General features: G+C 42.6%; 3 protein-coding genes and 1 long non-coding RNA gene across 6 annotated transcripts in view; all 4 read left to right on the forward strand.

Annotated features, from left to right (window-relative positions):
- Positions 1–16,787: 16,787 nt before the first annotated feature.
- LOC112568748 lies at positions 16,788–17,457 on the forward strand. Its single transcript, XR_003100167.1, has 3 exons — positions 16,788–16,941; positions 17,065–17,199; positions 17,411–17,457. It is a non-coding gene; the product is annotated as an uncharacterized LOC112568748 (long non-coding RNA).
- Positions 17,458–26,543: 9,086 nt separating this feature from the next.
- LOC112568747 lies at positions 26,544–31,240 on the forward strand. 3 transcript variants are annotated; one of them, XM_025246217.1, is made up of 6 exons: positions 26,544–26,711; positions 27,347–27,476; positions 27,714–27,848; positions 28,424–28,624; positions 29,134–29,272; positions 29,738–31,240. In XM_025246217.1, the coding sequence occupies exons 2-6, from the start codon at positions 27,356–27,358 to the stop codon at positions 30,060–30,062; spliced, it is 921 nt and encodes a 306-aa protein (XP_025102002.1). In that variant the 5' UTR covers positions 26,544–26,711; positions 27,347–27,355; the 3' UTR covers positions 30,063–31,240. The 3 variants fall into 3 exon arrangements, with proteins under 3 accessions (XP_025102002.1, XP_025102001.1, XP_025102003.1); XM_025246216.1 differs by having other exon boundaries at positions 26,553–26,711; positions 28,421–28,624; XM_025246218.1 differs by having other exon boundaries at positions 26,555–26,711; positions 27,347–27,469; positions 28,421–28,624.
- An 856-nt stretch (positions 31,241–32,096) lies between these two features.
- Positions 32,097–36,966, forward strand: LOC112569058 (persulfide dioxygenase ETHE1, mitochondrial-like). Its single transcript, XM_025246706.1, is given in 8 exon segments — positions 32,097–32,473; positions 32,798–32,942; positions 33,971–34,135; positions 34,138–34,155; positions 34,318–34,410; positions 34,612–34,701; positions 35,211–35,327; positions 35,774–36,966. Coding segments are annotated over 8 exon segments (729 nt in total). The 5' UTR covers positions 32,097–32,437; the 3' UTR covers positions 35,839–36,966.
- Positions 36,967–44,382: 7,416 nt separating this feature from the next.
- LOC112569434 overlaps positions 44,383–57,777 on the forward strand; it is a 14,339-nt gene continuing 944 nt past the window's right edge. Inside the window, exons 1-3 of the mRNA XM_025247199.1 lie at positions 44,383–44,918; positions 54,071–55,910; positions 56,566–57,777. The exon at positions 56,566–57,777 is cut by the window's right edge and continues 944 nt beyond it. Coding sequence (XP_025102984.1) covers positions 54,998–55,910; positions 56,566–56,846 — 1,194 coding nt within the window. The 5' untranslated portion in view covers positions 44,383–44,918; positions 54,071–54,997 and the 3' untranslated portion in view covers positions 56,847–57,777. The remainder of the gene's footprint in view (positions 44,919–54,070; positions 55,911–56,565) is intronic.

Below are 57,777 nucleotides of genomic sequence, written 5' to 3' on the forward strand. Positions count from 1 at the left end.
TCTGTCGCTGTCGCTCGCTTGCCTTCTCTCTTTCTTACATTGTCTACCCTTTTAAACATTTGTTATTCTTATATTACACAAAGTGGATCAAAATCTAGTTGCGAGTTGACGCACCCAAGCTAACCTTCAGGTAGGTGAAAGTGCATGATAATTTCCTACAAAAGACAGAAGAATAAATTATACTTGTATATAATAGTTTTGCAGATGCATAATAATAAATGCCACCCGCTCAGTAATTCTGATATGATGAAGAATGGGCCAGATGGACTGGCTTATTACTCATGAGCTAGATTTTAAAGAAAAAAAAATCAGACTGAGTTACTGAATGTCTTTCAAATGGCATATGGGTTATGAAAAGATACGATTCAATGAATCTGTAAGACAAATAATTGTTTGTCTCTCCTTTTATTACCAGCTCCAGTTTCATGATATGATAATGGCAAATCAGCTATGATGATCATTTACAAGCACTGGATATCATATCATTTATTTCGCGACAGAGCGAGTGGCAGTCTTTATGCGGATGTCCGACAAACTGAAGTGCACCGTGAGTGAAGGCTACGAGTGTGACGAGACTGTGAGCGACAACTTTACACTTCACATACCCAGGGTGACTGCAGAGAAAGCTGGAAAGTACACCTGTAAAATATTGGGATCGAAAGAAGATGTCATCTTTTGCAAAGTTTCAACTGGAGTAGGTTAGGCGCAAGCGTGGTTTTTTTTTAATTAACTGAAAGATGTAAATAGTAAACACAAGGTAAATCAGGACATACACATCCCCTTGCATCTCATTGCACTGGAACAACAGCTACTTGTGGGTTACTGTGCATGTTATATGCATCTGTGTGTAGAATAACTATAAACTTGTTCACCATCTTTGTGCGTATACAGACTGTATCGTGATGAAAGATTATGTTTATGTCTTGCCAGTCTGAGATTTCTCAGAATAATTTGTTAAGTTTGCTCAGTATATACTTGTTCATTTCAAATCTTTTCACATCTTGTATTTTTTGGAAGAAAAACTGACATTCTGTTATACTTTATTGTGTTTAGAAAAAACTGGAGAGCACATGGAAGAAAACTCTCCAGCTGTTATAGCTTCCATTACCATCACCGTCATCATCACCACAGCTTTTCTTCTTTTAGTCCTCGTAATATGGTAAACGAAAAGTTTCGTCTTCCGGTTTTTTGTTGGGGTTTTTTTTCGATTTGTTGTTGTTGTTGTTGTTGTTTTGTTTTGTTTTTTGTTGGGCTTTTTTGTTTTGGTTTTTTGGTATGTCTGTATGCCTGTCTACATATGTGCATTCATGATTATTTCTGTTATTTTTATTGGTGACATTTTAAAGGATGCTTATAAGATTTAACATTAGGTTTTAAATTAAAAATATAACATTCATTTTCAAAAGACTGCTTTGCCTGTTTGTTTTGTTACTGCAGTCGGAAAGTATAATAGAAATTACTTTTATGGTAGACTGATTTACATCACATTGCCAACTCGATTACAGATTTAAAGATTCCTTCAGTCACTTGGTTTATATAAAAAAAATGTCAAATATTATACAATGTTCATTAGGGGTTTATACTGTATTTTTCAGGCTTTCATAAAGTCATATTTTATCATTGTTTCAGTTTACGGCGCAAAATCAGCTGTTCTCAAACAGTTAGAGAACATATAACGCCCGAACATCAAACCAAAATAACCATCGACCACACTGAAGGCCAACAGACATCTTCAGCACCAAGGAGCGGACAACAGTCAGAGCAAAGCAGCGTGTGGAGGAAGATGTGGAGGTTTTTTCGGCGGATTCGACAGTAAGTTGTCTCGTGTCTCTATTTCTCTATTTTACCACTCACTCACTCACTGCTCACTCACACATAGAAAAAGACAGACAAGCGCGTAAATAGACACAAAGAGCTTCGCTTATACAGAAGAGGTAGCTAAATTAAGACAATTGCGAGGAATTGTTTTCTGTCATAATTTATTTGGTATCTCAATATCAAAATAATAAGAAATAGTAAAGGCTTATTTTTTTAACGGTGTAATTTTTTTGTCTTTTTTTTTAACTCTTTGCACAAAATCATTACAGAAAGTTGCCTTGTATTTTTCAAACGTCGAAATTTCTGGATAATTCAGGACTTTAATGAATCAGATATAAAAAAAAAAAAACAGCATTAAATGTCGAACAATTCTCAGTCAAACCAAACAACGGCTGAAAGGTATCCTGGGTCAGTGTCTTGAATGTTGTATGTCTTCAGAAGGATAATTGGAACTACTTCGATACAAGAAGAGGGGCCTCAATATCAGAGAGAGACCGAAGTACCTTTGCTTCACAATGACCAACAACAGGCTTCAACAAGAAAACCATCTCACTGGAACTCTTTCACTGAGACTTTGCAGGTGTTTAATGAAAGTGAAAAGAGGGAGAACCCATCACCCAGGCTGAGCCTTCAGCTTGAAACAAGTGAAAACTTTGGAGGGGAACCTGATCCTTTACTTGAAAAAAAGGAAAGCTTTGGAGGGGAACCTTATCCTGAACTTAAAACAAAGGAAAGCTTTGGAGGGGAGCCTTATCCTGAACTTGAAACAAAGGAAAACTTTGGAGGGGAACCTTATCCTGAACTTGAAACAAAGGAAAACTTTGGAGGGGAACCTTATCCTGAACTTGAAACAAAGGAAAGCTTTGGAGGGGAGCCTTATCCTGAACTTGAAACAAAGGAAAACTTTGGAGGGGAACCTTATCCTGAACTTGAAACAAAGGAAAGCTTTGGAGGGGAACCTTATCCTGAACTTGAAACAAAGGAAAGCTTTGGAGGGGAACCTTATCCTGAACTTGAAACAAGGGAAAACTTTGGAGGAGAACCTTATCCTGAACTTGAAACAAGGGAAAGCTTTGGAGATGAACTTTGGAGAAGACCTCTTCATATGGATCCAGCAGATAACAGTAAAGAGGAAGCCACCTTGAAGGGAAACCCTCTACCTTATCCCAAGCAGTAAGTTTTTGAGGTTTTTTTGTTGGTTAATGGTGGTTAATACGGAGCAGTGCAAAATGATGTTCAGTATCTCATGGCTTCATCTCCCAAAAGTTCTTTTCCCGCTCATTTATTTCACCCTTTCCTTCCTCTTTGTTCGTTTTCTCTTCTTTGCCATTATGGTACATACCTGAAAATGACAAATCCGCTGATAATTTAAATGACATTTTAAATAAATAATTTTTTGTCTTATCATTTCAATTCTAATTGGACTAAAATTTTCAGCTATCCACACAGCACAATAAAGCATATGTAGTGAAGAAAGCATATTATCTGTAACAAAAACGAAAGGCAAAAACATAACTTCAGGACTTAAAATGACAAAAGTAAGTTTGGATGTTTTGTCTATTAGTCCAGCTTCTGCTGAAATCATCGTCCGAAACATTGTTTCAGAAAAACTGAAATATGTGTGTACCTGGGAGCGCGTGCGTGTGAATCCGGCTGCTTCACAATGGCAACATTTAGAAAATCAGCATGTCCTAGCATTATCTCATGTTCCAATTTCAACATAAATTAATTGCCAAACCCAGTGAGGAGTATGAAAATGTATAACCGGTCAAAATGTAAAGTGTCTTAAGTCAGCAGTTGTACAAAGCTGTTCTGTCTGCTTGCTTAATATTTAACTGGTTTGGGTTTCTTAAAATTGCATGATCTAGAGTTCTAGACCCTTTAGCATTTGTTACCATTGTCAGGTGGTCTAATTATATCTTTTCTTTTGTAAGTATTTTCCTGCCAGGAAGTCTGTCCTATTTCTCTACCTTCCTCGCATGTAACATCTATTTGCAGGGCTGGCTGCTTTGTCATGATTTAGTTGCTGATGGCGTAAAACACCAAATCCTCCTTAATATCTCTAAATATCTCTCTACATCCGAGTGTAATTGTGCTTGACAGTGTGCGTATGCTTGCATGCATCCGTCCTCCATGTTTACAAACACTGTAGTTATTCTGACTTTCAGAAATAAGAAGAAAAAGAAAAAGCTAAAGGATTTGGAGGAGCGTGGAGACGTTGACGACTTGCGAGAGGGCGAACTCCGAGGACAGACCGCGAACAAGGAGGGCGAAAAGGAGAAAAGAAAGTCATGGACATCTTTATTAAAAAGGTTAACACTAAGTGTATTATTAGGTTTTGTAACTTTTATAATTTACTAATTAATATTTCTCTACTTTCTTCGGGAACTTTTTTCTTTTAATCTGATCTTTCTAATATTATTCAGTGAGACTTCGCACTAACTTTGCAGATAACCTAGACTGTTGAAATTGTTCTATTGGCAACAAGTACTTGTCGAGAGTTCGTGTTGCCGACAGTTTAAACGATTTTGGAAGTTTTACCGTTCAGTCTATTTATGATTCGATTATTAGCAAACTGCAGAGAAAAAAGCAAAAAGAAGACATTGGCCACAAAAAGAGCACCGAGAACAGACCACAAGCAGAAGCACAGTCCCTGACTCCCCTCAAACAGAAACTATTGATGGGTGAACATTCTGACAGTGACGAGGCCACAAATGCTTCACTAGCTCGTGAAAGACCTCAAGAAAAAATTAAGGAGCAAACATTCCAAAAAAATCGGATGAGACATACCTACAGTCCGGGCCGGTAAGTGAGGACAACAGTGTAGTAGTAGAAAAAAAATTGTTATGACCTGTGTTCTTTCTTTCTGTGTGTGTGTGTGTGAAAATAAGTAATAAATCTGTTTATTTATAAACCATTTTATAACCACATAACGATGAAATCTCAAAGTGCCTTGCACTAATATCTTCATACACAGTAAGGTTCACCAGCACACACTAGATACCGGTGGTTTAGACACTTTATTTTGGGTTCTGTTACAAAAACTCGCTAATCAAATGCAACTATATTGCAAAAGTAAACTTTATTTTTACCAAACTAAAGGAAAATAAATAAACATGTATAGTAGATGAAAGAAAGAGCTAGCGAAAGCACAGAAATTGAAATATCTTTGACAATTATGAATACTTTTCAACTTGGTCTGTTAAATTTCTAACATAAGCATCACAAACATTTGTATGCCCTTAGATAATACATTTCAATACAAAAGGCTAATGTGCATTTTAGTATCTATAGCATTTTCTATATGTTATTCACATTTATCATAAATATTGATGTCTACAGACACAATTGTCTCTGTTACTATGATTTGTGTTATAACACAGTAAAGTCCTTTGCAAATGCGAACTGATAATAAGTATAGTCTTGCTGATGTTAAACTAAAGAAAAGTGACTAAACTTTCAAGGTATGAAAGGTTAAGGCTAGAAAATGAGTTATATGAGAACTTTTTTGTAATGTTTTGGTATAGCTGGTAAAATTGCCAATGTCAGTTTCTCATATTTTAAAATGTATATTTTATTCCTTGCAGAATATTTAATTTCTTCTGTACACAGTGATGGTACTCAAAAGATGTATCTAAAAATCCTAACGGCACGATAAACATTATGACAAAATCTCAAGCTAAAAAGTTAAAAAATCTTAAAAACGCAATCACCATTAAAAAAAAAATGAAAATGTACTCTTTGTAAAAATTTGGAGAAAATGTTCTTCTTGAGACCCTATCAAATTTCTAGCAATCACAAGTTTTTAGTTTTTGACTCGAAATCGGATATTTCTCGACTAAGTCATGAAAACAGAGAGCTGCTCGCAACCCACACGTACGCACAGTGACGGCGAAAGGGAGGAAAGCCTCGCCATTATTTGTCTGCTCTTTGTTGACATTGGTTTGTGTTTGAATATAATTTATGCAATTTAATCATTTTTAAGTATTCCAAGAGCAATAAAATAACTTTTCCTGTAAAGTTTTAAGCTGAATGGCTTTTTTCATTGGGCGGGGTTAGAGATGACCATTTGGATGTCAAAGCCTGTGTGTTGGACCGACTAACCACCTCTCAGTGTCTGTAAACTGTTGAATCCTGCAGTGAGCCACCCATGCAGCGGGATTTAGAGAGGGAATCCTTCCCACAAGAAGCTCGCCGAAGGCGTAAGAACAGAAATAAACAAGGGAACAAGTCTGGCAGCCCTAGACATCCTCAGTGAGCACACTTTATTGTTATTACCGCGATCATGTAAAGACTATTTTGTTAGTTTTCTTATTGGATAGTTGTTGACTCAATTTTCGTTTCCCTGATATATTAGTAATTATTCGTTCAGTTCACCTCTTTGTATTCTTACATTTGTTCATGGATATTTTCTTTCTTTTGCTATTTTTTCTTCTGCCTTTCTTTTCTTCTTGTTGTTGCTGCTGCTGTTGTTATTGTTGGGTTGTTTGGTCTTACTGTGATTGATTTTATTTTTCTTTCTTATGTTTGTTCTTTTTCATTTTTGTTTCTGTTTTTTTATTTCTTTCACAGTTGCGGATTTTTTCCCAACAGTTTGAAAGTCAGTTTGGTTTATTGACAGACTGATAATGTAACCCTGTTTTCCGTTTTCTAATGCTGTTACAGAGAAGCATCAGATAGGGAGGGCGCTGATAACCCTACACATATTCAGACAGCACGTGAAGACTCCAAAGAAAAGTCTGGCAAAGAAAAAACAAAATAAAAATAAACTAGCTTAGGTATGGTACTACACCGTGAGTGACTTCTGTTTATTGAAGTCCATTTTCTAAAGTTATTCTGTCTTAATTTTTCCTCTTTCATTCTGTTTTTCTCTCTGCTTATGTATACTCCTTAACTTCTTTCTTTGTGTCTTTTCCTTCTTTCTTTCTTACTTTTTTAATATCTTCTATTGTTTTAATTATGTTATGAATTATGTGTTCCTTCAGTTCCTGCTTCATCCTAAGTTATTATTACCCCTTTATCCCCTCTGAACTGTGCTCACGCTTGTAGCAAAACAGTCCTCTTTAACTCCGTAAACTTAAATCGTCGACCTATACACTCTCATGTGAACAGAAAGTCAACCACTACTTTACATATCGACATGTGGCAGATGTTTGAGTTCATGTCATTCATTTGTCTACTAAGACAGCTCTGGAATGGCTTTCTGTGAAACCACAAGTTCCCTTTCTAAAGACAAAAACCTGTTGAACAGCGAAAGAGTAAGAAAAACACATTTTTATGCAGAAAACAAATGATTTAGTTCGAGTTGGTAGACATCTATAAAATCATGTCAACAAACACAATGGAGGTCTTTAGAAGACTTACAGTATTTGTGATCTGTCCTGGTGTATCGTTGGTGGCCCTATGCTCCTCAAGGAAGCAACAAGGAATAAACTAATGGTGTGTCGTCAGACTTACAATGCCCTCAGGAAAAGCGAAAAAGCTTTCCTTTGGAAGAAGTGTCTTCTACAATAACTTCAAGTTTTGCTGCCACTCCTTATAAAATGGCGATATGAACGTTTGTAGCTTAATGTGTGCAAGTTGATCCTTTTAGTGTCAACATGACTAGTTCATGGTTTGTTTTAGACGATAAAAGTAGATTCCCTCCTGATATCATCCCGAAGATGTACTACATATCTGTTGCCGATCATCTTTGCTCAAAAATAGCATTCACAATGAACAGTTCAGCAGACTTCCATCCTGAGTATCTGTGTGTGTTTTTGTAATTGTTTAGCATTATATTTTATTTGAAATTGACTTGATTGTAATTTATTTTATTTATTTTTCTTAGAATGCTTATCAAAATGTGAGTGAAAGAGTGAAAGATGAGTGGGTGGATTCATTCACTGACAAAGACGCATGTCCAGTATCCGCGATAAAAGTTTTAGTTCGAGCCTTGCCATAGAGTGTTGTTAAATTATTTCAATAAATTTTGGATGAGATGAAATGTTTGTGTTTATATTCTTGTCTGACTGCAAATAGTTTAAATGGCCGCTAGTGAGCTGGGCATATCAAATTGTACACTAAACCAGCGACATTGTCTGTGACCGATTCATCGCTCCATCCCCACCACACACACAAATGTTTCAGTCGTTCAACTCCATGTTCCATCCCCAAGGTTTCACCCACCGTAGATCCGTTTACTTCACTGTGGTCCCTGTGGTTCACACAATACAAAGCACCAGGCGGAATTCAGGCCCCGACATCCTTCGTGTTCAGAGGCTATTGAGAGGACAGGGGATGCCTCAATGGTTATTATACTCTGTCCACCCTCATGTTTGGTTCATCTGCAAGTAATTCGAGATGTTTGCTCTCGTCAGGGAAGCATTAGTACATCACTGTCGTTCAGAATCAAGTCAGGCCAAAGCACATCATGACACAGCTGTTTACGTGGTTATTTTTCTTATACCAACATACCTGCAAAATATTTTACATAATCAAGTGTCAGTGAATTCGCTTATGAAAAAGTCTACGTAGGTAACTTAATCGTCAGAACAGAACCACCGTTGTAATTGTTAAAGTTAGATTGGGTTAGTACTGTCACCAGTTCTCCGAAAACATGGATGGATACAAAGTGCATGTGTGAACATTTAGGTGACATCATACGACACGGTCATTTTCGCACTACCACTGTGTATTTCAGTAGTATAACATTTCAGGTGCAAACTGCCTTTTTAAAAAAGAACGCGCATTTGTGTGAATGTGGGCTCAGTGCTTGTGTAGATATGTTGTCATGTACCTGTTGAAGATAAAGGACACCTCATACTGTCTACAACACAGGGCCTAGGCTCGAAGACGCAGATAGGCCAGCAATGATGGGATGTGTTAGTCATACCGGGTATCACCCAAATGAACAATTTATTCGTCATACGGACGAAGATCGCTCTTGGACAACACAAGGTCTAGTAGGTAAATTAATTTTTCTGTTGCTTTTTTACAGGAAGACTAATTAGAAAACTATCGTTTTATATATGTCTGTGAACAAAAAGTAACGTGTGAAGATTCTACAGCCGATTACCTTCTTTTGCACCTGGATTTTTTGTTTTTGTTAACGAATGTCACTGTTCTTAGTCTCCGACGTTAGTTTGCTACCACTGCTCAGTATCTCAGATAAACAAGCACAATCTAGAGCCTAGCAAATCTGTTATATTATCTATCATGTTAAATTTGTCTTGTTTTGAGTCTGCTTCTTCTGAAAATAGCCGTTACTGCCATCTGTCGAAAAAACAAATACGTTTCATTAAATATTTGCGTGTGTGAGCATCAAGTAACACAAAGTGAGGGCTTGCTATGGTTCTAATACATAGGTGTTGCTATAGACACACCTGACTGTCAGTGCTATCTGTGACTTTGCAGCAAAAACAACATGCTAGGTTCACTCAGCCGAGACAACCCTGACCTGTCACTTCCCCGAGGACATCGGACAGTCCCAGGAGGACTTTAAAGTCTATCACTTCGATGGCGCAGGAACCTCCGGTTAGTGTGCAGCAGGCTACACTATGCTCCCATGTCACTCATTTTAGCAGCACTTTCATTACATTCTTCTGAGAGATAAACCTAGAGGACAACCAATGAACGTTTGATGTAATCACATATTAAATAGTAAGTCTGGCAGACACAAAGGTTGTGTCCTGCGACATGTCCATGTTTGGGGAGCGAGGTTCTAATGGATACAATCATTTCAGGGCCAGATTCTTTATTTTGAGCAAGGAAAGGGAGGTATTGTCCTCATTTTCTTCGATGCGGATTCTTCTTTTAATGGGTCAGGTACCCGTTTAAAAGGTGGTTCTTTTTAGGAAACCTGCGCAAAACGAGTATCGAACCAGCTAGCGTAAGGCTTTCAGACACCGGCACTCTAGTCCTTCTTGAATCTTAAATCTTGAATAATTCTATATCTCAGGTATATTTCACACACATATACATATATCTCATCGACTGCACACCTCTGAATAATTCTTCGTATATTTATTGTAATGTAGATGTCCTGATCGACTGCTCGTGGATGTTGGGCCGTCTGTCCTGCATTCCAGGGGCAGGATACCAGCAGGACATGAACGTTTCCAACAGTGTTACAGTTCAGATCCCTCGAATGTCGCAAAGTTCTGCCGAAAGTTACCTGTGTCTCATCTCTGGAGCTCCTCCAGACCACGGTTCGCTTTGCAGCTTCCGGCCTCCGGGTGTGTGATTCTTTTCTTTTATATTTGATATTCTTTCTTTATGAGTTATAAAACATTCTTCACCATCTGCCTCTCTTTGTCTTCCTTTCTTCCCTGTCTTGACATCTCTATCTCACACACCGTAGTTTTCCTTGCCTTTCCAGCCTTTAAGAGCTGATTTTGTTTTTGGTGCACCATTTTATTGTGATTCTTTGGTGCTTATTTTCTTTATTGTGATTCTTTGGGTGTTTTTTTTTTATTGTGATTCTTGGGTGTTTATTTTCTTTATTGTGATTCTTTGGTTTTTATTTTCTTTCTTCTTCTTCTCTCGTGCAGAAATTGGACAGATTCTCTCCTGTTCTGACACACCCGGGTTAACAGCAGCCGTTATTGTGCTCGGGTGTATTGTCACAGCGATGACAGGAATTATTATATTTCTATGTGCCAAACACAAGAGAAGTGAGTTCCTCTCTTTCTTTCACTCTTTATAGAAAGGCTTTCCACACATGCGTTGAAGGAGCATGCATCAATAAGGTTTTAATATTTAAACATTTATTCTGCAAATGAAAAGAAATGTACAAAATGATAGTTATATTCTAGTTTTTTAAGTCAAGTTATCAAGTTATAAAGATTATTGTGTAATTTTCTTTTCCAGAAAGCCTGTACCGCCGCAGAAATCAAAACGCTCATCCAGTCAACGAAAACATTTATCATCATGAGAGAGAATTCGAAGCTCTATGAGCTAAAGGCACCAGTTGAACACTCGATAGCGAGCTGGGAGCATGGGGTCAGGGAGTCGTTAACGTGACGGATCAAGGGAACGTGTGCAGCACGTAAATCCACTTCCGTAACGTTGTTGAATAAACATCAGTGACACCCGGACAATGACCTACAGACAATTTGAGTGGGTATGGGGAGGGTGTCTCTTTACAAACAATATTTAAAATTATTGAATTCTTTTGTTTGTATTCAGTTGTCTGGTTGTTTAAAAAGTCTTCTTCTGAGGTTAAGGGGAAGCAACGCTGTGAAAGGAACTCTGAGGCCCGTCGCCTGATTGTTTCTTCTGTATTCTAGGTTACATTGTCTGTATGTTGCAATTATTTCACTGTACATAAACAAAGCCAGGGTCAATGCTCCAGGTCTGCTTCACGATTGATAGAGGAACGTCTTTCACGTGCTGATTGAGAGTGATCTCCCTTAGCCTAACAGGTTTGAAAGGACAAACTTTCCACATATTTGTTTTTTTGCTCGGATTTGTTTGTGCTTCAAGTGACTGTTGTACCGATCTGCATTTTGATGACTTCATCGGCATTATGCTGGGTTTTGTAATTGCCTGTGATCTTTTGTGTTTGCCTCTCTTGACATCAACTCTCTCATCGTCGTTTGTCTTCTCTGGCTATCGTCATCACAGTTTCTTCATTTTTTTACAAATCCTCCCTGATATTTTCCGTCAGTGCCAGACATGTTCGTCATTTTATTTTTTATTTTATTTATTTTATTTACTTTTTTTTTTTTTGCAACGTGTGAAACGGGAGGAGGGCTATGATGTAAGTGGTATCCTAAACGAGGCTGTGGCTGTGTCCCTGTGAATGTCTTTGGTTTTCGAGGTTGAAATCAAGACTTCTATTGAGAAATGTCAGCCAAAGAGTGCACTGAGTTACAGCAAGGTATACGCCGCGAGGCTATGCCAGGCTGTACAAAACAAACTAAGTCCACCCGAGAGGTGGCGCTTCGATCTGTGTGTGTGTTTCTGTGGACATTTTGTTTCCCAGTGACAGTATCAACAGTTCGTCGGGGACATGACAAGTTTGTTATTCGCCAGTTTCTTTTCATTTTTAGGGAGGAAGACAGGCCTACAACACTGGTCAATTTATGTTTTGAAAGGTTGTGCATGTAAGGTCATGGTATTTTGTGAGTGAGAGGAACCTTTGAGAAGGTGCATTTCTTGTGTAAATTATAAAATTTTATACAGGGCATTATGAGGCGGACTGGTTATTGTGTGAAGGAGGAGAATGTCGACTATGTGCAGGGCCGCCGAGAGCCAGCCCGGCCCGGGACAGACGACCTCTCCGGGCCCCTGTACTTGTAATCGTAAATTATTTCCCAGTATATAATGTATGTTTACAATTCGAATCTCAATATCTACACTTCATTCAGTAACGAAATATAGACTGCAAACAGTAGGACAAGTGCACTAGGATCTACATCACTACTTGAACATAAAGTTGTTTACATGCGAGTGGTTAGTAAATGAGGACAAATGATGTTAAAGGATCAGACTTGTAGCACCCCGCTCCACAGCCCCCCCCCCCCCTTTAGTAAGGACTGTTACGTCAGCAGCGATGTCAAAACCTCGACAGATTAGAACAACGGGTAGAGGTATCACATCGCCTTTTGTTATAAGTGCTGCGAGTTTTGTAACTAAGCTCACTGACGTGCAAGGAAATGTTCTCTATGTAAGTGATTTATACTTCTTACATGTAAAGAGGAAGAACGAAGAAGTAAATGCCTAAACAAGTCTTCATCGAGTGTCGTTAATAACCTCATTAAAAAAGTGTTTGCTGCGACGAAACAGAACACATCAGTTATCATTTTATCAACTTACATAACAAACACGCAGCACCTATCGAAAGTCCCTTCCTATATTATTCCTTTAGCAAAACCGCACGCGCCGCCGCACACATACACACACAATAACTACACACACGCATGCTGTTACACGTAAACACAAATCTTATGCACCAGGCCCTCACTCAGACCAGGCCCTCCCTTTTCGTATACTTGAAGGAAACGAGGTACCCCAAAGCTTCTAATGCCAAAGCGAAGAAAGTGATGAATCAAATTTTTTTCTCAAAGTTTTGCACCAGGCCCTCCCTTTGCACCAGACCCTCCCATCGACCTGGAACTTTTGTTAAAAAAAAGTTTTGCACTAGGCCCTCCCCCGGGTTTGTTTGCTTTTATTTTGTTTTTTGTTTTGTTTTTTGAAAATGGTTAGGGTTAGAGTGTTCTGCAATTCACATTAATTCACGCAACTGGCTGCGTTCTTCATCGACGTGCGAGTCGAGCGATCCCACCGCCTACAGTTGTTTCATTTCTTTTCATCTGCTTTGCAACGATATTTGAAAGGTTTCAACAAATTGCGAAATGAATTAAAAAAATTGTAAAGCTGGGGAACAGCCACGCGAGAATGTGCCTCTCTTTACACTTTCGCCGATGCCACCCCCGAGGCGAGAGTCCGGGCGTTACTGAGAGCCTGACTCGGCAAAAGCTTTCCCTCCGGTTTGATAGATTTTTTCAAGACTCTCGACGCGAGGCCAGCTACCCCTCACTAAACCGTTCACTCGGTAGTAGTGACAGGCGGTGTGTAGAAAGGGCTTCGACGTAATTACTGGGAATTCCTCGTTGATAAGAAGAATTTCAAGCCCCCAATCCCTATCACGAAGGACGTTCAAGGGGTTCGCACTGTTTTCAAAGCATGGTCACATCTACCTTGATTCCTTCTAAAGCAGCCAGACCTGTTATTGCTCAATCATTTTACAAGTTTGGCACCATGCCCTCCGCACCAGACCCTCCGCACCAGACCCTCCTCTCGAACGTACATTTTCCAAGTTTTGCACCAGACCCTCCTCACCAGACCCTCCCCTCGAACGAACATTTTACAAGTTTGGCACCAGGCCCTCCGCACCAGACCCTCCGCGAGACACAGTCAAGCGTTATTCGATACGCCGACGCGGCTGGCCGAAAGGAGCCACGACGAACCCCTCTCTGCTCAACCAGCGCGCGCCTGAGCCGTGAGAAACGCGGCAGCGAAAGCCGCGAATCACCACCAAGCCAACCCGTACCAGACCTTCGGTCCGCTTCGAAACCGGCTCGCAAGATGACGGGACGCAGACAACGATCGCTTTCGACCGAGGGCTTCGCACGCCGAGCGAGCGCTCATTTGCAGATGAAAAATACAAAACTGGGTGAGCATTTCATATATAGAAACCTTTATAGCCACGGTCCCTTTCGCGCACCTTTCAGGACGCCTGCTTCCCATGTATATAGCGCCGACCTTAACCATACCTGCCTTGTGCAACGCCTCCCATTGCACCAGGCCCTCCGGGCACCTGACCCTCCCTAGGCACCAGACCCTCCGGGCACCTGACCCTCCCTAGGCACCAGGCCCTCCGGGCACCTGACCCTCCCTAGGCACCAGGCCCTCCGGGCACCTGACCCTCCCTAGGCACCAGACCCTCCGGGCACCTGACCCTCCCTAGGCACGGCGCATTTCGGTGAAAATCGTCCTGGTCCCCGCCGCGCACTGCTCGGCGCGAGCGGCTGATGACCCCTTCCTGTGGCTTCACCACCGCCGCGGCTGTGACACCACGGCGTGTATCGCAGCGGCACTGAAAGTATCGTTACATATTCGGGCGGGATTCTGACTTAGAGGCGTTCAGTCATAATCCCTCAGATGGTAGCCACAGTCAGTTACCTTCATTTGCACTTGGGTTTTATTTAATTTCAGTGTTCTTAGTCTGCGACATTAGTTTGATACCGAAACTCAGTATCTCAGATAAGCAAGCACGATCTAGAGCTTAGCAAATGTATTATGTTATCTATCATGTTAAATTTGTCTTGTTTTGAGTCTGCTTATGTGAACCAATATTATTCTGAAAATAACCGTTACTGCCATCTGTCGAAAAAACAAATAAGTTTGATAAAATATTTGTGATGATACGGAGCGCGGCTTGTAGAGGGATGGGCCTCACTCGCCCTTAGGGGAAAGGGGTCACTCTGGCTGGCTCGCTCCGCCCGCTTTCACCCTCACCTCTCAACCGCCCGTTCACACGTCCGCACGCGTACAGACACTCTCACCCGCGTGCGCAAACACAACCGACAAGACAGTTGCACAACAAACAAATTATAATTACAAGAAAATTAAAGCAAATTAGGTTGACACGTGACGCAATATGAGTCTATGAATACGCAGACTATCATCGAGTCACAAAAATGCAAAGAATGAAAAATGAAACAACACACTTTCCTTCTAGACTGTGATGAAACGAATCTTCATGCGACGAACACTCCCCCTGAAGCGTACAGTTCATCAGTCTCGACTAGTTCTTCACGGCAGCGTCGTTCGCGACGGACTGCCTCTAGACAACCAGTAGTGGACAGCCACAGACCTGCCTTGGCACACTACTGTCACTACTGGCTGAGTTGACAAGTCACACACCGATGCCCCTGGCAATGACGATGGCGACGACGTTGAGAGTGAGTTTCCTGACGCACTGTCCCTAGCTCACTGGCATTGCTGCTCCTCTGGTTGCCCCAGGCTACGGATGCAGATGCGGCGACGATTTCAGGCGACAGTGGTCCGGCACCGGCTCCAGACGTCCAAGACCCCAGAGGTACACAGGAACAGCAATCACTACCCCAGCGGTTACCCCAGACAACGGGTGGCAGAGTTGCTGTAGCCGGTTCTGACGGTGTACCTCCTTCTTGACGTCTGCGAGGACGGAGACCCATTCCTCACTCTCACGATTCCAGACTGTAAGTGCCAGCAAGTAGCGCGATACGTTCGGTGGAACGGGCCCCCTACAGACTTGCTGCTTACAGTTGATTCTACGCTCAGAGATGGCAGTCTCTGCTGGTTTCTGGGGAAAGGCCCCGACTAACCCTCTAACCCTAACTATATACTACGAGGCCACGTGGCTACTCGCCACCCCTCATCCCCGGTCCTAACGCTATCTCTCTAGTACTAAGGCCACTACTGACCACCGCGCTATTCTCTACTACTACATCTTACACCCCCTTACCCTGGGCCTATATCACCTCCATCAATCAAGGCGACCTGTCACATCAATGAAAAGGAACAGAGAGGCTTCCCTCCACTGTCCGCTTTCATGGACCGCTGCCCACCTGTCATTATCTACACCCGCTTACCCTGGGCCTCGATCGCCTCTATCAATCACGGCGATCTTTCAAGTAGAAACGGACAGAAAGGCTTCCTCTCGCTGTCCGCTTCCATTGTCCACGGCCCCCCTGTAATTATGTATACCCGCTTCGACTGTTGTTGTGGATTTGAACCAGGCTGTTTCATGACAATATTTGCGTGTTTTAGTATCAAGTATGAAGCAAACTAGAACAGAAACATCAGATAGATGATGTGAGTAGCACAGTCTGGTCCCCTAGACACTCAAGCAGTGGAGTGAACATCATGGAACGGGTACAAAATGGACAAAACTGTTTTAATCAAGCTGATTACACTCAATACCCCCGCCACCCGTGTACGTGTAGGCGACACACTTAGACTTAATTGCTGGTAATGATACAATCTGACTCCGAACCCCCAGTCTCCAATGTTCATCTCCAGGCAGTTTAGTGTAAAAACGAAAATTATTATTAAATCGAGAGATTTGTACAGCAAGTTACAGTAAAAGCAAAACTTTGAATATGGCTGTCACTATTAGTCAGTTCGGATTTTTCCGATTTAAATTCTGTGTCAATCTACGACAACAAAATGTTTGCATGGATAGGTTTAATCTCATAAGAAGGTGATTTTTATTGACAGGTTTGTCGCATTTTTTCTTCGAGTATAGGACTACAGAAGATTATTATTATTACTCATGCTGACCAGTTTATAGCTTCAGTTGTTCTTCAGCTTGAAGAAGTCATTGTTACTTATTATAAAAATATTGATATGTTTATGTAAGAGAACGATTGATCAGTAATTCTGCTGAATACTAGACTCGAGATTAATTAAATTACATTTATATCTTATAGAAAACTTTTAATCCACTTCTTTATTGCAGGGTCCCACACATCGGTGAGATGGCATCAACAATACCTGACGACGATAAGATTTAGATAAGAAACAAGATTACAATGACCCTCAGCAAACTTTGTGTGTTCCTTTGTGTCACCTGGGCATTTCAAGTGAAAGGTGAGAAACGCGCATTAAAGAAAAATCAGCTTCAGTCGGCTTTTACGAGCTTGATATCTTTATTGGTTGTTGTACCTATCTGTCGGTACTCCTGTCCTTAGATAACTTCTTTTTTTCAAACAGCCAGCAAGACGGCCTGCAGAGCGCCATCTGTACAAAAGGCCGAAACAACTAATCTGACTTGCTTCTTCTCAGAGGACATCAGCATCTCAAAAAAAGACTTCACGGTGCTTCACTACAACGGCAAAAAACGACCAGGTATGATTTGTTTTTGTTTGCCTTACATATTTATGTATTCAACTAACCACCAATATATACCTGCGTACACCTGCACGTACACTAAGCACACACACACACTCGCATGTACATTCACGCTCTACAAAAACACACATATATATATATATTTATATTTATTTATTATCATATATAAAATTTACATACATAAAACTATTTTTCTTTCTCGTGGCAGAGGTTGCCGTAGAATGCGTGTGGCTTTCTGGACATCTTCAGTGCGCTGCAAAACGTAATTATTTATTTGACTATGACCAAATCATCAGCAGTACCATCACAGTGCAGATACCCAGGGTGACTGACAACGAAGAAGGAAAGTATACTTGCCAGATCGAGGGGTCAAATCCAGAAGATATCGGATCCTGCGAAGTTTCTCTGACTGCTGGTGCGCAAGCATCTTTACTTTTTTTTTTTTTTTTTTTTTTTTTTTTTTGGCATACAGGATACGTTATAGCCCCGGAATGCAATAATAATAATCATCATCATCATCATCATCGTCATCATAATGGCACGGAAACAGAAACACAATAATATAATCATAAAATGTATCAACATTGTGTATAACTTTTCGATCACATTTGCCACAATCAAAGTTGCTAACACAAAGCGAGGGCTTGTTATGGTTCTAAAACATAGGTGTAGGTATAGACACACCTGACTGTCAGTGCTGTCTGTGACTTTGCAGCAAAAACAACATGCGAGGTTCACTCAGCCGAGACAACCCTCGTAATAGTTCCTAGAACAAAGTTATACAGTACTAATATTGTCATTTTACCTGCTGACTAAAAACTTTATGAGCTTTTCTCACAAACTTCATTATTGTCAGTCAATTTGAGACGCTAGTCACTCTCATTGACACTGATGTTCCTGCCTTGTCAAATGCTATTGCAATAAACTCGATTACTATACTGTATGGTAGTGTGCGACATCGCAGTTAGTGGGGATGGAACATAGCACGCACACAGGGAGGTGGAGGCTGGCAATGTGGGGGTCGGGTGGTCGCTGCCGGGTGACAGCCACGTGACAGAGGGAAGGTGTGAGGGGGTCGACTAGCGACAGGATGCAGGTGCGCGGATGTGGATGGATACGCCTAATCAACCATCCAAACAAAGTTATGCAGAGGGCAACCCAGAATCACGAGGTCAGAAGAGTTGGAGGACCTTACGGATACATGTATCACCATCTTCAGTGTACCCTGCGCAGCAAACATTCTTCCTGCGATAGGCGAGCTCCGTGACCACTTTGTACGTTGACCTCAGCTCTGTTCTGTAAGCAGCAAATGTTGTTTAACTCGAGATACATGCATACGAAAAAATAGAAAGACGAGACAAAAAATGGCGTATCATACGACTACTTCTAAGATGTTAATCTTTTCCTATTCCTTTGGCTAAGGAGCATACACATATTTTAGTTACAGAAGTCTTACAAAACAAGTGCGAGCATGACAACTGTGAAATTATAGGTCACGAATCACATTCGCATACACAAACGCATACACTCACATTCACACTTACCACCAGACCTTCCTATATGCACCAGGCCCTCACTCAGACCAGGCCCTCCCTTTTCGTATACTTGAAGGAAACGAGGTACCCCTAAGCTTCTAATGCCAAAGCGAAGAAAGTGATGAATCAAATTTTTTTGTTTTGCACCAGACCCCTCTCTGCACCAGACCCTCCCATCGACCTGGAACATTTGTTAAAAAAAAGTTTTGCACCAGGCCCTCCCTTTGCACCAGACCCTCCTCTTTGCACCAGACCCTCCCATCGAAGTGGAACTTTTTTTTAGTCTTCTAATGCCAAAGCGAAGAAACTGATGAATCAAATTTTTTTGTTTTGCACCAGACCCTCCTCTCTGCACCAGACCCTCCCATCGACCTGGAACTTTTGTTAAAAAAAAGTTTTGCACTAGGCCCTCCCCCGGGTTTTTTTGCTTTTGTTTTGTTTTTGGTTTTTTTTTTTTTAAATGGTTAGGGTTAGAGTGTTCTGCAATTCACCTTAATTCACGCGACTGGCTGCGTTCTTCATCGACGTGCGAGTCGAGTGATCCCATCGCCTAAAGTTGTTTCATTTCTTTTCATCTGCTTTGCAACGATATTTGAAAGGTTTCAACAAAATGCGAAATGAATGAAAAAATTGTAAAGCTAGGGAACAGCCACGCGAGAATGTGCCTTTTTTTTTTTACACTTTCGCCGATGCCACCCCCGAGGCGAGAGTCCGGGGCGTTACTGAAAGCCTGACTCGGCAAAAGCTTTCCCTCCGGTTTGATAGACTTTTTCAGACTCTCGACGCGGAGGCCAGCTACCCCTCACTAAACCGTTCACTCGGTAGTAGTGACAGGCGGTGTGTAGAAAGGGCATCGACTTAATTACTGGGAATTCCTCGTTGATAAGAAGAATTTCAAGCCTCCAATCCCTATCACGAAGGACGTTCAAGGGGTTCGCACTGTTTTCAAAGCATGGTCACATCCACCTTGATTCCTTCTAAAGGCAGCCAGACCTGTTATTACTCAATCTCTTGTGGCTAAACGCCACTTCTCCCTCTAAGAAGTTAGCACCGATGCGTGAAGAATCGGTGAACTATTTAACAGGCTAGAGACTCGCCCGTTATCGGAATTAATCAGACAAATCGCTCCACCACCTAAGAACGGCCATGCGCCACCACCCACCGAATCAAGAAAAAGATATCAATCTGTCAATGCTTACAGTGTGCGGACTGGGTGTGTTTTACCGTGTTGAATCAAATTAAGCCGCAGGCTCCACTCCTGGTGGTGACCTTCCGTCAATTCCTTTAAGTTTCAGCTTTGCAACCATACTTCCCCTGGAACCCGAAAAGTTTGGTTTCAGAGTCGATGAATCGACACTTGCACAACGCTAGTTGGCATCGTTTATGGTCAGAACAATGACAGTATTTAATCGTCTTCGATCCTCTGACTAGTTCTTGACTAATGAAAATATGCTTGGCAAATGCTTTCGCAGTTGTTCGTCTTGCGAAGACGACCCTGCGAAGAGCCGCGCACGCTCAGGCTTCGCGCAGTGACCGTCGCGAGACGGACCGCACGACCATGCCTGAGATGCAACTACGAGCTTTTTAAGCACAACGACTTTAATATACGCTATTGGAGCTGAAATTACCACGGCTGCTGGCACCAGACTTGCCCTCCAATAGATCCTCGTTAAAGGGTTTAAAGTGTACTCATTCCAATTGCGGAGCCTCAAAAGAGTTCCGTATTGCTATTTTTCGTCACTACCTCCCCTAGCCGGGAGTGGGTAAGTTGCGCGCCTGGTGCCTTCCTTGGATGTGGTATTCGTTTCTCATGCTCCCTCTCCGGAATCACACCCTGATTCCCCGTTACCCGTTGTCAACATGGTAGGTCTATCACGTACCATCGACAGTTGATAAGGCAGACATTTGAAAGAAGCCTCGCCGGCTCGAGGCCATGCGATCGGCACAAAGTTATCCAGAGTCATTAAAAGGGACGGGCCGAGACCCCGACTGATTTTGAACTAATAAAGCGCTCTTTCCCGGCTTTGACGGGTCGGAGTTGGTTTGCATGTATTAGCTCTAGAATTGCCACAGTTATCCAAGTAGAAATGGATCATCTAAGGAACCTCGACTGATTTCATGAGCCATTCGCGGTTTCACCGTACGAGGCATGGCTTAATCTTTGAGAACAAGCATATGACTACTGGTAGGATCAACCAGAATGCTGTTGGGTGTACACGTAACCGCCTCCCACGAAGCAGTCGCCGCTGGAGCGCGGGTCCTGAGTTCGCGGGTGCTTTTCGCTCTTGCAACCGAATCATCGGTTCAAATTTTCAACGTGCGGAGCGTTCACCCGATCGACACGGGCGCGCTCTTTCACTCGAGACACAGTCAAGCGTTATTCGATACGCCGACGCGGCTGGCCGAAAGGAGCACGACGAACCCCTCTCTCTGCTCAACCAGCCCACGCCTGAGCCGTGGGAAACGCGACAGCGAAAGCCGCGCGAATCGCCAGCGAGCCAACCCGTACCACACCTTCTTCGGTCCGCTTCGAAACCGGCTCGCAGCAGGACGGGACGCAGACAACGATCACTTTCGACCGAGGGCGTCGCACGCCGAGCGAGCGCTCAGTTGCCGATGCAAAAATCCACAACTGGGTGAGCATTACATGGCTAATAGTAACCTTTGTCTATTGCCATGTTCACTTTCTAGCGCCTTTCGGCACACCTGCTCCCCATATATATAGCGCCGACTTATCACTTCCCTGCCTTGTGCCACGCCTCCCCATTCACCAGGCCCTCCGCACCTGACCCTCCGCACCTGACCCTCCGCTCAAACGAACATTTTCAAAGTTTGGCACCAGACCCTCCGCACCTGACCCTCCTCTCTAACACATTTTCCAAGTTTGGCACCAGACCCTCCGCACCTGACCCTCCTCTCGAACGTACATTTTTCAAGGTTTTCACCAGAACCTCCGCACCTGACCTGCTAATAGTAACCTTTCTCTATTGCCATGTTCACTTTCTCGCGCCTTTCGGCACACCTGCTCCCCATATATATATAGCGCCGATTTTGCCCTTCCCTGCTTTGTGCCACGCCTCTCCTTGCACTAGGCCCTCTGCACCAGACCCTCCGCACCAGACCCTCTTGTTCGGTAAACTTGAAGGAAACGAGGTTCCCCTAAGCTTCCAGTACCAAAATGAAGTTACTAATGACTAGAAGTGTGTTTTCAATGTGTTGCACCAGACCATCCGCTTTGCACCAGACCCTCCGCTCGAACGAACATTTTACAAGTTTGGCACCATGCCCTCCGCACCAGACCCTCCGCACCTGACCCTCCTCTCGAACGTACATTTTCCAAGTTTTGCACCAGACCCTCCTCACCAGACCCTCCCCTCGAACGAACATTTTACAAGTTTGGCACCAGGCCCTCCGCACCAGACCCTCCGCGAGACACAGTCAAGCGTTATACGATGCGCCGACGCGGCTGGCCGAAAGGAGCCACGACGAACCCCTCTCTGCTCAACCAGCGCGCGCCTGAGCCGTGAGAAACGCGGCAGCAAAAGTCGCGAATCACTACCAAGCCAACCCGTACCAGACCTTCTTCGGTCGGCTTCGAAACCGGCTCGCCAGATGACGGGACGCAGACAACGATCGCTTTCGACCGAGGGCTTTGCACGCCGAGCGAGCGCTAATTTGCAGATGAAAAATACAAAACTGGGTGAGCATTTCATATATAGAAACCTTTATAGCAACGGTCCCTTTCGCGCACCTTTCAGGACGCCTGCTTCCCATGTATATAGCGCCGACCTTAACCATACCTGCCTTGTGCCACGCCTCCCATTGCACCAGGCCCTCCGGGCACCTGACCCTCCCTAGGCACCAGGCCCTCCGGGCACCTGACCCTCCCTAGGCACCAGGCCCTCCGGGCACCTGACCCTCCCTAGGCACCAGACCCTCCAGGCACCTGACCCTCCCTAGGCACCAGGCCCTCCGGGCACCTGACCCTAACTCTACCGGCACCAGACCCTCCTATTGAACTGAAACTTCCAAGATGATGGGTGAATTCTCATTTGGTATGGTTATCGGGCTGGGTATTGTTGTGATCGGTTTTTGTCGGTGTACAGAGACACAACGTTGTTCGGAATGCGATCAACCGGCGAAAGGAGAAAGCGTTGCTGCTATGGACAACATTTGTTCAATTTTTCCCCTATTACTTTCCTTTTTTTTGAAACCAGGGCCTCACGCACCAGACCCTCCTCTTCGCACAAGACCCTCCTCTGCACCAGACCCTCCTGTATGCACCAGACCCTCCCATAGCACCAGGCAGGCCTCCATTTTAGTATACTTGAAGGAATCGAGGTACCCCTAAATTTCTAATACCAAAGCGAAGTTAATGACGAGTAAAGTTTTTCAAAGTCTTTGACCAGACCCTCCTATCTGCACCAGACCCTCCATCGAACTGGAATATTTTCAAAAGTTTTGCACCAGGCCCTCCCCTGGGTTTTTTTGAAGAAAAAAAAAAAGAAAAAAGCGAAGTAGTAAAAGGGAGAAAAGTGGTGTGCTGCTTTACCGGTGCACCCGGTAGCTGCATCACCACCTTTCCCCCTTTGTACTGAGGAGGGGGACTCGAGCCCAACGTCGGAGATGCGTCCGTCAGCGAATGCGGACAAATCTCCTGGTCCAAGGCTCAGTCTCAATAGATCGCAGTGAGGTGGCTGCTCTACTAAGTACGACACCCCGACCGAGAAGTAGGTCGTCTACGAATGATTTGGCATCTCCACGTCGCATGGGGTGAAAATCGTCCTGGTCCCCGCCGCGCACTGCTCGGCGCGAGCGGCTGATGACCCCTTCCTGTGGCTTCACCACCGCCGCGGCTGTGACACCGCGGCGTGTATCGCAGCGGCACTGAAAGTATCGTTACATATTCGGGCGGGATTCTGACTTAGAGGCGTTCAGTCATAATCCCTCAGATGGTAGCCTCGCACCATTGACTTATCAGCCAAGCACATAAACCTTTCGGGACGCCTGCTCCCCATGTATATAGCGCCAACCCTAACCATCCCTGCCTTGTGCCACGCCCCCCTCCAAATTTCTAACCGGGCGCGAGCCGTTCAGGCCCTCCCTAGGCACCAGACCCTCCCGAATCCCTTCAGCCGTTGCCGGTGTACAGCGCTGCCGAGAGACCGTTGTGAGTCTTTTTCCGATTTTTGCCCATCGTTTGAGAAAAGACACTAGGCCTACAGCAAGCGATGCTCGTTAACAACGATTCCATTTGAATTCCCTGGGGAAATTATTATCCATTTTATTTCTATTGATTTTTTGGTCAAAACAAGACTTGCATGACCATGAGAAATTAGAGAGAGGATAAAATATGTTACTTTTGTTTCAATTTTTTTTCTACACTTGTATTGCTTTATTTTGCTTCAGTGCTGAAAGAAAGTGCACATCAAGATAGTGAACATGGTGGCTTAGAAGATTTATTTTCCAATGATCAGCGAAACCAAACCCATTTGACTGGACTAAACAGAGATGGAAAAATGCAAGACTGGGATAGCAGACTTCTCGATTCATTTCAAAACTGACACCATTGCTCTATTGATGACAGACAGGTGTATGTTGAAGATGACGTGTTTAATTAAGATGAGGCTGAACCTTACACAGTACTTGTCTCATACATTTCATACATCGCAAGTCTGTTACATGCCACACACCATAATTCTTACACAGGAACGCGTTATGTTACAGGTCCCACACGTCACATGTCACATGCGTTATGTTACAGGTCCCACACGTCACCCAGGCCACACGTCATCATACTCACACGTGTTGTTCTTTTGCTCACCTGCATCTCCTACATCGCGGAGGAAAATGCCAACACCACGTGTTAGTGCAGACTTCGTGCGCGTGCTGAGTCAGAACAGTTTTGTACATCAGGTACCTGGTGAGAGTTTAGAAAAACAGTTACACACAAATACTTAGACACAACTCACGTGCCTGTGTGCGCCAGGTATTCGGTGGGAGTTTAAAGAAGCCGTTACACAGAAACAACAGACTGGGACATCTAATCTAAAAAATGTTATTTCCCACGAAGGCACATTTCACAAAATACCATTTGCTTTATTATATTACAGTTTGACTATCATGCACTCGACTAAACTTTTAGGCTAGGGCAACGGCCGTGAGATATGTATGTGTAAACCTTGACATAAACTGTGTATTAAAATATCAAGAAAAATATTTCAGAAGCGAGTAGAATGAAAGGAGGCAAGAAATCTGATTTTTTTTTTAAATATCAAATTTATCACGAAATTTGACAAGAGCTTTCATTAGGCCACGTGCGTTTGAAATGCTGACAATAAAACACATCTGGATACTTACGACTCCTGTACAGTGCACTCAGTACCAGTCACATTGCCTGAGGTCACACCTTGCACCACGTGGAAAATAAGAAAACAGACCAGAAATCCCAATGGAGCAGGACACTTCAGCTTCGTGTTCATTTTCTGACCCTGCAATAATACTGTACTTTATTTCGTCTTCCTGTAAACAGTAATATTCCTGGGATGATAGATTATCCCTATATTATCTACCTTGATGGGTGTTAGTTCCTTTGTGCACTATTCTACAGTAGCTGCATGGAAGAAAAGAGACTGCTCATGTAAATGACACTGAAGACGATGTTACACTAGATTTTACTTCCAAGAAGTACAGTATTCCATGGAGAGCCAACTGTCAGCCTGTTATTTTAGACTGTAAGCAGGGCCGCCGAGAGCCACCCGGGCCCCGGGACAGACCTCTCCGGGCCCCTTGTACTTGTAATCGTAAATTATTTTCCCAGTATATAATGTATGTTTACAATTCGAATCTCAATATCTACACTCAAACTCAACTTCTGCATGTGTAATGTTTGGGTGTTCTGTCCTTAGACCTTTCTTTAAAAGAAAAAGAAAAGGAGAAGAAGAAAAAAAAATCCACTGACCAAGGCCGGGCCCCCTTGACAGCCGCGGGCCCGGGTACACCAGACCCCCCTGTCCCCCCCTCTCGTCAGGCCTGTGTGTGCAACGTTAAAATCTAATGGAGCAAATTTTAGCCAAAACTTAGAAGAAAAATGTATATTAAAGTTGTCACTGACTGACAAAAGTAGAGTGAAAGAGAGTTCTAAAATGTTGGTGCCTGAAACTGAAGACGCTTTATACCCGAGGTTAGACGGACACTGAGAAACAGATAAGAGTCATCATGTATAATGTGATACTGTCATAATAACGATGGTGATGATGTTATTGCCTTCTTCCTCTTACTTTTGAACATTAAAATTTTATTGTACGTTTTACGAAACGAGTATTCATTCACTTACTCCCTCACTCACAACCCAGTCGATGGCGTGCTCGAGTACCCGTCGCTTCCTGCTTCTGATTTCTTCCGTTCTTCCTTCTTTTCTCCCTTCTGGTGTCTCTCGTTAATAATCATCACTACTTTAAAAGACAAAAGTCCAGTGAAAATACTCTCTGTGATCTAACAACAACCTTTTTAGAGGAGAACAAGCAAGCCAGGTGATCACTTCTCAATGCACCTCACACACAGGATGCTTTGTCCTTAGCAGTGTACCTGCGTCATTGGGTGTTAGGCAGGATCTGGATTTTCCGACAATAGCTTAACCGTAATAAACTGACCTGGGTACCGGCTAATCTACCCCTCATTACACCGTCGCTGCACTCAGTTACACCCGCTATTTGCACCCGTATCGCTGGCCAATAACTGCACTCACTCCATCCCTGTTTTGACACCACCCAACCACAGAGAGGTAGAACTTTGTCATCCACCCGAGTCGTCTTCAGCCTGCGGGTACGTCAATGTCAACAGTCAACTGCGTCGACAGAATCGTCGGAGCGTCGCCAACGGTTGCTGCTGGACGTCAGATGTCGCCCTCACTCTGCTGTCTGTCGCCCTGACTGACGACACCAGGCTGTGGTGGAGTCTCGAGAAGACAAGAAGGTAATAACTGTCCGCCAGTTCTTCACTAGCTTATTCCTTTTCGGTCGTTCTACTACTTCCTTTCAATTTGTACGTACGTTCTTTTTTCTTTTTACTTACATTCTTTTTTCTCATCATCTATTCGTTCTTTGTTCATCTATCGTTCTTTCTTTCTTTCAATTCCGAAGTTACCTCTGTAGAGTTAGGATTACCGATATTCCAATTCTGAACGAGAATTAGCTTACTAGGCCCCTCGGTTCTTTAAGTATTCAACAGTTTTTTAGCATCGCTCTATTAATATTATTCTTAAGACACAAATAACGAGCTGCATGAGTTCAAACGGACAAAGATTATATTATTGTTGTGGATCCGTTTATTTCTTGTCTGAAAACAAACAGCTCATGTTGACTTCTATCCGCCTTCTGACTTTACATTTTAACCAACCCGGTCACTGAAAAAACAACAATAAAAAAGAATGCCAAATGACGAAATACTAGATGACCACTTCGATGCCTTCAGTGTATTGTTGAAATGTTAACAAGATGACATGTGAGGATGTATACATGTCATGTTTCTATGATCTTCGTGTATAGTGTATCTTGTATTTCTCTACGCTCACAGTGAACATTATTTCTATACTGATTCTCACGATGCAGGAACTAATCATGGACTCCAGTAGCCCTAAAGGCTCAAAGGCCGCTAACTTCTATTCTGGACGAGATGTCAGACGAGATGAAATCTTGTTAACTGTCATCATACTATCGCCACTACAACAATGGTATGAGGTAATGACAGGGTCACTAGACTTCAGCAACTGTGGCCAGTTGTAAATAATATTAATACTAACCGACGATTAATAAATCGCATTTTATTAGCAGTTACAATGTCTCTTCTTGCCGTCTTATGTTCCTCAATGAGTAAAAAGGAATAAACTAAACCTAAACTACAATTTCTCATCTACATAATAAGGGATACAAATGTGCTATTTTTTCTGTATATTTTACTTTCTTGTCGATTCTGCAGGGGAGCCAATCACGTGCGACTTTCCCTCCGTGGCTCCGATGGAGGAGGCGAGGCTGACCTGCTACTTCCCTGAAGACGTGCACCGGGCACAGAAGGACATCGTGGTGTATCGCCATGTCCTTGATGGCAGTCCAGGTACCCGTTCATCAGATGTGAAAACAGTTTTGTGTGTAAACCACAAAGATATACAGATATAACTGTCAGACCTGACAAAAATACTTTTAGTGACTTGTGCAGTCTGCACGGACATCTAGTTGGCTCTGTCTGCAAACTGTGAATCGAATTACTCATAGTTGTATTTTTAGATGAACCCCAAGATCTTTCATTTCCCTCCCCTCGCTCCTTATTCACAACCCCCTTTAAGACTGAGGAAAGGAAGCCAGAAGTCTTGTACAAGATTGTTACTTCTTGTTGCGAGATGTCAGATGTCTTCATGAAAAGATTCAAGATACTTCTCATGCACGCAATCCAACACGACTCTCCTAGTCTAGTGAAATCCCCTTTATGGCCAATAAAGCCGATGTTTTTTCATTGTACTACAGAGGCCGATGCTTGTTGTTTGTATAGCAGAGGCTAATGTTTGTTGTTTGTATTACACAGACCGATGTTTGTTGTTTGTATTACACAGACCGATGTTTGTTGTTTGTGTTGCACAGGCCGATGTTTGTTGTTTGTATTACACAGACCAATGTTTGTTGTTTGTATAGCAGAGGCAGTGCTCGGGTGCTGGTGGCGCAATGCACACCTGGACTGCTCCACCAGACAAGGCTACGTCTTTGATGACGTCATCTCCGACCACCTGACGATTCGAGTTCCTCATGCAACCGCCGACAAGACCGGAACTTATGCTTGTCAAGTGACTGGCTACAGGGCTGATGAAGCAAAGATCTGCGAGTTTATTTTGAACAATGGTATGCCACAGTCTCTTTCTCACACACACAATTATTCAAACCATTAAAACTATGCATTCTTGTCTCTGTAAATAAACATATATAATACAAATAAATTCTGAAGGGAATTATCTATTTACATTTTTGCGTTTCCTGCTCATCTGTTACATTACTTAAGGCAAAGCTTTGACGTGGCTGTTATATCAAGACTTAGCCACACTTTGCCAAATTTTTGTCCACATTTGTTTCAGTTAAGAATGGTTTTATGGCTACGAGCCACTCTGAATAGCTCATTGTCATCGTTTCATTGTCATTCTCTCGTTCAGGACAGAGCAACTTTCTCGTCTAACGGCCCAAGGACTTCGTATTATGTGTGTTTATAATCCTTGCAGCTTTGTATTCTGTATGTCTATAATCCTTGCAGCTTTGTATTCTGTGTGGCTATAATCCTTGCAGCTTTGTATTCTGTATGGCTATAATCATTGCATCTTTATACAGGATTGCTTTACTTTTGATCTTTTCCAACGCAGATGTACCGGACCACTCCAGTTACAAAGGACTCCCGATACAAAACAACTACCCAATACTTCATGTAGTTGACGGGACAGTTATAGGGCTACTTGTCTTTCTTCTTCTTTTGATCGCCTTGGCGATGTGCTACCTGCGACAGTGAGTACAAGTGTCGGTCTGCTCCTTGAATAGTAACAAGTGCTTTCTTTCAGTCGTATTTCTAAAGTTGGATCTTATCCACAAACTGGATTATAAAACGAATCACAAAGAAAAGGCTGACGACAAGATTGGCGATTAATAAAACAAATTAGCATCGATGTGTTTATAATTGGAGCTAACCACTTTACTGTTTACAATATGGAAATAAACTAGGAAGTTTTTTAAATACTGATAAATAAAGGTTTTAAAATGTGAATAGGTATCTAAGAAAAGAGGTGTTTAGATTTATATATATATATAGGTATCTAAGTATATGTGTATCGATATAAAGATATCGATGTGTTGATATAGATATATAGGTATCTAACTATATACATATGTGTAAGTATAGATATTTAAAATATTACATACATTCTAGCTCTCCACTTTCAGAAATGCTAATACACTGTGCTGATTTTGTTTCAGTCGCGTGAGAATTAAGGAAGTCTGGGGCAGGTTCACAAAAGTTTTCAAGGACAAGGAACTTGACCCTTTGGTGAAACACGAGAACGAAGCGGAAGGCTCAAAACGCGAACCGGAAGTTCCAGAGGTCGTGGTGGTCTGTGGGCGAAGAGGGCATGCCATGTGTGGCTGGGAGGGGCCCGCTCTGTCAAGACCAGATTCCATAGTGGAAACCATCGAGACCGAGCAAGACGAATCAGAAAATAACGAGAGCTGCGCAAATCACACAGAGCCTCGATTAGAAGAGAAGTCACGTGACACTTCAGGGGCAGGAAAAAGAAACGGATGAAGGTGACAATCAAAGCGAGTATCACCTGGAGGCAAGTGAGTCGTCTGTGGACCGATCTGTGCCTCTGATGGAAGACAACGAGACAGGTAACGACCAGTGTGACTCTGGAGTGGACGAAAGTGAAAACGGATCTGATACTTTTCTAGAAAAAAACGAATGCGATGTCGACATGAAACAGAATGAACCTTGTGAAGACCGACCTGTAGGGGACACCAGCCAGGGCGCAGAGGACCAGGAAGAACATGAAGAACTCGAGTCGCTACAGGAACAGAGAGAAGTAAGTAAAGACTCACCTCTACAGGAAGACCGCGGGGTGAACAAAGACCAGGCTGACCCTCCACAGGAGGAGAGTGAGATGAGAGAGAACCAGTCTGAACCTCTTCTGGAAGGGAATAAAATAGAGAAGGACCGGTCAGGTTCTCTACAGGAAGGGGGCGAGATAAACAGAGGCTGGTCAGATTCTCTACAGGAGGAGCTCGAGAAAGATGAAGATCGGTCAGAGGAAAAGGAGACAGACGAAGACAGCGATGTCTGTCTGCTGGACAAGGACGACACTGACGATGACCAGTGTGATTATGAGTTGGAGCAGAACGAGGCCGACGATGCTGGCGATGTCAGAGTGTGTCTTCAGGCAGTTGCTATGGGTTCTAACGAGTGTCTCTGTGACACATGCATAACGTCTGCCAACTCTGCTTCCTGATGGTACATGGACAGCGAATTTTCAGAACTTAAACGATGTCTTTCACTTTATTAAAAGTTTGACTTTTAGAACCCTAAAATGATTAGTCGTAATTTTTGTCTTAATATTAGCAGAAGGAAATCAAATGGCCTTTTTGTATTGCAGTGCACAGTTTCCACATTAGCATTTTGATCTGTTATATCGTGGTGGTTCCAACATCTTCGAATTTTTTTCTATTTCATTCATATTTTTTTTCTTTTTCTTCTCTTTAGTGCTTGTCTGTCACCCTTTCATATCTTTCTTGGTCATTTTAAATCCTTAGATTTTGTTCTTCTAGGAATTAGCCATTGACATTTGTGACACGTCACCCTCCCTTCTCCTCACCGTGTACACATTTTCTCTCAGAAAACGGCAGTGGCAGTGTTCATTATGTATGTTGGACTTTGGGCTCATTGTTTGAAATAAAGCATGTTACCGTTTTGAAATAAAAATTCCAAAATTTAATTTTGCTGATTTTGTTTCTTTTAGTGATGTATCCATATAATCACAAGTGCGTGAGTGCTCACAGCTCAGAGCCTGCATTTCTACATTCGTCTGTGCTAAGGATCATGAGACATAATAGCATCTTTTATACCACCAGTAAGTGGTCTGCCACCACCGCTTTCACCACCGTAATACCACCAACAGGCGGTCTACCCATTACTAAACCACTTGTTTGCTGTTTTCTTTTCATATGAAAGACAAATAAAACGGAAGGCATATCTGGTCAAGCGACTCGGACCAAGAGATGGAATCAAACCCTTTTGACAAGGGAGACCACCCATAACTAAAAAGTTAAATTGCTCAAAGCTTTATTCTGTCCCCTGCCTACCGAAGCACTCCTACAAGACAGCTACTATAAATTCTTTTGTAGCCTTCTTACTACTTAAAATTTTTGTACCCATTTTTGTTGTGTGTGTGTCAATATACGCGTTACATTCTCATTTGATAGGTCACTTTCCCTTTAAGTTTTTTTTATTTATTTTTTTTTAAATCTAGGATCTGTTCCGCATAAAGTGTATCGTGTCTGATGCTGCCAGCATCAGTTTGTATTACGTACACGCACATAAGCAAACCAACAAACGCAAAAAACACGTTACACGCGCATTTAACTTCTGTAAACGTGCGATCTACCAGTCACCTTCAAAACCAACGCCAGTCCCCTTCCCTTTCATGTCACGTTCGTGGATTCGGCACGTCCGCCAGGTTTCGGGACTGATCGACCTCAGGCTACACAATGGCCGACACTAGCGTATCGGACTGCTGATTGGTCGATTGTGACACACCTACTGCAACCTTCAACCTAAAACCCTTGACCCGAAAACTCGACATGCGCACAATGCATATCACGGCGCGTTTCATTGAGACTACGAGACTGGTTGCAAAGAGTCTATCTAGCTTCACACTTTCGAGTGGGTTCGATTGGAAATCACTCGTTCCTGTCTTTCCGGCCTATAGGTTACCTTTGACTGTGTTTCCGTCATGCAGCGTCACTTTCAGCAGATCGTTCGGACCATCGTTGGACAGAGCGTAGGCCATAACCTCTCAGGATGTTTACTACGGACTTGTCCGGCAGCCACGCAGAGACTGAGTATCATACGAAGTCATTCCACTGATCGCGGCAAAAGATTGTGAAGGCCATGACTGTAAAAGGAAAATGTGCAGCAACACCGGAGTGCTGCTTTTCCGACAGGTATAACTTAATGTCGCCTCTCTGAGGACATGACAGAGTGTGATACCGATCGAAAAGTTGCAGAGTAGATAGGTAAAAAAGTTGCGCCAGATAACATGATTGTTTTGACTCTCATCATTCAAAACTGTGTGTTTCATCATGTTTATACTTGTTTATAGAAGATTCAAAGTGTCCAAATGTAACTATCAATAAGTAAATAGTTTGAAAGATGCAATGATCACATTATATTTCTCTTTGTGGTGTGCACCTTTAGATACAAATTTTGTTTAGGTGTGTTGTGTGATCAATTTTATTTAATTAATTGTGTGCTTTGGGTATGTACAGCTCCTGGACTACAGGTCCTATACTTACACTTACCTTCTAGCTGATCCTGTGTCTCGAAGTGCTGTCATCATTGATCCAGTTATTGATATGGTTGATAGAGATGTTGCCCTGGTTCGTGATCTCGGCCTTGACCTAAAATTTGGAGGTAAGCCCTTGAAAAGGGACAGTCTGCCATCTCATATGCAACAGCTAAATAATTGTGCCCTCTTTTCACATGTTTAAGTTTTTATATTCAATTTCCCATTAGAAATGTTGGATAGTTGGAATGACTGTGGCTGATAAGGATTAAAAAATATGCTGTCTGCAATATTCACATTCGTGGTCTTTTACCCTTATCAAACTTCCCTGCATTGATCCCTTTCAGAGTGACAGAGTGTTAGTGTAATGTTGATTTCCCTGGTGCCAGGAGGATACTGAACACTTCAGCATTAATGCTGCTGTATTGATTTCTACTGCAGAAATAAGATTTTAACCACAATGTTTCATTTATGAAAACTTCCATTTATTTATTTTATGTAACATATGCTGTATATACACTTGGGCTTTCTGTGACTGCATGCACAACAGTGTGTATTCCTGCACTAATATGTGTTTTAAAAAATTAGATAAGATAGGTGAGTAATTTTTCTTTATTGTTTACAGTTGATTGTATTTTGAATGCTGTTTTGTCAACCTTTTTGAAGTGAGATTTGTTTATTTCATCAGAGCTGGGATTCTTATGAAGAGGCCATAATATTAACTTTATGATATTGAAGTCTTATCAGCTCAGCTACCATTTAAATTGATTCTGCTTTAACCAGAATGTTAAATTTAAACAGTATGTTTTGCTCTCTCCAGTAAATTCATTTTGCTCTCTCCAGTAAAATTAAGGTTCTTATGATTGAGGTTTGTTACAAGTCATATGGTCCCACTTGCAGTAAATATGTGAAACTAGAAGATTCTAGAACAGAATATATCATCCCTAAAGAGACAAGCACACAAATTGATGAACCATTCTTAAAACAAATCCTTGCTGCTAAAACATCGACAACAGTTAAGACTGTAGTCGATGGCCTATGCCTCAGAAGGGGCGAAGGGCCTAAAAAAAAAAAAAATAGATTGATGCTACTATATTTATGTATTTCAAAATATCCTTGGTGCTTTTAATTTTTTTATATTATTTCTCTGCTTTAGTTAACACCCACGTCCATGCAGATCACATCACAGGAACAGGTGAGATAAAAAAGAGACTGCCCACCTGCAAAAGTGTGATTGCAGGAGTCAGTAAAGCAAAAGCTGATGTGCAAATCAAAGAAGGGGACGTAATTAATTTTGGATCATATTCCCTGGAATGCTATTCTACCCTGGACACACAGATGGTGAGTTCTGTTCCAAGTGGTTAAAGCCATTTTTGTATATTGTATTTTAATGTGGAGTGATAGTCTGCAAGGGTTTTATTTTATTATTTGCTGTCAAGTGTCAAGCACAGCAAAATTTGGACAAAGGTTTTTTATTTACTTGTACACCTTTTTCTTTTCTAGGATGCATGTCATTTGTTCTTCGATCAGAGGCCATGGTCTTCACTGGAGATGCTTTGCTCATACGAGGTTGTGGTCGTACAGATTTCCAGCAAGGTGCTATATTACATTTAATTACTCCTTCACTTTTGTTATTCAAATAGTAAGTCAAGTATATGAAATCAGAAAGTCTGGGAAATGTTATTCATTATTATTTATTTTAAAAATAAGGAGATTATCTTGATGTGAAAGCAGTTTAAACTTCACAAGTTCAAGAAATTATTTCTGTTATTCCTTTATTGCCATTTTTTTTTATAGGCGATGCAGGCAAACTATATGATTCAGTCCATGGCAAAATTTTGTCTTTGCCTCCACATTTCAAAGTCTTTCCTGGTCATGATTACACAGGTGAGAGTTATTCATGACAAACTCAATTGTTACAAAATTGTTCTGGAGCTACGTTTTAAAATTTGTTGTTTATCAGAAGATATTATTTCGTCTTATCTCCACATAGATACAACCTAACTTTGTATTCTTAATAGAAGCAAATTTAATTTATTTAATTAATTTAAACTGCAACCTTTTTTTTAAACTGTATACTTATCTTTATACCTTTTTTTAAAGCTGATTGGTTTCCAAAGTAATGCAGATTGTCTAAAATAGGAACCTATAAGGAACCTTATCACTGATTTGATAGCAGCTTATCATACACATGTGGCTGTTATAACAGTATGTCTAGCAAAATGGTATTTTTTTAATTTATTTTTTGGTAGTAGGTCAACTGCAATTCTAAAACATACTATATCATTTCAATTCTGCACTTCAGCTTACAGAATTAATTGATACAGAATAAAGTTATTTACAATAGTTGTAAAACAAGGTTAAAAACATTACAAACTTGAATATTTCTGTGACAGGCCAGATGATGAGCACTGTTGGGGAGGAACTTAAGTATAACCAGCGTCTAACACGACCTCGTAGTGAATTCATCCAGATAATGAAGAATCTAAAGCTTCCCTATCCTAAACAGATTGGTAAGTTTTTGTAGTAATAGTAATGATGCACAATTTGTATAGCGCATACTCACACTCCTAAGGAGCATGCTTGGTACTGCTTAACTTTCACAGGCAGTATATAAATAAACATCAACCCTTCTCATCCTCCCACAATCCCTCTTGTGTTCTTTTATTCGCTTGTGTAAGACACATATTTTTCAAGCCTTCTGTTGTTGATGCACTCGAGTGTGTGACATTCATCACCCTGAGTATAAACTGGTTTCTTGTGATTAGGACAGTGATGATAAGAGCCTGAGATTGAATTTTGCAAGTGATAGTTTTGCATTTCAGGTGCTTTTGCGTTTATGTGGAAATTAATTCCATCAGTCATGTTAAATAGTTAATCGTGGTTGTGATGGAGATGTAGTGGTAGAGGTGGTGGTGGGTATGCTGATGACTAAAGTGGTGTTGATGATGTGTTTCAGACAAGGCTCTTCCTGCTAACATGGTTTGTGGAGTCTATGACTTTGATACACCAGCTTCTCAGTGAATTTTCAAGTTTTCTGAGCATTTCATTTTGATATTTGCATTTTCCCTGAGTCTTTAAGTCTATAAAATAATAGGTGGTCTGTGTGTGTGTGTGTGAGAGAGAGAAAGCTGTAGGGCTGCATATCTAGATCTGTGTGTCTGTGAGTAAAATATGTTTGGATTTTTATCATTGAGGTCTTATGTGCATCATGTTGACACATAAGAATTCGACTCCGTTTTATGCCAGTGTAGAAGACAGGCCAAAATATAATGGCTAATAAATATTGTTTACATTACTAATAGCAGAACTGCCAGTATATTTTGTAAAAATGTGTATCTTGAAAATTTTGTTTTTTACAAGTGATATAAATTGCTTTTAAGGCTTGATACTTGTCGTGACTTTACCTGTTATGAGTTTCACAAATATGTGATAGCTCAATTCTTAGTTTATCAGCTGTTGAACATTTTTTTTATACATAAATTTCTACATTTTGTCTTCAAAGATTATTTGTATGATTTCATGATCTGATAGCTTCTGTGATTTTAAATCTTTATATGAAGTATAACTTCTGTACCAAACTTATTTCAAGGTTTTGATAATCTTTGTATATACTTTATTTGTGCTTAATAATTATAATAGATTTATATAAAAAGTACAACTTACTGGACTTGTAGATTTAAATCTATGGTAGCACATTACGGCAAGTGGGACATTTTCTAGGTGACATATCGCTAAACCGAGCATCTCACACAAATCTTAGTGTCTGTCGGTATATTAATATATAAAATAGTTGTTTTCAAGTTTTTGTTATTGAGATCCCTTTTGAATCATTACTGCTGGCTATTTACTTTCATTTATATATATATAATATTCGAACTATTTTGAAATATATTCAATGCTGACGAGCTTCTTTTAATTTTTTTAAAAAAAATATTGCTTAGAACTTTTGTCAATGTATCCTGAGAAATGTACTGCAACACAAAGTGGTATTTAAAAATTGCATTTATGTATTAAGTTTCATTTTTGCATCTTGAAGTTGTTTCCAAATTCACTCATGATGTTATCTTGTTGAGAGTGCATTGGTGCGAAATGGCAGATTTGTGAGCTTCAGAAGCTCTAATGAAAAGAATAAAAAGATGTCATATTTTATGAAGTCGTTAACAATATAGATATGAAAATCGTTTCCTTCAGGAAGAGTGCTAGTCAACAAATACTAAATGGTTGCTAGCTACAAGCAAATACATTTTTACTGTGAGGATTTCATTCCAGAAAAATTTGAGTGCCTTGATTCCATGATGTACCGTAACAGCTCCATGATGGTACTATATTGGCAGCTTCTGTCTTTGTCCTCTCATTTATAAAAGATGAGGCTTCTGTCAGCTTATAATACAATAAAGCAACCTTCATTATTTTATTTTACACTTCTTAGCTTCCAAGTCTAGTATGTGCTTTGTAACAAAGTGTGGCTGGACCATGTTGAAGGCGCTCGAAAAATCCATAAACAGGACCCAAACATAGGTGCCAGAGGTGTCCAAATGTTGTATGATAGCATCTAAAAGAGTGAGAGTGGCATCAGACAATCCCACCCACCACCACCCCCCCACTTGCTTGGCTTGTAGGCAAACTACAGAGGATCCAGGCGATCAGCCACAGTGGAGGTTGTCAAACTTCCCACTAACACACACTTGACCACAACAGACATGAGAGCCACAGGTCGAAAATCTTTCAAGTTTTTAACATTAATAAGTAATAAATGAGGAACACTGATATCAATGGATACCCCACTCCACTGAAAAAAATCTCCAGTGAGGAGTGTTACGACAATCTTCTTTAAAAGAAAAGGGAAAAAAAGAAAGAAAATAAATTCATTGACAAAGGACGGGCCAGGGTACACCAGACCCACCTGTCCACCCTCTCGTCAGGCCTGATCTTCCATCACACACCTGTCCCTAGCTGCGGTAGTCGTTTTGTCGTTTTCTCTCTAAGCGCAGTCGCCATGGTGACGGGAGATAGTACTCGCCGGTTTAGTATTGCCATCCTTGGAACAAGACTGCTCATTTCCAGACATTGGTTGCCTGCGATATTTCACAGACTCTGTTTATTCAGCACATTGTACAGACTGCAGCCGCTCGATCAAACAACAGGAAGACCGGGTGGTCTCCTAAGATTAGAGCATACTTCAGGAAAACCAGCAATATGTCCCTGTGTGTCGTGGCCGGCAAGCTGTTTTTGTCATTCCTTATTGGTTTTTTTTTCACAGCCACACATTTTTAATTATGTGTGAGGCTTTCAGTGTGGTCGCAGCAAAATTCACACATAACGCCTACATTTCAAACTTTATCCCACACTCACATCACGGACGTAGATATCAGTTCGTGGACACATGTACCGTTGACATTCACTTACCATATTTGTAGTTCTACCATGTCGAGGGTGCTACCAGTCAGGTTTAACCTCTTCCTCGAGTTGTGTTATATTTTCCTGTGCTTCACTCGCACTTAGTCTCCATAAAAGAAACTGTTTACATGCAAGACCCTGCAATGTGGACTGTCGGCGATCCCACCCCATATGCACCTCCTCATATGCATTCACAACAGGTTCGTACTTAGAGACTCACTGAATGAAAACACAGCCTCATTTATATATGGAGTAGCACCTTTTGGCAAAATTCTGATGAGGGAGTGGGGGAAAAGGCCGATTATTGCTCGTCCCACTAGCTTTAGTAGACTTTTCGGCGAGGGGGAATGGGTGTTTTACGCTAAGGAGTTAGGCACCAGCCTTGTAAACAGATGCAACATGCAGAGAAAGAACAGCATGCCCGAGACGAGATTTGAACCCAGGACATCCAACCCTCACTGCATTGGTGACAGGCGCTAACCGTTGCGCCACCGGGCCTCCTCGGTGAAGACAGCAAAGAAGGAAGAAAGCCGGACCCGAACATCTTTCTGCGCATGTGCAGACTCTGATCTCCCTCCACCTGCTGTCGATACTAAATATCGGGTGCAATGTTATCCTTCCACCAACAATACCCACCCTTCTGGGGTTATGCGCTTCTCTCTGCGTTGCTATGGTGACCAGCTGAAGTGCAGAAAGTGGAAAGGATGGGTGTGGTTGACCCAGCAACTAATGCCGTATCACTGACAGAAATCGGATGCCATATGCATAGAAAGATGAGCGTTGCCCGGGATGAGATCGGAACTCGAGACACCCGATCATCACTGCAGTGTACGAACAAGGTGCATGCTGGGAACAGAGCGCTGTTCTAAATACAGATGGTCCGGCTACATCCTCGTCCTGACAATCAGGCCTTCAATCAATCGAGGAAAATTCAAATCAAACATCGACAGTCAATTTGATTTGCAGATATCAAGGGAGCGGTTATATTTACAAGGTTATTCAACTGAAAACGGATTTATTATTTGTGGGTGGGGTGGGGGAGAGGAAGGTGTGAGAGATGCAGTCCTGATGTCTGTGTGCGTCATAAGGACATTAAACCTTTGTAAACAACAATTTGCATTATAATGGCCTTGTAATGAACTGGCTTTATACAGAAATACATTTCTGTCTCTGTCATCAGTCCAAGTCTTGTACAGACACGAGCTAATTTCCTTGTCCTCGCCCAGCACGTGACCCCAGCAATGACCCCAGCACTGACCCACTTGTTGTTCCAGACGGACCGATATTTCTGTAGCTGTCAAACATAGAGACTAGGAAAAAGCCTGGCAGGTGACTGGCCACAGACCTTCTTTATGAACAGACTAGCTAAATGTTGCATTTAAAAACTATTCTTCGTTTGCTTTGGAAGCAAGCTTTGCTCTTAATGTGACAGGAGATGAGAGATGTAGAGACACGAGGGAGCACATTGAGTCTGGAAGCTTAATAAATGGGGTTTGCTCCACCTCACTGCATTTTTTATACAGCGCATTCTAACAAAGACTAGTCTGTGATACAGGAAATATCCATAAATAATGTGATGCAGTATCAATATTTACGCATTATTTTAAATTATTATTCCTTTTGTTTTAAGTATTCTCTCGACATAATACAAAGAATTTTTTACCTTAAAAATATTTAACAGTTTCCATTTCATTATATTATCAGACACAAAAAAATAAATAAAATAAAAGTGTTGATGGCGGTACGATATATCTTACCATCAGACCTGACGAGAGAGGGGGTGGACAGGTGGGTCTGGTGTACCCGGGCCTGCAGCTGTACAGACGACCTCTCCGGGGTCCTTGTAATTGTAATCGTAAATTATTTTCCAGTATGTAATAATTTGTTTACAATTCAATTTTCAATATTTACATTTCATTCAGTAACGTAATATAGACTGTAAACATTGTGACAAGTAACTAGAATCTACATCACTACTTGAATATCGAGTTGTTTAATTACACTTGGGTTAGTAAATGAGCAAAAAGGACGGTTAATGATCCAACTTGTATATCATAAAAAATCTCTAGACTGAGGAATGTTCCAGACCCTCCCTTTCAATCCCCCTCTCGCCAGGCCTGCGAGGCTCACACAGACACACGTCACCTCCATCCCAGCACAATTAACGACAATCAATAACGAGCGTCACCTTGCCACATGAACGAGTGCTGGATGAACACGTCACATCCACCCCAGCAAAAAATGAGCGATCACCTCCAAGTGGAAGTCATTTGCCTTAATTGTTAGTCTTTCTGTACAGAAAGTGTGTGTTGACATTGCCTTCATCGGTGTCGATGGAGCTTTCACAATGTTTCATCTCTCCTGGAATTTGTTTAGTGTTGCGTGTCCTTTAGTTGGTGAGTGTGTGTGTGTACGAACACACCGCGCGCTGCTGACACACTCTCGTGTGACCCTGCGTGAGACTGTGTGATCCGTGTGTTGACAAACTCCGTGTCTTTTTTCGTTACCCCAGTGATTGTTATCTTTGCTAATAATCCTTCTTTGTATGTGATTACTTCCATTGTTCCTGTCAGTGGCGCCCATCTTTGTTTATATTTCGTAGAATTTCGCACAACGGAAATTGCCGATGAAGCGCGAGACGGCAGAGTGTAACGAGAGAGAAAACCGTTAGTCCTCCGGAAGTACCCCCTTCACCCTTCTGTACCTTTCTCCAGCAGTCTGTCTCTTCTCTCTCCATCTCCTCTCTCTCACACACACATACATTAGACCGCACGCACACAGGTGAACACACAAACATACAGTTCGGTCACACACACACAAACACACAGTTCGGTCACACACACATGCACACAAACACATGCGCACACACACGCATGTACACAAACAACTCTCGCCACGGTCTGAAGCAGACCCAGACTCCGACCAAGGACAGTGAGAAATAAATTACTCCAGTAAAACAAACTTCAGGACAGCGCCCCGCGCGTGCGACGAGCGAGAGATCAATCATGCGTGATGTCGGTCGGGTGGATCAGTTTGCCATAACTCACTTTACTTGCAAGGTCTGCGAAACACAAGAGCGACAACTTTAGGCACAAAGAGATTTCTGGTAAAAGCGGTCATAAAATAAAAAGTTACGTAGTTCAAATTTATTTTATATTATTTCATTTTTAAAGTTTTTCAGCTTTATTTGTCCTTCTTGGTTATTAACAAATTGAAGGGATACATATAAACGAGTGTACCTATAAGCAGCCGTTGTGAGCTCCTCAAATAACTAAAAACAATACTCGCATCAAACCATAGAGAAGATTGTATGGAATATGTCTATGATTACAAATATTGGAACAAATTCACAAACACCCATAAAACGCACAAACGTATCTACCACACGTAGGTGGGTGGGTATAAGGGTAATTTGTTCCATTAACTTGACACCTATGCCAATAATTAACAAAATTATAATTTCTAATGTTTATATCAATATTTAATGAGTATTTTGTGTTTGCCCACTGGTGTGATCTGCTGCCGCGTACCACCTGTGTTTTGTGTAGCACAGGTATGTCGACATAATACTGTGTAGGTATGTAAAATAATTCTTTGGAGTAGAGATATGTCGCCACAATACTGTGTAGTAGAAGTAGAGGTGTGTAGAACTAATTCTGTGTAGTAGAGATCATATGTCGACATAATACTGTTTTCATTTAAAGCCACAGGTAACATCGTGGAACAAAGGAACATGGTCGGCCGGAGCCACGTACACCTGAGCAAACAACCAACTCGACCTTCGTGTATTCAAACAAATATTCCTGATATATTGGAGGGGATCGGATAAACATTCTTTTATGTTTCAGCCGCCTGCTGCAAACATTCCTGCAAACAAAGCAACACTGCTTTATTTAAGAGTCGGTATTGTTTTGCCATTTCTTTTGTAGACAAATTGTTATCACATTGAAAATTCGCTTAAAATATCTCCTATAGCGTATCATGAAAACATTGATAAAGTATAGTGTAACAGGAATTGATAGGGTGTGCTGTTGTCTACATTTACTGTCATAATGTTATCTGAAGTTATATGATAAGTATTTGGATGAGTGGGGTGAGTACCCCATTGTAATGGCAAGGTTTTAGACCTTAGACTACAATGAATGCACGATGACGATACTGGAGTGCTACTGAAGAGTAGTGCAGGTAGTTCATATAGTGCAGGTAAGTTGGGATTTTAGGAGTTGCATTTGATTGTAACATCAGAAGAGGAGAAGGATCACACATCAGAGAGTCCGTAATTGAAATATCCACATTGACCAGGCTTTTTGTTTGCGGAAAACGGGGGAAAAAAAGCCAGAATGTCGTTCGTGAGCGGGTGGATAATTTGGGTGAAAGCTGCTGACGAAGGTGTATGCTGCGCCTTTAAAAAAAAAAAAAAAGGACAAGAAGACTGAGTGTCATATTGGGTGCCGGTAGCTTGCCATAACCGACACTCCACAGGTCTGTCTGGCGTTACTGTGGAGGTCGAGCATGAAGGATACAAAAGTCACCCTGCTCCACCCGTCCTCTTTCACGCACGACTGACTCCGGCAGTCCATTCAACGCACAAGCAGGCACAACGCTTCGACAGTTTAGCCTTCTTCATAATTCATCATGCACAGATGCCTTTCACAGTTTCACCATGTCATGGTCACATCTCCAAGCACGTGCGTGTCTACCCACCCGACACAGCGCCGCCAATGTCCTTGACCAGGTCAAGGGTCAACTTGTTCGCACCCTCCTCGTTTGTGGACCACCCGGTAACTGGGTTAACAAAACCTCTTTGTGTGGCACGTTACAGTAATTTCGCCGAACTCTTTTTCTTGGGATGGGTGGCAGGAAGAGGGAGGGAAAGTGGACGAAAGATTTACGCTGGTCGTGCAGTTGTCGCCTGCACCTGCCTTGACCGAAAATTGCGCCATCGTTCAGACGCCGATAAGCATCTGCTAAGCGTCTCTTGCCGCCAGCGCCATTAAACTTGGAGCAGGACAACACACGGAGAAATGAATATTGTATTTCCCGCAGGAGATATGTCTGACCCACGGTCGGCGTATAGGTCCGGGAGGTGTGTGTGTGGGGTGGGTGGGTGGGTGGGTAGTTTTGTGGGGAGACAATCAATAAGGCAGGGACGGGGGAGCGGATGGCGCTGCTCCACATCTCTCAGCCTCCTGCCGCGCGTCTGAAAGAAACTGTTATGTTTTTAATGTAGTCCGCGAGTTAGAGACAGACTTAAAGGTAGAGACAGAGTACAGGCTGTGATGGCGGTGATAAGGCTGTGACGTGCTGTGTGACGTCTGTGAGGGACAGGAAGTGTCGGTTATTGTTAGGATTTGAACTGAAGTGACCAGTCGTTAGTTTAATTAGTGATATAGCTATATTAGTGATAACAATCAAGATGGCTACGAGCAATGTCCAACCATATCATCGCATCGAGTTGACGTCAGTGGAAGACGAGACTTCGTTGAAGCAGCCGAGAGTTCAGTGTAATTTCTCTTATTAAAGTCAGCATCATCTAAAACATTCAACTTTTTTCCACATGAACAGACATGAAAATAGACGAGATTCGAACTCATCGTAACTTTTACTAGATTCTAAGCAGTTTTATTTTGCCTTTACAATCCTTTAAGAGGACATCCGCGCACTTGAAAAACTAACAAACTGTGTGTGGTGCTGTGTATCTGACCTCAGTCTGTCCGTCATAAAAACACACAACGGGTCTTAATTTCGAAAGAAGAAAAGAGTGAAAAGTTTCTTACCACCCTCATTTCCCATCCCCCGTCATATTCGCAATCCTTCCCCTCCTCTGCTGCAACAACTACAACTACACCACAGTTTCTAAAAGAGAAAAGTGCCATGCAGTCTGTTTTAATTAAACCTTTATGCTGAAAGGCCTGTCGACCTTAAGAACAGGTAAGGTTGTAAATATGTTGCAATAGAAATGTGTGTGTGTGTGTAAACCATCTGTTGCCATGGTACCTGTTACCACCACGGCAGTGAGAATCGGGTGTAATATATTCGAAGCTCGGATCCGACAAACATTTTTGGATGTGGCACCTATTCATTAGGTTGATGCATTTCTTCGTGATCTGCGTGCGTGCGTGTGTGTGTGTGTGCGTGTAAGTGTGTGCCTGCGTGTGAAATGTTTTGAGTCTGATAATGGTGACATTCTCTTTTGACTTACAGTTCCGACATTCCTGCTCACCCACTGAGAAATGAGTTTTTCCACTATAAATAATCGACTGACATGTAAAGAGTTGACATGAACAGTATTTCTATTGCACCCATCATATCCTGAGTGGTCTTGCTAAGAGCTTGTGTAAGTTGTGTCTCCTACCCGCCGCACATCGCGATCAAACATTGCGCGCGCGCGCACCCGAGCCACGTGACGTCACCCGCGGAACGTGCTCTTCTCCACAAGCTCGTACTACGACGACGACAGTCGGCGATGTCAGGTTCAAAAGAGGCGGGTGGAGAAGACAGGGACGCTTAAACCGCCAACTTCTGCCGCACACGTGGTGTTGTTGCTGTGGCATCTGGTGATGTCGTCGTCGTCGTCAGACTGTCGGTTGTGCTCGGTGGTGCGACCTGGCGTACGCACGCGCGGCCAAACGCCGCGTCATTGTTCACGTTCACGCTCAACGACAGAGAAAGAAAAGCGTGAGTGGCAGGTGTGCAAACAACAGGTAAGTTCGTTTGTTGAGTTTTCTTTTTCAGTCCATCTACAACCGTACAGACGCCACACCCTAGTCCAGAGCGTAGACCTCAGTTTTCTCCCGCCCTGGCCTGATAATATACAATATATTTGCTCCCTAAATAACTACGCCGATCAGTCCTGTGCATGTATATTTATTTCAACTAGTCTGTCGCTATGGTAACAGGTCATGTGATTCAATAGGAGTGTTTGAGGACAGCAGCCGATATTTCATATCACTGCTCGGGATGCGCATCTATAGATTATTTTCAACGGCATTTTTTTGTTCAAAGAACGCTTGACAAACGTTTCACTGAAAGCTTGTCGCAGTAATTCAACATTTATAAAAATGTATTTGCTCTGCTCCCGCCATCACACACGGGTGGATATACCCCTTTAAAAGCAAATCAACGTTTGCGTTCAGTATTAGCACATCAGTGATGGTCGCCCTGTCGTCTGCTAGTGTTTTGAAAACTTTTAATTCATTTTGTGACACAATTTTTAACCTATTTATGCCTCTAGTTCCATAGGAACATTTGTTTCTCTCTAAAATCTTGTTCCTTGAATATATCTAGGTCATATACTTGAATTTATTTCATGCACAAATTCAAAAATTTCAACTTCGGGCAGAAATGGTTTAATTTAGTAAACTGGTCGTCATCTTTGTATTTCTCTCTGTTGGTTGCTTACTGTGAAAGTCGTGACAAGAATTTTTTTTCCCTCCATCTGGCTTTTCCTGTTCCCCCATGTCATTCTGTGAGTCTTTGAATGTGACAAACCCATCATCTCCTGTTGATCAAGTTCCTGTAGACACACATAAACACTGAGTGTAGGTGGTGCTCTCCGTCCTCTGAGCCCACCCCAGTCCTTCACTCCACATCCTGTATGCTTGATGTGGTAGTCTTGAGAAACTGTGCTGTTGTATGCAGTACCCGCTGTAGATGTACACCATTAGGCTGGGAGTTGTCATGTCCACACACTCAAACCCTCTTAATGGCAAATAATTGCCTTCCCTACATTACTACAGGCTTTCAAGTTCAGGAAATATAATAGCATAACGGTAAGATAGGAGATCAAACGGTTTATAGAATATGTTAGGATTCAGTTCACCTAAGTTTAATATAGTTTTCGGTAACAAAACTTTTATTTCTCTTTGTGTGTGTGTGTGGGGTGGGGCTTCCCCCTCCACCTCTTTTTCTGTTTAACTTGCTTATCTGTCTGTCGGTCTGTCTGTATGTCTGTACGAAGAAGAACCGTTCTGGAAGTCTGCATGAATCCATTCAATATCCGATGAGTTAGAAACTAATTTCTGAGCGGATATTGACAATTTCGAATTAATTCTTTCTGCCTGAGGCAACGCAGCTGAAGCGGAGTGCAGACAGTTTGCACCTGGACTTAGGGAGAGAGCTCGGGAAATGAATGTCCAGCCTCTGACTTCTGACTGTCAGCTCTGGAGGCACACAGTGCAGGGTCTGAATAAAACATGTTATTCTAAGCAAGGTCTTTGGGGATGAATTACATGAGAAATTAACCCATAATATGACACTAAGCGGAGTTTATCTTGAGCTGCTGACAACTGCATGTCACGTGATGGAGACACGCGGTGCAGGCTCCGGGGAAAGCTCCTCCCTGATGATGAAGCTAAGCAGAGTTTGTGTTAACTACTGACAACATCAGTTCGTCAAGTAATGGAGGCGCAGAGTGCATGCAATAAATAAATGATGCTGCTCCAAGAAAGCTCTTTGGGGCGACTTAAGGGAACATTAGTCCACAACAAGATGCTGAGCAGAGTTCAACCACTGACAACCGCTGGGTGAGATGACATGTCTCCACAATCAACAAGATGAACACCATTAGCTCAAAATTCTGATTCGCTGCTGATGAACCTGTTTTGGCCATTGTGATTTCTCAGCGACTAAACCTGAGCCTGCACAACTTTTTTTGTTGTTTTACACGTGTATGTATTTTATGTACTTTTGAAGTAGGCCTTTGATGGTGAGCGCGGTAATGGGTGAGACGGTTGTGGGCACAGAGACAACATTGCAGGTCACACGTGGGGCTGCTGCTCCTCTGGTTGCTATGGGCAAAAGCACGTGTGTCGATAGGTACATTGTTGACAGCTGCTTTTTCTGGACCTGGCCTGCGCTATTCACCGCACGAGAGCAAACATTCAAACATCGACGTTTCACCATCATTTAAACCGTCGCCAATCTTTCATCATAAACAAGCACACACACACACACAAACACTCACGCGCGTGCGTCCACACAAACACCCGAACATGCAACGTTTATATGGGATTATGGGTATCCAAGTCTCCAAATGAACTCTTTATACAAAATTATTGAATTCTCTTAATTTTTTTAATTTAATTTATTTTACCTTTAAAAAATAAGCTTAGTAATATCTGGTTTTATAGACATTGCATGCTTTGGGATTGCTGGAGGTACTCGACAAGAATTTTAAATATTAGGAGGCAGTGGAGTGTGACCAGTGTGCCAGTCTACACTACTGCGGTAGTTGTCTGGTCTGACAGAAGGGAGGGAGTAGGGAGGGGCGTGGTGGACTAATTGAAAGCTTGTTCATACCATATTGCCGCTGGAGGCTGTGTACACAAGTTCCATCGGACACGCTCTGCGGGTTTTCATTCTTTGTGGTGTAAAAAATGGCTTCGTGAGGGAGAGCATGAAGCTTCATAGAACACTGATTATGGTGATGTCAGGAGTTCGTTCCTCAGCCTGTGACAGTGCGATGAATAAAAGAAAACTTGTTGTGGACGAACACTATAAATCTCTTCTCTGTAGAACTGCGGTTCACGACGTGCATGTTATCAGCCTCTGTAAAAAGTATAAACAGAAGAGGATTTCAGACTGTAAACAGGATATCTTGATGTCTGAGCCCTGAGCTGACACAGTCCATAACGAACTAATAAACGAGGACATGAGCTTCAAGTTATCATCATGACATGGACCATGGACAGCGTGCGGGGTGGAGATGAACACGAATCACATACCCTCAACTCTCGCTTTCACTATCTGATAATGAGCATCCATCATCCACCCGCAAATAATAACATCATCATCATTATTATTATTATTATTATTATTATTATTATTATTATTATTATTATTATTATTATTATTATTATTATTATTATTATTCCCAGCCCTCTGGGCAATTAAGCGCCCAACATTTTAAAATAAAAAGCACTATCAGGCTGCGAATGCTCTTATTTACATCAGTGCTAGACTTATTAAATGGATCAAAATACCTACACTGTATACCCACGCGCTTTCTTTGTGCGAGTAAAGCAAGTGTTGACTATTCCCACGTGTTCGCCGACCTGTGTACACAGCTCACGAGGGACGTCAGATGGAAGGTGCGTTTGTTTCTGGCATGCACGCCCTTCGCGCACCTGAGTCAGGTTGAGAGAAACCTGAAATATTTACCTTGACACCGCAACACACATCCCCTGCGACCCAACGCTACGTGACGTGAGAAAATGGCCGACACGGAGTGCTGGCGGCGTATCTGACGTCCCATCTACGTCCCATTCCCCGAGAAAAGTCAAACGTGTCGAGGACAGCGCGGGGTGGAGTTAACCACCCGGAGACCGCTTCCCGCTGTGTCTGTCCGTGCCGCGCTTTGATGTGGTTTACCATGTCCCCTGCCGATCAGATTGATGGCGTCGTCACGTCACCTACACCTGAGTAGGGTGACGTGCATCAACATCTTCACTTTGCCGCGAAATGAGTCTTGATTGGTATCTCTCTAGAAACGTCAAACATGAAGAAAAACGATGGACCGTAAAAATAACGAAACTGAGGGATGTTTTATATCTTTAAACTCTCTTCAGTCTGTCTTCCGAGGCGAGAGCAAGACAACCAATGCTGCGAGCTAATGGAGACTTCACGTCCAGTGATGACTATCAAAAACTTCGGGTTATTCCGTTGTTTCTGTTCCAGCAGCACATTTACTTGTGAGAGAAAACTTGCTGTTAAAATGTAACAAGAAATTTAAGTCACTATTAAAAAATATATTATATATTCTTAAGCAAGGAAATATTTGGATACCATTATTATGTCAGGTGTAACCTTTGACTTACATCACTGGATTATTCTGCTTGCTCGGCTCAAACTATTTTTTTGATTGGTCTTGGCTAACAGGTCCATGAAGCAGTGATTCTGTTTTTCATCTAAAGGGTTAAACACACATTTGTCTCCAACCAAAATATATAGACAAGAGCTTGTGTTGAAAGAGCTTACAGCTTGAATTCGATCGACGTATTGGCAAACAATGGAAGTGCCCGTCAAGCCATCATGGAATCAAAAAACGAAACCACGTTCATTTTCTTAAAAACAAATTGAGAAATGAAGCACTTTTATGTGTTCTGCTGTTCGTAGGTGTATTTCAGGTAATATTATACTTGTGAAAACGTCCAGAACAGTTCTTAGAGAAGAGAAACGGATCTGACGTGCTGACCTTTGTTTTAAATTTCTCAGCGTGCAGAATTCTCGAAGCAAACGCCAGTTTAAACTCCCAAGCCAACCCTGAAGTACATGTGAATATATTAATTAATCTAAGAATATAGTGACACTCATGCAGTCTTCATAAATTCTTAGGTAATGACAAAGACCTTGCTTGAGAATCAGGCTGTTTGTAAACCTTCATCGGATCTTGAACAGATCTTGACCGCAGGCGGGAACAGCACTCATCAAATAGTATTTAAAGTATGTCTAAAGGGATGTAAGGGAACTGAATTATTATTCTCTTTGTAATCTGTGAACAAGTATCAAGACATATTTCTGCTCAGAATTTCAAAATTCTTTCCTTCCATCTTTGGCAAGCGTTATATTTCAGTCTTTGAACCCACCGCCAACAGACACAAGTAACTGAAAATACCTGAAAATACTTCTTTTCTTGATACTGTAAGGGGAAACTTGTGACTAAGAAGGACCTTTGCAACTAAAAAGTGCCGAGTTATGCTGGGAGACTGTCTGCAGTTTTGCAGACTGACCAGCATGACTTTGGTTTATAAACCTGCGAGCTACGGGAGACACCAACAGCTTCCGTCATGCGCACAGGCACCCGTACCTTACGTGAGGGTGTGACTGTGTGTGTGTGTGTGTGTGTGTGTGTTGTCTGTGTTCATTGTGTGTGTGTGTTGTGTGTGTGTGTGTGTGTGTGTGTGTGTGTGTGTGTTGTTTTTTGCGTGTGTTGTGTGTGTGTGTGTGTGTGTGTGTGTGTGTGTGTGTGTGTGTGTGTGTGTGTGTGTGTGTGTGTGTGTGTGTGTGTGTGTGTGTGTGTGTGTGTTATGTGTGTGTGTGTGTTTGTGTGTAGAGCAGTGGCTTCCCTTGTGACCAAGAACCTAGTAATATTTAACTGCCAGTTCACCCCGTCTCAACCCAAGCGACACGGAAGGAAGTTCGTCCAGTTTTCCAGTAGGACACGACTGAGGCCAGTTTTACAAGGACCAAAATAGTTTTAACTCAAATATTAAACATTCAAAGTGGGACAATAATACAAAAATAATACCAGTCACAGTAATAAATACAGCTTTTACTGGAACTTTTGCTGTAATCGTATTTCCCTGGTGCTGGTCATTCCAGCAGCTCCTACAATAAAAGCTGAATTGCGGGACATTAATTCCTGTTCCAAACGGTAAACTCTGGCAGGTGAACTCTGTAACCCCAATATAATGGTAATTCGATAATTTCCTTAAATATATTGCATTTAAGGTTTATTGCTTTGTGCAACTACTCCTTGAAAAAAACCTTTGTTAAGAAATCTGTGGCACCATCCTCACCTATAGTAATGAAACTTCTGTTTGGTCCTTTGTGATCTTGTCATGTAGTCCCGCCACTTACCTCTTGTATATTAGATAGATAGTGATGAGTAAGGTAGGAGAGAATATAGAAACCGTTGAGAAGATACAGACTGTTGCCACTTTGTATTATCATGATTTTGGATAATTTGTCATGTACATAAAATTTATTTTCCATAAAACTGAGCTCTTGTAATAAAATACTACGTTGAAGAGCTATATCTATATTTTACTATTTTTGTTTTACATGAGAAGACTTTTCACTTTAACAGTCCTGAGTTCAATATTTTGGCCGCTAAAGCAAACCTGTACAGAAATGTTATCTGCAGACATGGTTACCAAAACCTATTTGGTCTCTTTCAGTCAGGATATTTTTACATCCTTTTTCGCAGCACCGTCAATTGTTAGTAAACAGTAGCAGGTGATTGACAACCGGGGGAAATTATTTCTCTGGTCCCTGCCATATCTGGGATATCCGATAACAGGAACTTTAAGTCCGGATAGTCGACAACTACCCCTCCACCACCACCACCAACTTCTCCCACTGAACGAGGAATGAAGCAGGACAGGATATGAAGACAGACAGCAGGACAGGGTATGAGGACAAACATCAGGACATTGTATAAAGACAGACAGCAGGACAGTCGACCATTCCTCCCCAGTCGACCCAAGCTGTCAGAAATGGGTAGCTGGCTCCAGAGCTGGATGGGGTAGGGTAGCGACGGATATGGACGCCGCCCTCTGTAAAGCCCCGAGAAAAGTGAAGTCTCTAACACCTCACTCCCAGCTCCCCAACGACCTGAGAAGGTTAGGGGAGTATTTTTACATTTAGCCAGCAGAAAACTGAGCAACTGCTGCGTCAGAGCCGTCCTTCATATACATTCTGTATTTTTATTATTTCTTTACCCTTCAAGGGGTACTGTACATAATTTTATTAACACACTCCCATCCATCCCAATATACAGTATCTCACTCACACCCACCCACAACGAAAATGGAGATAGCTGGTCATTTCTCGCTGCATCACGTGACCTGGGTCAGTAGTCCAGTAGAAATCCAGGTTGTCATGGTTACCTGCTGCAGGAGGGCTCGTCTTTGGGTCAGTTTTTTTTTTAAGTCCACCTGTCAATATGTTTATCTCTGTTTGTCTTCATATTGTCAGACAGACAGAGAGACAGACAGACAAACCTAATTTCACTACAGCCAGGCAGGCCCAGAATCACGTGACTTCCACTCTAACTACATTCTGGGTGTTTCGTGTCGGTGTCAGGGTACACCATCTTTCAGCGCTGTGTTCATGGCCCCCTGTCGTCTCCTCCCTGCATCAGCCCGTCTCCGCTTCCAGTTGTATTTCTTCTACTCTTTCCTTCTTTGTTTCACGCTGACTTAATCTCGTTCCACCTGCTGTTTTCCTCATCATCTCAGGCTGAATTTTTTATGTTGTTTGCCAGTTGGACTTTTCCTGCCCGCATTGTCCATTTAATTTAACCCTGCAAAAGAAATTGAAAAAAAGATTAGGGAAGTTTGCTTTTTTATTTCTATTTCTTGCCTTTTTTTTTTCATCCCATCGTCTGTCTGTGTCTTCACTGCCTGTTCTTTTTATCTCCCTCACTCTCTCCCTCAGTTCCCTTCCCTCGTCTCTTTTACTCTCAATACCTCCTATCACAAACTTGTATTACTGGACTGCTGGCAGATGGTTTTTTCCAGTTAACTACTAAAACGAGGCATGATACTACAAAGCTTCCGGTTTAGTCATATCTTTCTTTGTTTTTGTTTTTTTTTTTTTTTTTTTTTTTGTTGTTTTTTTTTTTTTTTTTGGTCTCGCCGAGACTAACAGCGAAGAAATTCGCAAAAGGCTAAACGTTGGTCTCGGCAGACAGACAGCAGTCCACCTATACACGTCCATGCTTCTATTTACATCTCCTTCTCTCCCTCACTCTCTCCTCTTCTCTCACTCCTCACCCTTCCTCTCCATCTTCTCATCTCTGCCTCCCTTCCTTTCCCCCACCATTTGTTTCACTACCACGGCCATTGTTTCGTGCTAAGCTCTTAACAGTTACGTGCTAGGAACGTGATATCGCTACGTGCTAGGAACGTGATATCGCTACGTGCTAGGAACGTGATATTGCTACGTGCTAGGAACGTGATATCGCTACGTGCTAGAACGTGCCAATACATTCGGCAGATGGTCTCGCGCGATGACGTCTGCCGCACCTGAATGCGTACAACGCCTCACTGTGCGCATGTCCTCCCTCCACCCCTCGCCCCCCTTCAGCCATTTTATCGATCGACCCGTCACCCACCTACCCGCAATTACAGACAGCAATTTAAGGACTTTCTCACCAGGGTATTACTACCCTACGGACCGGTTCCCACTGACCTGCGTCCAAACGAGGACTGCAGTGTCTGATCGCCAACAAGTCTCTTCTGTTCAACACACTGCGGTTGCTATGGAAACCGATACACTACAGTGGGTACAAAGCTACATATTTTTATAACCAGAATCGATGAGAATTTCCCATCGTAAATAACACTTTCACGGGAAACATACAATGTCTTGAGCGTTACCAGGGCTCTACCAGACGGTTGCTAGGAGACAATGTACACACAATGTATACAATGACTAATTTTGTTCTGAAATATCTTTTTCAATGATAAATTTTTGATGTCGTCATAGTTCCATCTGTTGAAAGCTTGGATACTAATCGCGTCCTGTCCCATGTGCCAGGAAACTAGAGAAATCGCACGAAAATAACTTTCCCTTTATGATCTGCCGCCATCTTGGTCTTCCTCCTGTCACTGGGGTTAGTTTGCTGGTATCTACGTCATGATATCCCTAGGGTTGGTGTTCTGTTATCTGCGTCATGATATCCCAGGGTTGAATGCTGATATCTAAGTCATAATATCCCTATAATTAGTTTGCTGGTATCTACGTCATAATATCCCTAGGGTTGAATGCTGATATGTACGTCACAATATCCCTAGAGGTGGTATGCTGGAATCTACATCATGATATCCCTGGGGTTCTGTTATCTACGTCATGAAATCCCTAGAGTTGAATGCTGATATCTACGTCACAATATCCCAGAGTTAGTTTGCTGGTATCTACGTCATAATATCCGTGGGTTTGTATGCTGGAATCTACGTCATGAATCCCTAGGGTTGGTGTTCTATTATCTACGTCATAAAATCCCTAGGTTGAATGCTGATATCTACGTCATGCCAGTGGCTATGGTATGTTCAACTTCCAAATTAAACATACATTCCTTCTCTCCTTTGCCCTGATGAGATCATCACTATTCTTATTTATTTATTGACAGATGGCTGGAGAGACTGGCAGTCACACGTGCTGTGGCGTCTGCTCCAAGGCTGATGACTGTGGACGGCGTGTGCACGCGACACCCGAACGTGCAGCTGACGTGCAGGACTAACACAAGGTCAAGGTTCGTCATTCCACCCGTCTTTAGCAGACACTCGGATGTGAAAACTGTGCTCATCCACCCCCCACTTGTGTTCTCGCGAAACATTAAGACAGCCATTTGCTTCGCCATCATCGGGACTAATGGCCGCCACGCTCTCCATCGACGTCTCAAGGCCGGCAGGCTGACGACCTGCGCGCGCATCAAAATGGTGGCGGAGCCATTTGACGTGCACGTGCAGCGCTAGTGTAGTCAGACGATGTTTGCATAAAAGCATTCCCTAGAGTCTGTGTGACTTCTACTCTTGCTGAGATGTAAAGATAACGAGTTCATGGAGTGCTTAGAACTTCTGCAGTGAGTGTTTCTCAGTGATGCGCCAAGCTCCTGCTGAGCCCGGGTACCTGTGAAATGTTTGTTTCTTTATGTTTTGTCGACATGAAAACATCATCTTGCTGCAGGTATCAAGCTTACGACCACAACCCATCAGTGACAAATTTCTGATAAGGACATGTCAGTGCATGAACAGCAAACAATACTGAGGTTGATATGTTGCGGTTAATAAATATTAAGAGGGACTTCACTTAAATGTCAAAATTAACATACTGCAACATAAGAACTTAGGTTAGCCAACAATTACTAAAACGAAAAGCTCATTCCGAGCTGGATTCAGTTGTTTTAAGACTGGTTGGTATCCTCCGAAAATTGATATCAGAGCCATTCTCCTCCCTTGCCTCCTGTCTGCTATTGTCACAGTCTCATGGTTCTACAACTTCTCTTGTCGTTATCGGCGATAGACTATCCTCGGTTGTCCCTTACTTTGAGATCAGAATGAAAGAAGCCACGGGACTGGACGAGCAGCCTTATTCCTTATCGTCCCGTCCTCCTGCTGTACCGTTTCCCCAGTCCAGTGTCAACACCAGGGTGTCCCCTGACCGTTATGGACACGCCAACGCCGGCCGTGGTGTCGTCAGTGACGTTTTGTCGTTGTCGGCGCGGCAGCACGCAGCTGGCTACAAGTCCCTCCCATCAGCCCCCGGCACCGAGCACCTCACCTCCTACAAGCGGCTCGTGCAGGGGGACTTGGCCAAACACACTGACGTCCCCGGACGACGCTCGCACACCAGGTTAGTCAGGACCAGGTCAAAAGACTCGACCTCTGACCCCACTGCTCAAACACAGTACGTGGTCCTCTGCCCCTCGGGGACCAAGGTTCGACGAACTAAGGTCTCGAAGAAAGACCGCAGCGAGAAGCCCATTGCCCCCGGAGTGTCCAGGTCGGACATGGAACTTTCCACGTTAACACGTCGCTCAAACACCTTCGTAGTGGATTCAGTTTCTAAAAGTCCCAGCTCCGGCCTCGCGAATCATCTGGAAGCTGCTAACCCGGATGTTAATCATCAAGGAAGCAAAGAAAAGATGTCTGAAGCACGGAGAGGAGAAACATCTCACACTGCACCGGATGCTGTCCTCACGGCGTCTGAGAGGTTGTTGAAGAAACAGGAAATCCTCTCTCGGCTGTCAGAAAGACTGTCTAATGAATTCGAAGAGCTGCCAGAAGAGAGTGCACTCCCCAGAAAATCCAAGATCGTGAAGAAAAAGTTTGTCCTGGGACGGGAGGGAGCGCGGAATCCGGTCCAAGAGAGAAAGATGGCCGCCAGGCCCAAGTCCGCCGGACAGCTGCGTTACTACGACAGTGATGGAAGTGACGACAGCTCTCTAGACGGAGAGATTGAAATCGTCGGTAAGTGAATTCCTGTTCATTCACTTGATCGATGTTTTTTCAACTTCCAGTGCTTCTCAAAAGCCATTATAGATATGCTTCTTGGGTTTTGTATGTATGTCTTTTTTTATATTTTCTTTGGCTTTTGTTTTAGTTTTGTCACAAATAACTTGACAAGAAAGAAATTATAAAATTATGTGAAAGCAAGTTGTTTCTCTTACATGCATGTGAAAACTTTCAAAATAGCACAATAGTACTTAAATCAAGAAGATAAGAGTAATTAATAATGCATTATTGAATGTAGGAATACTTTATTGACTTTGACGGAGCAAAAAGAGAAGAAAACAAAACAAATGTTCTATTGGCTAAACTATAAAAGACAGCTTCCTGGTTCCTACGCTTTTTTTATTATTATTTTTATTGAGATTTATCTTATTTTTAAAAACATGAATGGGACTCAGTGTTGTGTAGCTCTCGGTCTGGTGGTTATTTAAATAAACAACAGTCTCGCTAGGAGCGGTCGTGAAAGGTCTCCCTCCTTCTCTCTCTCTCTCACTCTCTCACTCTCTCACTCTCTTCTCTCACTCTGTCTGCTTTTTCTCCCAGCCAAGCCTGTCAGAGGGCCTTTGGGGTGTTGGTCACAACTAAGGGGAACCTTTCTCTTCTTTACTTGCAGACATCGACAAGGAGTTGCAGGAGGACCCTTCCGAGCCCGCTCCCTACTACACCGGCATGGAACCTCTGCAGATCCCCGAAGTTGTTTACACACATGACCCTCAGACTTCACCTCCTTTGTTTAACCGCTTCAGACCCAAACCTTCTAAACAAACACAGAAAAACATTCATCAGCAACTACAGGTGCAGCAAGACGCCAGCTACAAGCAGCGGCCGGTGGGTTACCGGAAGCGGCATGGCAGCGGCGAATCAGAACTATCCGCGTTTAGCGACACGTCGTAAACCCTAGCAACGCGCATGCGCGCAGAAGGTTCATGAGCGACCCGGATATTGAAAACGGTCCTTCTCTTGACAAGGGTGTTGCGCGAACTGAGAACCACGTGGACGTCGGGGTTCGCAACAACGGCGTGACGCACAGACCCGAGAACGTCACCAAACGCCTGTCTCTTCAAGACGGCACGGAGCCGTTCGCGTCAGCGATGACGTCAGCCATGGGGCGTGCATTCACGTGACCGGTTGTACTCCGACGCCATGGAGCGCGTGCTGTCTCGCTACTCCGAGATGGCGGTGCGCGAAAGACCAGACGAATCTTCTGGAAAGCCTAAATCAAAAACACTGCGGAAAGTGCCCGGAACTGTTCCTCCTTCCACGTTCGCACCTGGCAACGCCTCCGTCACCTTCGGAAGCAGCCGAGGACTTCCGCCGAGAAAGTTGAAACCTATTCCACGGAGAAGCGATTCTGAGATTTCTTAGAGTACACGGGGTGGTCATGTTTTTCTGTAATGTTTTACTCGTCCTCTCTCTTCGGTCACTACGTTTACCGGAGGAGGAAATAGTGTTTGGGACAGTGTGTCGTCACAGTGCAGCTTCCTCCAGTTATCGCCTTATCTTTGTCTGCAGGACAGTTGCAGACTTGTCAACGCTTACACAGTGTTAACAATCAGTGGAATTTTTAATGCGCCGAATTATTAGACCACAAACAGGTCCATTGCCTCCATCACGGGCTTGGAAAAGAATCGGCAACAGACCGGAAGTGCTGATCGTGACTGCCGAGTGAGTTCATTCCTCGCTCCATCTGTCTATCTAGTCTGCCAGCAATGAGCCACGGAACCATTATAATAAATGCTCCAGCTTCCGATCCGTGACAAATCTTTGATGTGGTGTATTATGTCTGCCAGTCTAAGGTCATATAAATATATTATGAACCTCGTTC

The sequence above is a fragment of the Pomacea canaliculata genome, linkage group LG7, assembly GCF_003073045.1.
Source record: "Pomacea canaliculata isolate SZHN2017 linkage group LG7, ASM307304v1, whole genome shotgun sequence".
Taxonomy (NCBI): domain Eukaryota; kingdom Metazoa; phylum Mollusca; class Gastropoda; order Architaenioglossa; family Ampullariidae; genus Pomacea; species Pomacea canaliculata.

Excerpts from the sequence above, each read along its gene's own strand:
- LOC112568747 (XM_025246216.1), top strand. The coding sequence starts at position 27,356 with ATGGACTCCAGTAGCCCTAAAGGCTCAAAGGCCGCTAACTTCTATTCT. Across the intron at positions 27,477-27,713 it reads ACTACAACAATGGTATGAGG|GGGAGCCAATCACGTGCGAC; the intron begins TAATGACAGGGT and ends TCGATTCTGCAG. Across the intron at positions 28,625-29,133 it reads CGAGTTTATTTTGAACAATG|ATGTACCGGACCACTCCAGT; the intron begins GTATGCCACAGT and ends TTTCCAACGCAG.